Source organism: Pistacia vera, unplaced genomic scaffold, assembly GCF_008641045.1.
Source record: "Pistacia vera cultivar Batoury unplaced genomic scaffold, PisVer_v2 Contig773, whole genome shotgun sequence".
NCBI classification, from domain to species: Eukaryota; Viridiplantae; Streptophyta; class Magnoliopsida; order Sapindales; family Anacardiaceae; genus Pistacia; species Pistacia vera.
Window position 1 is genome coordinate 35,202 of NW_022196638.1, and position 66,029 is coordinate 101,230.

Here is a 66,029-nt window from a genome sequence, read left to right on the forward strand (position 1 = left end):
CGATAATTTAGATAGACTTGGGATTATTTTCTGAAGTTTGGAAAGACTAGGATGGCCCAAACAATTATGAGGGAGATCCGGAGACTCGGAGACAGTGCATGCTATAGATGGGATATGGAGATGATAGAGACCCTGTGACTCACATCCTATGCCAATCATCCGTCCTGTGTCGCGGTCCTATATAACAACAGAGTCGGTATCAAAACGAATAGAGCAATTTAAAGAGCGTGTAAGTTTACTGACAGACACGAGATTAAAGGGACAGTGGGGAATATAAAGCACAGAGTTTAATTCTAAGGAAGGGAAGGGTTTTGCACAACCAATAACTTGAACATCGGCTTTAGACCCATTAGCTAAAGTAACAGGGGGTAAAGATGCAGTATTTGTAATCTGAGTAAGTAAACGAGGGCTACCGGTAATATGATCCGAGGCACCTGAATCCAAGACCCAAGGTCCTAGAGTGGAAGACTGAGTAAGACAGACAACTGAATTACCTGTTTGAGACGAAGGCAATGGACGAAGAAGACTGCTTACTGGCCTGATACTGTAAGTATTCATCATAATCAGTACCTGTGAGAGTTAAGGAGGGTTGAACCTGCACTTTAGAGGACTCAGAATGAAGATCAGAGTGATCAGCTTGAGCAATATTAGCAGCCCGGGTAGGTCGACCATGTAACTTAAAACATTTCTTTCTGGTATGCCCCCACTGATGACAGTAACTACACTTGTCGATTTCCTCTACCACCTTGATCGCCCGGTTCTCTTTTAGTAAAAGTGTGGGACTGAGAAACAAGAACTGAAGAGTCACCAGGGGAATGCACTGTAGTAGGGGAAGAAACACGAAGTAATCTGGCAAACACTTCATAAAGGGAAGGCACAATAGATCCAGAAAGGATTTGATCTCGAACAGGTGTAAGATCTGGACCTAGAGCTGCAAGTGTCAGGACCATAAAGAACTTGTCCCATTGGGCCAATCTTCTGCCGCAAATTTACCAGCTGGTAACAGCAGATTGAATTTTGTCTTAAGGGAGGCCATATCCTGTTGTTTGAGATGAACTAAGTTGGACACAACAAAATATAAACGTTGAATCTCATTTGTATAAAGAAGTTTAGCCTGACTCCAAATATCAACACAAGAGTGGTAAGATTTGTAAATAGGGTAAAGGGGGGGATCAATAGTTTGCCATAAAATACTACACAGTAGAGCATCAATTTTAGTCCAGGAAGACTTATCTGATGTAATATCGGCAGCCTTGGTGGTCAAGTGATCCTCCAGACCTTGACCCATACACCATAATTCGACAGAGGCAGCCCAGGATGAATAATTAGCAGTCCCAATTAATTTCTCAGTGGTGATGGAAGGGAGAGATAAAAAAGAAAAACCACTTGGATGTGACTAAGAGGCTGATTTAGGGGGATCCATGAAGAAGATCAGAGTGTCTTGAATCTGACAGAAACGACGATGAGGAGACGATCAGTCTGGTATGATTAGACCAGATCCTGATCGTTGCTGGAGAGCAGTCGCCGGGAAAAAAAAAAAAAAACCGAGAAAGAGAGGAAAAAAAAATTGGAACTTTAGAGACCTGGCTCTGATACCATGTGAAGAAATATTTTGTTTTTATTACATATTTCACAATGAAATGTACAATGAATTTATAGCAAAAAACAAAAATAATCTAGGAAGTAAATTGTTACATTCCTATTATAACTGATCTAATTCTTAATAGCTTTGATCCTAACCTAATATAGAAGATAGTCTTTAATGAGAATAATCCTATTTCCTATTTTACACTTCAACATATATAAACAAAATATTACATATTTCATGTTTATCTCGTAACAACATTTCAAAACAACTTATTTGAATCTGATTAATCTATTTTATTACCTTTATTTTTTATTTTTTTATGTTTGAGAATGTTCGGGCCAACTTATGCACACCTCAACTAATCATCTGAGACTTTAGAACTACCAACCAAGTTAGAGTTGCAATGGCTACCCCTATTAGCAATCGAGAAGGGATTCGAATTCAAGACCTCTTGAGTAATACACTTAAGAGTCTTTATTAAACCACTCGACCACCCAAAGATATTTTGCTTTAAAACTAAGAATGAGTGTAATGGCCAACTAATGGAATAATTCTACTTATAGCTAAAGGCACCTCATCTATCTTCTAAATTAGTCTATAATTGATCTAAAGTTTAGGGCCTAACAAATATGTATTGATTATGTTAACTAAAGTAGAAAGGGCTAAATTATAACAACTCAAAATGAGTAAAAAAGAGAAAGTGGTAAATGCACTTGATGATTTTTTAATGCAGAAGATATAATTATAAAGTACAATTGATTTTATTTCAATTTACTTAACTATTAGCCATCAAATGTTTGAATGACTACCCAAAATTTTCATAAATTTTCTAGGCTTCCATTGAGGAATAATCGGTTTATCTTGAAGTGGAAATTACCCAAAACTTATTGGGTTCCTTTTTGTGATTATGGGACGATTGGACCATTGTAGACTTGAGTTCAACAAAAGATTTCTCAAAAAGCCGAATCCCCAGATCCACGTTTTTCACAGTCATGGACTCCTTTTGCTTTTTGTCCTATTTTATTTGCCCTTTCCTCTTCTACTAAGTTTTGTCTCATAAACTACAATGGTCTGTTATCAACTCATAATTTAATTTTACAAAAAACTACAATGGTCTGTTATCAACTCATAATTTAATTTTACAAACAATTCCTTTTGAGATGTTAATATAACAATTTTTAAAGAATAGTAATGTTATCAACTTATTAGAAAGTGATACCTTATTGCATTATTAGATTCATCAAATTAGTCTTTGCATCAACAAACTTTATTGAAAACTTTATACTTCAAAAGTAATGAAGATAATAACATCACCGACACTCTTGAGCTATAAACTTGTGATCAATATATTTCCATATTGACCAAAAATTTTGTAGCCATATAAAATTATGAAATGTCTATTTCATAATTGACGATAGGGATTGACTGAACAACAAAAATTTATGAATTATCCCAATAAAATGATAACTGAGACAAGATTACATAATTTCAAATCAAATTTTTTTTTTTTGGTTTTTTATCGAGGTGTTTAAGCTAACTTACGCACACCTCAATTAATTCTCCAAAACCTTAAAGTTAACGATCGCATAAGCCTCCAGTAGTCATCCTGTTAACAGTCCTCTTGAGTAATACATTCAAGAATCCTAATGAATCACTCAATCATCTAATGGTAGTTTTTTTTTTTTAAATTGGGAGTGTCCGGACTAACTTGCGTGTACCTCAACTAATCATGAAGTTACAAATCAATCTTTATCACTACTTTATATAGTTTTAACAAATTGAAATTGATTTATATAATTAAACCAAAAACTAATCATGAATTATAAGAATTCTATTGAAATTTGTATAAACATGATTGATAATTGTCACCTAAAATTTGAAAAATTGAATAAATAAAAGACAAATCGTCGGTGGATTAAGGACAAGCAGCAAGTTACACTGAATACCTTCAATAATACAACAATCCCATCCATTAGAAAATTGAAAATATCAAATGCCACGTTTCTGTTGTTAACTTTAATGCCAAATTGACATCAATATAAAGCGACCCTTTACCTTCTTTAAGACTATTTCATATTCCCCTCAGATTATATTTTTAAATCCTCTTTTGTATATATTATATGATCAAAATGGTTGTTGAAATTAGTATAATTAAATAATTAGATATATAATCTCATATATGTTTTTTGAGATTTTATTAGCATGCGCATTAAATCTAATTGGTTTTATTTTTTTATTCACGGCTTTTCTAATAAAGGAATGTAATTTCTAACATTCCTTTTTAGTATTAGTATTACTTAAATGAAATTATTATAATTAAATAATTATATTATTGAATGACATTCTTCGTCGTTCAAAATAAAAGTATCAAATAATTTTATCTCAACATTTAATCAAGACCCGAATATCTTACATATCTATAAAAAAATTATCACTATAACCTAATTATGAAATAGTGATGATGAGGAAATCGAAGATGGTTAACTCTAGTAAATGAGATGTGTTTTTATGATATTTAATTATTTAATGGATAGTTCATAAATTTCGTAAATGTCTCGGATCCGAATCACGTAAATCAATCGCTCTAATATCATTATTGAAGATCCGAAAATTTTAATATTATACTTTTTATATTTTAAACAGATTAAATCGTTGATGTACCAGCAGCACAGCCTGCCATTATCAGAATTGAATTAATGAGAGTCAGGATTTATTGAAAATTATTATTATTATGATGAATAAATAAATAAAAATAATTAATATTAATTGTGAAAGAAAGAGGCAAGAAGGGTCCCAATCTAAGATACGTTTGGTCCAAAAATTAAAATAAAAAAGACAGGCCACCCGAAAAAGAGGCATCTTTTGACCCACTTGTTCAATTTTAATTTTTGCAATTAAATTAGACTATGCTCATCTGACACATTTCAATTCACAAATATCTCTGACATTCCTCTTGATTTTTTCTTCACATATCTTTGCATCTATTCTATTTCCCACTGAATTGGGTTAAGGTTTTTGGTTTCTTGCTGGGATTGTAACGTTTGCCCATTATAGTTAGTTAACGTTGATTATATGGATTAATCAAAACAATCACGGACCGATTTAATGGTAAAAGAGTAAAAGATAATTTAACATGATCGAGTTCTCACAATTACTAATAAGAGTGATTACTATAACTCTTATATAATTAGTAATTTTAGGATTCTGAAAAATCAATTAAAATATGCTGAAACTGATGTAAATACTTCTTATCATTAAAAAAAAAAAAAAAGAAAAAAGAGTTTGTCACCTGGCTATAATAAGTATAGGAAAAGCCTTTTGTGGAAGTATAAAATATTACTGATCAACCACTGTTATTTAATTAAGATTCTTCTAAACCTGATTACGCAGTTGGATTACATAAATAATATCTTTTATTTTCGATTATAAAATTGAAACACTCTGTGTAAGCTTTAGTTGCAGGATTCATTTCATAGAGATGACACCAACAAAACCAATTAATTAAAATCGATTCTGGTTTGATTAACTTGATTAATTAATTATAACACGTTCTACTGCGTTAGTTAAAATGAAATTGTCTTGGCAGACTATATATATATAGATATATATATCGTGCTGCAAACTGATAAAAAATTTATAATTAAAATATTAATTTTCTGTTGGGATATCAACGTTTGACCTAATTGAGATTAGTTATTTGAACCAATAATTAATTAATGTAATTCTAAATCTACAAGGTAGAGTAAATTAAGAAGGATTAGTTACCCATTAGATTGGATTTGGGGTAGAAACGTAGAAATTAATACAGAAGTTTGTTCGTTAAATAAATAAAAAAAATATTAGTTATTTAATTATAAGAAGGATTATTTTTTTTTTATGGGGTTTAATAAATATAATTGAAACGAGGTAAATTTAATTAACAAGGCCAAACTTTCGGTAGTACAAAATTAATAAATTGCATGCTGCCGCTGCCGACACCTGGAGGAGCAATAAAAACAAAAGAATATACCTTATAAATTATTTATTATTTATTTAGCTGTAATTCTAAATTCTTGCTTTTGGAATATTAAATGTCAAGAGATTAGGTATGTATTAGTTTTAACCTACTGTATTATTAGGTACACCTATATTATTTATACCTTATACTAGAGGGCAGACATTTAAAATTATCCAGAAATTCCCATGCCTTTAATTTTAATTAAATTATATAAAAAATAATAATAAAGTGTATTTTTGTAAATTCAAACATCAAGTTGGTTTAGAAAATAAGTGAGAAAATTTTAATCCTATAATAAGGTTTTATATTCTTATAATATTTCTATTATTTTAAGAGATTATTATGTCAACTTAAAAAAACCCAATCAGGGTTTGTAGAAAATTTAAAACCATATATTTAGCTATTTTTCATTTAAAAATATAACAAATTATTTTTTTTTTTAATTGAGCCTTAAATATCACGTTTTATTTGAGCTCTAAATGGTGACCGTTTATTTTTAGTTCTTTATGACAATATTTACAAACTCACAAGTTACCTTGGAAATATTTAAACAAACATAAACATAACATATATTTTTCTAATTATAAAAATTAATGCTATAAATTAAATATATTATTAGTCTCCACAACTAAAAAAGTATACCCTATTCTTCTCTTCGAAGATACATTCCCATAAAATTAAGAGCACAAACCCAGTAAAAGTAGGACACCTATTGTAACCTTTATTATCATTATTTTCCAATTTATTACCTACCTTTTAGGTTGTCTTGGTCAATAAGGTAAGTTAGGTTCCCCACATTCACATTCAATCCCATCACTTATCACAAAATCATCCTAAAAATAAAAATAAAAATATTTGTACAATTTTAAACAAAACATAGATATTTTATATATATATATATGTAAATTATATTTTTTTATAAAGTTAATGTTATAAATATTTGAGAAATAAGAATAGCTTAAAATATTATATTTTAATGTTTAAAAAAAAATTGGTTTATGTAAGAACACATATATGTAATAATAATAGTGTAATATATATATATATATATATGTTGACCCCCAACAAATTAGCTGGTAGAAGGGTAATTTGGTCAAAACACGAAAGTGCAAAGAATGAGTTCCTTCACATTTCTCACGAGATTTTACAGAATTCTCGGACACGATCTGTCTTGAGTCTTCTCCTCTCCCGCACTCCTTACTCGCACGAGCCGCACGTGACGTTTGATTTATTCTTTTACACTCTCTTTAGTTTTGGCAACAACACACCCACAGCAAAACCGTGAAACATAAAACATCATTATCGTCAAAACACAAAACTAAGCAGCACAAAACACACACAAAATTACCAAACTACCCTTCATCACCACCAATCACCACCGTCCGCTGGATGGTGGGCCCCGCCACCACCAGTAGCTCTGTTTCCATCCCATGTGAGTGTAGTACACCGTAAAAAAAAAAAAATACTGTTTGTTTGTGTTGCGTTGAATTGAATTTATGTTTAGATTCTCTGTAGAAAAAGAAAAAAAAAAAAGGAAATTTTGATCAAAATCTCGTGTCACGGATCAAGAAAGCAAAAGGGTCTCTCAAGAAACGAATCAATCAAAACACTACACAGAGAAACAAAACAAAGACTTTTATTTTTTTATTTTTTATATTTAATTTATTTTATAGCAATGACACATCATAGTTTGTTGCTTATTAGTATCGAGTTTGTGTGAGTCTGTGTTAATAGTTTTAGCCCACTCTGGGAGGCACCCATTACAAGGAAGACCAACACCAACCCCACATTATAGAATGAGCAAAAATCACAGCTTTGCATTTGCATTTATATAGACCGAGGGAGTGAGGAAGAGAGAGAGAAGGTAAAGCAAAGGTGGGCTCTTGGCGAGCTGTGAGTGATGAAAGAGTGATTTTTTTTTCGTGAAGTGCGTTTGTTTTTGTTTTGAGGGGCATTGAGTGCGTGTTGTGAATTAATGGCCACCAACGGGAGGCTTATTGCAGGTTCTCATAACAGGAATGAGTTTGTTCTTATCAATGCCGATGAGGTTGCAAGAGTAAGTGCTCTCTTCCTCTTCTTCTTCTTCTTCTTCTGCTGCTGTTTAACTGCGTTGTTGAAAGATTGAGGGAGTGAGGGCCTTAAAGGTGTGCTCCTTTTATGTTTCTTGTTTTAGATTGTGGAAGTTAGATTTTTTTTCTTCTTTTGGGATATTGAAGGTGCCCGTTTGCTCATGGACAGTTTTTTTACGAAGATTTGGTCCGAAATCAACTCACATTAGCAATTAAATCGATTGATATGTTGATTTTTTCTGTCTAACTGTTTTGCAAAATATTTTGCTGATAGCAGTGTTCATATTTTGGCTTAAAAAACTGAATTTGTTAAGGGTATTTGGATTATGTTTCAGCTGAAAAATGTCTAATTTCTTTTTTCTCATATGTTGGCTGGATTTTAAGTAAAAGTGCTTTCGTTCATTATTTTTTTTCTAGATTTCAGTGCCAGTTAATGAAATCTCTGCATAAAATTTTGTATCTTTGGTTTTGCATGAGAATCTCAATAAATATGTATGTTCTTATTGAAATTAGTTGTAATTCATGTTTATCTTCAATCTTCCGTTTGGTGTTCCAATGTTGATGAACTTTGCCATGGTTATTGTGAATTGCAGGTAACGTCTGTTAAAGAATTGAGCGGTCAGATTTGCCAGATCTGTGGGGATGAAATAGAAATAGCGGACAATGGGGAGCCATTTGTTGCCTGTAATGAATGTGCATTCCCTGTGTGTAGGCCCTGCTATGAATATGAAAGAAGAGAGGGCAATCAAGCCTGCCCTCAATGCAAAACAAGATACAAGCGCTTGAAAGGTTAGCCTCTCACTATCATTTTGGTCAACTGTTTCATTGTCTATAAGAAAACCCCTGTAGCAATTCTTTTCTCTAGCAATTTTTTATTGAAATGTGTAGGGAGTCCCAGAGTAGAAGGGGATGAAGAAGAAGATGATACTGATGATTTGGAGAATGAGTTTGATATTGGTAGCAATGATAGAAGAGATCCTCACAACATTGCTGAGGCCATGCTCTCTGCACGCCTTAATACCGGTCGTGGTTCCCAAGGCAGAGTCACTACACCATCAGAGGTGGATTCTGCTTCTGTTGCTGGAGAGATCCCTCTTCTGACCTACGGCCAAGAGGTAGATTAAATTTAGTGTCTTGCAATTGGTCAGATGTCTTTAATTATAATTCATTGTAATTCATGCGTCTAATAGTGATTGTTATTGATGAAGGATGTTGGGATTTCCTCTGATAAGCATGCTCTTATTATTCCACCATTTATGGGTCATGGAAAGCGGGTTCATCCGATGGCATTTCCTGATTCATCTATGACTTGTAAGTTTGTTGAATATCATCACTTGTAATGTTGGCGATCACTGTTGTGAATGTTATGGGTCTCCAGGCAAGTTTCTTTGTCACTTAGTGTTCATATGTTGACATTGCTGTTACAGTGCCTCCCAGACCTATGGATCCTAAAAAAGATTTGGCAGTATATGGCTATGGAACTGTTGCATGGAAGGAGCGAATGGAGGAGTGGAAGAAAAAGCAAAATGAAAAATTTCAAGTTGTCAAGCATGAAGGAGGAAAAGGTGATGGAAACAATGATGGGGATGGACTGGATGACCCTGATTTGCCCATGTAGGTGTATTTGTCTTGCACCCTTTATAAAATTAGTACATTGCTAGGAGTTAGTTGAGTTTTATTTTTATGAGCTTAAGTATGTAACTTTCTTTTAATCAATTTTTTATTTTCTTTTATTAGGTAATATAATAACTGACACGTGATTTACACTGGAAATTAGCTGCTTTAATCAAAGTGTGACTGGTCATACATGCATATTGGTATTCCCTAGTCATTCTAGCTTCCTACTCTGCTGGATTAACTAATGCCCCTTTAAGCGAATGGTTTTCCAATTTCATACAGATCTTATATTGTGCCTTTAAGTGTTAAGGATTCTAGACAAGACTATAATTTATTTACTGACATTAGTGGACAACCCTTTCAGAGATGTGTGCTTATGACAATTCTCATAAAACATAGAAGTTATAATGAAAACAATTATTTTTTCTTGCAAATGCTATGTACTTCTGGCCTTTAGTTTTCTTCACTTCCTGCATCTTCACAATCAATCAAGTGAAAGTATATTGTTAGCATCATCTTCAGAAGAAAATCTGTCGTCTGCACAAAACATAATATTTGGTCTGTAGTAAAGCATGAACTGTCTTATTGCTTTACAGTTGATAAAAAATTGAAGTAGGCCCATCTTGTTTTGTAACTAATGATTTGGACTATTTTAAGCCTTGTGAATAGTAAGATATCTGATTTCTGCACATCAGAGGTACTAGGATTTGATGATTTAGGGCATGCTTCTCATGGTTTAAGTACTAAAGTAATACACAACTAAGTCTACACTCTGATGTTTCTGTTTTTGTCTTCTTCTCTTAATTTATTGAGGAAGTTTTAACATTTGTACAATGCTTTTATAGGATGGATGAAGGCAGGCAGCCACTCTCAAGAAAACTACCTATACCTTCAAGCAAGATAAATCCATACAGAATCGTTATTATAATCCGGCTTGCGATTCTTGGCCTGTTTTTCCACTATAGACTTCTCCATCCAGTCCATGATGCTTATTGGCTGTGGCTACTATCAGTAATTTGTGAAATATGGTTTGCTGTTTCTTGGATATTTGATCAGTTTCCAAAATGGTACCCAATTGTACGAGAAACATACCTTGACCGCTTGTCATTGAGGTATTGCCTCTATCTCTGTCCTTTATGCGTGTTTTTGTGTTATGAAAAATTAGAAATCTGATTTCTAACAATTTTTTCAGGTATGAGAAAGAAGGAAAGCCATCTGAGTTAGCTGATATAGACATATTTGTAAGTACAGTTGATCCTATGAAAGAGCCTCCACTTATCACTGCAAACACGGTTCTTTCCATCCTTGCTGTAGATTATCCCGTGGACAAAGTTGCATGCTATGTCTCAGATGATGGTGCTGCCATGCTCACTTTTGAAGCCCTCTCTGAGACATCTGAGTTTGCTAGAAAATGGGTCCCATTCTGCAAGAAGTTCAGTATTGAGCCCCGGGCTCCAGAGTGGTATTTTGCCCAGAAGGTTGACTATTTAAAAAATAAAGTAGATCCGACATTTGTGAGGGAACGTCGTGCCATGAAGGTTTGGAGCTTTTCTCCTTGTAAAATTTTTCCTTGTCTTAACATCTGTAGAAATTGAGATGCTCTTAAATGTATTAACTAGAATGCGAAAGATAGTTATTAGCATCATCTGGTAGGAATGGAAGTCACATATTTGGATTTAGTATAGGAAATGCTAAGCTTATGACTGTTCCCATATTGAAGTTCGGGTTGGTTCTAAACAAGGATTTTCTATATCTGGTTTTGTCTTTGTGTTGATACAGAGGGAATATGAAGAGTTTAGAGTTCGCATAAATGGGTTGGTTGCCATGGCACAGAAAGTTCCTGAGGATGGTTGGACAATGCAGGATGGAACTCCATGGCCAGGGAACAATGTGAGGGATCATCCTGGCATGATTCAGGTGAGGCCAGATACCATATGCTCATTTGGTTATTGTACATATTAAGATATAAAAGTTTCTTCTTTTAATAGTGTCTCTTATTTTCCTCTCAATAGGTCTTCCTTGGCCATAATGGGGTTCGTGATATTGAAGGAAACGAATTACCTCGTTTGGTTTATGTGTCTCGTGAAAAGAGACCAGGATTTAATCACCACAAAAAGGCTGGAGCCATGAATGCTTTGGTAGAGCTCTCTCTCTCTGTTTTTCTTGTCTGAAGTATACTGCTATTAGTTTTTGTTTGTTCCTTTCTCTAATTGTTCGTTTTGTTGTGGCTTCAGATCCGAGTCTCAGCAATCATATCAAATGCTCCTTACCTGCTGAATGTTGATTGTGATCATTATATAAATAACAGTAAGGCACTTCGTGAAGCCATGTGCTTCATGATGGATCCCACATCAGGAAAGAAAATCTGTTATGTGCAATTTCCTCAAAGATTTGACGGAATTGATCGTAATGATAGATACTCTAACCGCAATGTTGTATTCTTTGATGTAAGTAATGATCTTGGTAGTATAGTAAGTCTTGATTTGCTTTTGAATTGGCTTTTGAGAGAATCTAATACCTTTTCACAACTTAATATAGATCAACATGAAAGGATTGGACGGGATCCAGGGGCCTATTTATGTTGGAACTGGGTGTGTCTTCAGGAGGCAGGCACTCTATGGATACGATGCCCCTGTCAAGAAGAAACCTCCAAGGAAGACCTGTAATTGCTTTCCGAAATGGTGCTGCGGTTGTTGCAAATCAAGAAGGAGAAATAAAAAGGTGAAGGCAAATGAGAAAAAGAAGAAGAACAAGGAGACTTTAAAGCAGATACATGCACTTGAAAATATTGAGGAGGGAATTGAAGGTGAGAAGTGGCTTCAATTAGCAACCAAAGTATCATCTACAAAATCTTATAAAAGCAGTTTAAAATAGCTAATAATCCAAAATGAACAAAAGATATGCAATTTGTCATGGTTACTTTTCTTCACAAAATAGCTCAAATCTCTCCATATTTAGAGCATTAGTCTGGATTGTGGAGTCTGTGAGCATAAGAAATCAAGAATTATTTTCTCTGCTAGATTGTAATAAACCTAAGTCATTAATGTTGCTATTGTACTGTGTGACAGGAGTAGATAATGAAAAGTCAGCTCTGATGTCCCAAATAAAGTTTGAGAAGAAATTTGGACAATCACCTGTTTTCATAGCTTCAACACTTATGGAAGATGGTGGAGTTCCGAGAGGAGCTTCATCAGCAGCACTCTTGAAAGAAGCGATACATGTGATTAGCTGTGGCTACGAGGACAAAACGGAATGGGGTAAAGAGGTATGCAGTCACTGTTGAAAGTTTTGTAGCTTTATGAGTTTTTTCTACCATGATTGACATCTATGTCAGTATGTTGTCATGATATCTAAATTTGAATTTGTTTCAGGTTGGGTGGATATATGGATCTGTTACAGAAGATATATTAACTGGTTTCAAAATGCATTGCCATGGTTGGCGATCAGTTTATTGCATACCCAAAAGGCCTGCTTTCAAGGGTTCAGCTCCTATTAACCTTTCAGATCGTCTACATCAGGTTCTCCGATGGGCTTTGGGATCTGTGGAGATCTTTTTTAGCAGGCATTGTCCGATATGGTATGGGTTTGGGTGCGGTTTGAAACCATTGGAGCGTTTCTCGTATATAAACTCAGTTGTTTACCCCTTGACATCCATTCCCTTGATCGTATATTGTACATTGCCAGCTATCTGCCTCCTTACTGGGAAGTTCATTGTCCCCGCGGTAAATTTCTTATTGCACATCATTCTGTAGTTTAGGGAACATGCTCAGTCTATTTTACTTTTTCCCATATCAGAAAAATTAAGTACTTTTTTAATTAACATATGTGGGTTGGGAGATATTTTGGCTCCAACCATTTACATATCTTCAGGTCCTCTTTGCACTAGCTAGACAGATATCTTTCAAGAAAGACGTCCACTCAAGGCTTTGTTTTATGTGGTTTGCAGATTAGCAACTATGCCAGTATCGTTTTCATGGCTATGTTCATATCCATTGCCGCAACTAGCATCCTCGAAATGCAATGGGGAGGGGTTGGCATACATGACTGGTGGAGAAACGAGCAGTTCTGGGTGATTGGTGGCGTCTCATCACACTTATTTGCTCTCTTCCAGGGTCTGCTCAAGGTGTTGGCTGGAGTCAACACAAACTTCACTGTTACCTCCAAGGCAGCCGATGATGGAGAATATTCTGAGCTCTACTTCTTCAAGTGGACATCTTTATTGATCCCTCCCTTGACTTTGTTAATCATAAACATAATTGGAGTCATAGTCGGAGTTGCAGATGCCATCAGTAATGGTTATGATTCATGGGGTCCTCTCTTCGGTAGACTCTTTTTCGCCTTATGGGTCATCGTCCATCTTTACCCATTCCTCAAAGGGTTCATGGGAAAACAAAACAGGATTCCAACCATCATTATTGTCTGGTCAATACTTTTGGCTTCAATTTTCTCCCTTCTATGGGCAAGAGTCAACCCATTCGTGTCGAGAGGCGGGGTTGTATTAGAAGTTTGTGGGTTGGATTGCAACTGAGATACGCGTATAGAAAGTTTAGAATGTTAAAGTTTCATTCATGTAGAAGTATCTTGATATTTACATAAGCAGGCTACATTTTTCGGTTGAAGGCGAAGACACAACATAACACGGTGTACTGTTGCTCGCCAGAAAACTTAAAAGAAGATATGCCGCAAAGGAAAATGGTGGCGGGTTGTTTGTAGATACAGAAAGGATTGGGGTGGTTTGAGATGGATATTTGTTTTGCCAAAGCTTTTCATTCATTCTTTTTTTTTTTTTTTTTTTCTTTTTTACTTTCTACATGTGATTTTGTTGGTTTAAGGTTTGAACTCATAAGATGATGCCTGTAATCTCAAAGTGAACATAAAAAAGTTAGTTTCATTCATAATTATATGCCCTTCTTTAAAGAACTTTGGTACAAAGTGTCACCTCAAGACTTGTTTTCAGAGTGATTTTCACTTGGAATTGGATTGTAATTAAAATTTCTCATGAATTTCAATACCAGAATGTTTAGTTAATTACAAACCCAAATTAATAAAATAAAAAACAATAAAGATTGGTTTGCAATCTCTACATGATAATTTCGTAATTGAATAGATAGAACCCATTAATAACTGATCAATTGTAGATGATTATATCGAACTGATCAATTATAAACTATTATGTCGAAGTTGTGAAAAAAGTTCGATAAATTGAACCGGAAGTATAAAAATAAACATGATCAAATTGCTGTAAAGTTCTTAATCAGACAGTTTTCCTACCAATCAATACACAAAATGATAATATTTCTTCGCTGACAAGATATCAACTTCTGATCTCTATTCAAGAAAAAGCTATGCATTGCCAGAAACGAGGTGAATTCTTCAAAAAGGAATCCAATTAACTGGCAAGATCTATTTCTTTTGGAGATCCCCCAGAGCTCTCCTCTTTGACAAGGCTTTTTGTGTAGTGATATTACCTGTTTTCCCTCTCATGGCGCTTAATGCATTTTCTTTCATGTCATGTAGGTGGAGCTTCGGCGTCTTCTGAATCAAAGCACTTTTACTGTTCTGTTTCCTCATTGAAGAATTTAGTTTCTTCGCAAAAAAGGTCTTGCTGCCCCTTTTTGTATCTGGACATTTGTTTCCCGGAGATAGTAAGTTTAGTTCCCTTCTCCATACATTTCCAGGAGCAGTTTCTGTGAAGCAACTCAAGAAAGCTAGTAAATCATTATTCAAACTGAGTCTTTAGTCTTTTTTGCTTAAAGTTACTCGAAAACATTGCAGTACCTCTTGCAGGAGATGAATTTGGAGTGCCATGGATGATTTGCTCATCTTCTTGTTCTGTCAAAACTTTGCCGATTTCACAGGTTGGCTCTTTTAAATCTTCCTCTGCCATTTCATGCTCATGAAGGTGCTCTTCAGTAACTTGTGGAGGTGCTACTTGTTCAATAATCACTTTATTTTCTTTTATTTCCCTGGCATCCTCACTTATTGAGGCCCGTGCATCTGAATTTTCAGTTTCATCGTGCTCTCCAGGTCCCGAAAACAAGTTCATTTCACGTCTGGTGAATACATGTGATTCTTCTGTAATAGCCAGAGATGTAAAACAATTTGGTTAGTAACTTTTACCGGTTAAAACTTATACACACTTAGGCTTTTAGAGCGTACCATATTTAGAAGAAACAGCAAGTGGGGAGACACCTGAACAGTCAACATCAATTTCAGGTATTATCGTATAGGCAACGTTCATATTTTGCAAATTCACTAATTCCTTCGAGTCAGCAGCTGTGACAACCTCATCATGTTGACGACATAACCCATCTTCACCGGTCTCTACTGCATGAACCTTATTCTTGTCATCATCACATAAAGGTTGGTTTAACGCCAAACAAAAAACACCATCTTTGGAATTGGCTTCATTTGCAGCAGCACGTTCATTCTCGTCAAATTGGTCCTTAACACCTTCCTGAGAATCTCTGGCATTATTCTCTACACTAAAACCGTCTGTTGTATCACATGTCCCTGTTGCAGCTTCATTATCTTCCCTGACGTCTCTGCAACTCTTGTCTGTAAAATAAAGAAAATGAATCAAAGTGTTTATTGTGCATATGGCTGCTAAATCTGACCTAAATTCTAAACCTTAAAAGACCATACCTCTGTCTTCATTAAATATTTCTGGTCTTTCTGCACCATTGCAGTATTCTTCACCGTGTACCTCACGTTCGGAAGTTGCTTCTGCATTTCAACAAAAATGATGATTAACTACTGTTTTTCTAGTTGATATATTAATAAGGATGATATTGGTAACTGCCTATATTATTGATGAATCAAAATGTATATTAGCTTCTATTATAAACAACAATTAAGTCAATGCTTGTTATGATTTCAGTAGATAAGATTCAACAACATGAAATAAAGAAACATTTTTGGTTTAGTAAGTTGAGATAATCACTGCAATATGCAGGATTATATCAGATTTTTCAGAAAATAATTTTTCTTTTTTGTAACCAAAGTGTTTGAACCAGTTTACACGCATCTGAACTAATCCTTAGGGGAGAATAACGCAACAACCCACCGCCACGGCCCTCCACTTAAATCAGAGATGCTCAGATAGAGAATCGAATCAAAGATTGTGTGCATATCCAAATTATCCCCAATTCGCCCTAAACATCAGGGCTACCTACGAATGGTTCAGAAAAATAATTTAATTGATGAGAACTTTTTGCTTTTCCAACTTACTGCCACTGGAGAGCATATGCTGAGGGATTGTCTCAGCGACTTCATCTGATGTTTCGTTAGTATTTTCACAATCTTCAACCGGTTGCAAGATTCCTAGATGTTCAACCTCCTCTAGCATATCTATTGTTTTTGAGGCTTTTCTGTGAACAATGTCCATTGCAACTTCTCTTGATCTGCTGCAATTAAAAACACCAGGATCAACAACAATGTTATCTGCTTCTTTAGATTCAACAGAAGCGTATTCTGCCATGCTTTTATCCAAATCAGCAATGACGCTGTCACCGGTTGCAGCAGCTTCTACCAACACAACCTTTTCTGCAGAAACATAAAATTTATCCTTCTCAAACTCACAATCAACATATTCTTGGTTGCTTGCAGGGAGTCCATTTTGCTCTTTAGATTCTTCATTATCAGAGATGGGTTCATCTAAAACAGCTGGGTGAGCATGGAGCTCCTTTTCACCTTGTTCGTCAGTCACTAAATTTTCTATCATCTCCATGGCTCCCGAGATCCTTAAAGCTTCTTCTTCAACATCAACTTGATCCCTACTCCCTAAAATCCTGTTCATTTCCCAACTGGTGAGCCGGGGAGAGTCAATGTGGAATCCGGAGGATTTGTTTTCGGTTATTCCTGGTAAACAATCAGATGAATATGATCAATGAGAATTCATCTTCTAAGATTATTTAATACTTCTATTTTATGTTAAGGCAGCTAGTAATTACCATAGTTGGAATGAACAATTATTGGCGAAAAAGCAGAGCAATCAGCAGCCATTCTAGGTGTTGATGAAGAAATAGGATACAACTTTTTAGTGTCAGCAGTGGCAACCATGCCAAAGAGCTTCTCAGAGGAAACTCCTTCCTCACCCACTTTGGCAATGCTTTTTTCTCTGTTACTGCATGAAGGCTCCTTTGAAGTCGAGCTATCATTTTCATCAATGGAAGCAGTCTCTAGTAATTCACACTTGTGGTCATCGAGTTGCTCATTACCTTCTACAGAGTCATTTGAGCCTTCTTTGTCTTCCTCGTTCCTCGTTTTCTGTTTTACTTGATCATCTATCTCAAAGTGCGAATCCATGTCCGTGGCATCAATTCCTATAACAAATAGAAGGGTCAGCAACTTTATGATTAAAGATTTAGTATCGACGGTGTTTAATCATGGAATTTTGAAAAAAAAAAAATCCAACTAATTATAAGTTCACACTTCATGAGCAAAAATACTAACCAGGAAATGGTAAAACACTCAAATGTGGACCAGTAGCACTACATGAACCCATTTCAAGTTTGCCTTGTGCTGAGTTTTTCTCAACCAATTTTGTTCCGCTTTTGATGGTCTGTGAAAAATTTGGCGTCCCAACCCACTCATTGCCATCCTCAGTATTCTGAGAACATGCCTTTTCGTTCATGGACGCTTCACCAGCATCATCTGCTGCAACTCCAATGTTTGCACTGGCATTATAAAGTCCCACTCGTAGCAAGCAATCATCCATATTGCTTTTAGTAACTTGTAGAATGGTATCAACGTTGTCCTCCTGCTGAGCATCAATATCATTATCCCTGAAATTTAAATTCCCATCTCTGTCTCCTACGTTTGCTTCCTTATCTGCAGCTCTGTCATCCAGGGAAATAAGTTCATCTGAAGATAAGGATTCACTTCTTTCCAGCTCCAAGACATTTTCTTCTTTGTAATTATCAAGATCATCAAACTTTGTTTTATCAATGTGAGGCACTGCGCTCACATTTTCATTCGACCTTGTCTCTACATCTTTATAATTGGCAGATGTGACCTTATTCATTAAACCTGGAGCAAGATCATTAACGTCTTCAAACTCGGATCTAAATGTCTTATCAGTCACTGGACAAATTCGTATTGAAGTCTCACCATTGTCTGCGTCTGAGAAGTCCATTGTTTTCGTGGCCAATGCCTGTGTTGTTGCCTCGGCTGCAGTTTCAATCATTTCAATAGAACCTTCATGACTTTCAGTAGCTTCCTCTTCAACCAGGTGATTACTGACAACTTGTGCTAAAGCACCAACATCATTGACCTCAGCATTAGAATTTGTATCTTCAGCTTTGAATTCTTCCACCTTCATATCGTCAACTGCTCCACTGCACTCAGTAGGCTTTACAGTTATTTCAGCTGCTTTCTCAACAGGAACTTCACGTTCTTTAGATATGATCTCCGTCAAACTTGTACTAGCAGTTTCATTCACCTGTGAAGCTACATTCTCTTGATCACTTCTGTCAACAAGCTCCACTTTTAACTCAGACTCTGCCTTTTCCTCCTTGACAACGTCAGCAGTCTGCTCAACAACAATACCAACAGTGCAGTTTCTCTCCCCAGCCAATTCTACATGACCATCAAGTTCTGAACCACTTGCAGCATCAGATTTGTCCAACGGAAATGATTTACCAGAACTACCGTCAGCACTAACTTGTAGTTCTGCGCTCTTAACAAAGTCATGAACTTTGCCATATGTGCTGTGGGCATCTTTCATATCACCCTCCTCGGGCAACTCCTCTATAGCAAATTGAGGCAAATACTCTGATTGTACTTTTGTCTCAAAAACATTCCTAGCATCCTCATTAATCTTTTCCTCCAATTGTTTCGGCATGTCATCGAGCATCGGCTGCTTACCCTTGCAAGATGAACTTTTAGAACCACTACTAGAAACTGCAAAGAAGAAAAAAAGGCCATTTGCTTAGTCAAAGGAAAACAGATTTAACCACTTCTAATCCATTCTTTCGGATCTAGGACTATACTTTTCACCTGTGTTAGTATGTCACGAATCAAAGCATTACAAAACAAGATTTTGACTATGCCACTAACCTTTCCCATGTTCGTCATGACTTTTTAGTAGGGAGAGCTCAGGGAAGCTGACTTTGCCAGCAGTAGCAGGAGCTGCAACAAAGACAAGAAGCAGTTGTTTTAAACATAAACAAGCCAATAAAAAAAATCAATGAAAGTTATTCAGGATGTGTCCACACATTGCAAATTAAGATTAGCAGCTGAAGTCTTTTTCAGTACGTCAGTAACCCTCTCTTCTGTGATGGTCAGATTGACATCTTTTGCATCAGAAAGTTTGTGCATGCATCTCTGTCTAGTCTCCACAGAAACATTATCAGAGTTATTCCCTGAGTCTTCCTTTTCTTTCTCCACAGAATCTAGAGAGTATGCCGCTGCGACCTCATGTTCTAAATTTGTTTCATCTTTATTAGGTGTCTTGAAAATGGAACTGCCACCCACCAACAAGTTTTCTTCACAGCCATCATCAATACTCTTTTCACCAACTTGTGATGCTCTTTCATAAGGAACTGCTTCGTCTGGCTCATTCTTGTTAATTGTCACACCATCTTCAGTCTTTGCTAGACCACAAATTGCATTACCTATAGATGTTTCACCTCTGCATATGATCTCATCAGAAAATTCTATTCCCTTGCCAGATAGTTCTTCTTTTCGAATACCATTTTCATTGCTTATTTCTAGCACTGTCAATAGAGAAACAGATTGAGTCTCGGCCTTATTCACTTCTGCACATACAAAAAAAGAGAATTAATTCAAAAGGATCCTCAGGGATGTCATAGCACACAATTAGTTAGGGATAGTAAGGGACTAACCTTCCATGGCATCATTGCTCGCAATAAGAGCATCAGCAGGGCGATTATTCACTTTGACAAAAACTGTAAGATCCAAAACCAACAAATAGTCAAATCAAAGGCTTGATGAAATGATAATAACTACTTAAAAGAAATTATAGCTTTCAAATGTCTGAAACATCACACTTATAAGGAATGTTGATGACCTTCATTCTCTAATGCAGGTTTACAAGAAGTCGCCTCAGAAGCATTAGCAACAGGTGAGGTCAATTGGATTTCTGTAGTACATTCGGTTGCAGTTTCAATGATAACAAGATGGGATTCTGCTGGAAGTTCTTGGATTTCGATAGCCTGGAGAAAATTTTCTGACTGAGAGTTTCCTCCTGCATTGAAAGGATCAATTACATTTATTTCTTCGGCTTCCTGGGGAAGTTCAGACTTTTTCTCTGAGCTGCTTCTACTGACTTCATCCAGATGGTCCTCAAAAACTGCCTCCTGAATGACTGGTGCAGCACTAGTCTCTTCCCCGTCTTCTAATTGTAAGCTCTGACATTCTTGAACTGAAGCTCTGTCATCTTCGTTTTTATGGTCATCCACATTATTACTTCCATGGTTTATGGTTTTTCCAAATGACGGTTCTTCCGCTTCAAGTACTTTATCCAAGTCTGTGGTGTTCAAAGGTTTTGCTGCACATTGTTACAAACACAGTGAGCAACTAACGAAGAAATGTAACATTGTCATTAAAAACAACAAAAGCAAATAAAAGATCACTCACCCAAATCATTTGATTGCTTCACAGGTAAGAGACCAGCAGCTGGAGATGTAATTTCAGAAGAAATCACATTGCCAAAGTCAATTTTTATTTCATGCTTATCAACAGTTTCATCAAGGAGACGTTCAATTTTGTCATCTCCCACCAAACTGCGCTGCTTCTCAAGAACAACTGTAGATGAGCTCGCGGAATTCAGTGTAACATGGTCTGTAGAAACAGCTGGCTGCTTTACTAGTGCTGAGTCCAGAGTTTCCTCTGAATTAACAGCAGTATCTACAGCCTTCTCTGGGTCAGAATTTACTGTGGAAACCTGAACAGAACCAAGTTTCTTATTTGCTTTAACTTTTATCTGGGATGCGTTCCTCTTCTTGCTAGAACTTTTAAGTACTTGTTTGCTACTGCTTGCGTCGAGATTGTCTTTGTTCCTTGCGGATTCTGCCCCAACCAGTCTGACATCTTCAATTATTGGATCTTCTGGAGACAAAACCTTATCAGAAGATGGAACCTCTTGCACCACCATTGTCTTTCTAGACCTGTTCTGATGCTTCTTTCCAGCAACTTTACCTGTTGGTCTCTCAGGTTCCACGAAGTCATTTTTGGAGGCATTTCGTGCAGATCGTCTTTGGGGTTTTTCTTCAAAACTTTTGGACTTGGTCACAGAAATATCTTCATCCAGAGCTGGCTCTCGCCTTCGTTTCAGCTGCCTAACCTTTCCGACGTCATGAGAAATTCCGCCCACTTCAGAAGAGATTACAGTTGATTGGTTCCTAGAAGCATTTCGAGTAGACCTCCTTGTATGATCTTTTATCAAAGCATCTTCCTGTCCAACAATTTGATGAGTTTCCAACTCTCTATCAATTGAAGCACTAGATTTGAACATTACAGTGTTTCGCCTGGTTCTCCTTGAAGGCCCATTGAAATCGGAAACATTTCTAACCATCTCAATTTCTTTAGTAAGTTCTACAACTGCTTCCGAAGCTCTTTCCAAATCAGTATTGCTTGATCGTTTCCTAGTCTCCTTTTTCTCCTGAAATTCGTTATTTTCCGCCATTCTCTTCTGGTGCAAAATAGATTTCCGTCTAGAAGCATATCTACCAAGACCCTTGGAGGGTTCTTCATGCTGCACATTCTCTTCCTCAATTTCACTTTCCAATGCAGAAGCTTTCCCTGCAGTTTCTGTCTGAGACCTTTTGATCCTACTGATATTTTTAAATTTTCTTGTCTTCCCACTCAATATTTCAGGGTCTTCATCCTTTGTAATATCTTGTTCTTTTTGCTGCAAAACTTCATCTGGTTCAGCAACCTCTGCAACATTCCTACTAGACCTCCTTGGAAGCTTTATCGTCAAACGAGTATCTTTCTGTCCGACAGTTTGACGGGTTTCCAACTCTCCACTACTTGGAACAGTTGACTTGTTCCGCCTGGTTCTCCTCGAAGGGCCACTGGGAATAACAACATTCTCAACCTTCTCAAGTTCTTGACTAGGTTCTATAATTACTTCAAGCTCAGAAGAGTCTTCCAAATCAATACTTCTTAATCTTTTACTAGTCTCTTTTTTCACCCCAGGTCCTTCACTCCCTACCTTAGCCGTCTGGACCACAACAGATTTCCTTCTAGAAGCATATCGGCCAAGACTCCTCACAGGTTCTTCAAGCTGAACGGTCACTTCCTCAGTTTCACTTTCAGCATTAGAAACAGCCACTTCATGTTTTGTTTGAGACCTTGTTCTCCTACTAAAACGTTGGATTCCTGAATTCTCAGGCAACATTTCAGAGCCTTCATCCTTCGTTACAATTTGCTTCTTATGCTGCAAAACCCTGTCAGATTCTGCACCATCCACGGAAAGGCTTTCTTTTCCTACTCTCCCTTTCCGGGTTACAGCAGATTTTCCAGTAAGAGCATCTCTACCCACAACATTACAAGGTTCTTCGAGTTGATGAACCTCTCCACTCTCAGACACTTCACCAACAAACTGAGCCCGAGACCTGGTGATCCTCCCACCCGTATTCAATTTTTTAAGCTTGGCATCTTCCCCGACAATTACACCTCTAACGCCATTACCATCAGTGTCAGCCGCACTCTTCACGCTCAGCTCCGCAGTTGGTTTCTTCAGATCTCTTCTCGCTCTCTTTCTCCCAACAGGAGGAGGTGACGAAACTTCACTTTCAATAGCTTGATTCTGATTTTTTGTCAAGGACTTCATTGAAACCCTTCTTCTACCAGCCCGTTTATACCCTGAAACCTCAAAAAACATCGTTTGATTTTTAGGACTAAATCTCACTTTCTTCACAACCTTAGAATCTTTTCCATTAACTTTCTTCGCAGAATTTTTCAGCGAAGACTTGCCTCGTGAAACAACTTTCTGCTTTTCCTGTTAAAATTAAATAATTAGAGCCAAATATCATGAATCTAACTTCATCAAATCAACAAAAAATTAAAAAGAAATACAAATTCTTAACTCCACCAGTTCATCCCACAAAAATAACAAAAAATTCCAGCCTCTGATTAGTTTTCCCCCATTTTCCTAGCAACTAAACAGAACATAAGTCTGATAAAAATTTAACACAATTAAAAATCAATCATGAAATCTCGATCTATATATCAATTTAACTCATTTATTTCCTTTAAACTAACGTTCAGTGAAAACGTAACTCAAAATTCCAGCCTTATTTGAATTCCTCCATTTTCTCAGCAACCAAACAAACAAACAAAAACATAACTCAAGAAATAAAAAAAAAAAATTACCACAAAAAGTCATATATGAAACTAAAAACAAAAAAGAAATAACCTTGAAAATCAAACACAACAGATCTGCCATCTCAGAATTCGACAAATTGGCCGGTACACCATGGCGCTTGCACAGCGCTTGAAGTTGCTTTCTTTTCATAGAATGATAATCCATAATCTCGTCGTCTTCTTCTTCCATTCAACGATAATTTGAACGAGAGAGAGTCAGATTAGTATAATTTATTTCAAAAAACTTAAAAAAGACGCTTCGTTGCCGTTGAGCTCCAAAATAATTTGAACTGGCATTTAAACTTCAAAGAAAGCAGTTTTTCCCGCTCCTTAAAACGACGGCGTTCCTTTGTGAAGTCATACTTTCTCGTCGTCGTGTATAAAAAAGTTATAACTCGCTGGGTTGGCTTGACATGTTAGTATGTAAAGGGTACTATGGTAATTGAGCTCAGTTGTGACTGTGAGAGAAGGAGGGAGCGCGTGGAAATGGTTTTGGCTGATAGTAAGAGCGGGTCTTGCTTTTCTACAATGGATAAGGTCTTTTGAGTTGTGCCACGTGGGAGAATCTCCCTGGAGCGTGAGTGGATTCATGTGTTTCGTTAGTTGAAATCTTCGCAGTGACTATTAATCTTCCAATTGACACCATCCGATCGTTGTAAAGAAGGAAGGAAGAAGTGGGCTTGAACAGTATGATTATGATACGTGTACACAAGTCTTTGACCAATTTGAATTACAAAGTAAAAAGCCTCATGGAATTCAATTGGCTGCCAAATATCATTAAAAAATAATTAGATTTTTATGTCATATCTTTATTGAAAAAATTAGATTAATTTTTAATTGAATATTATAAAAAATATTTTCGGAAATTTAAAAAATAAATAAATTTGATACATAATAAAATAGGTGTGAAAAGTATTTTTTATGTATGAAAATAGTATAAGCCCGTATCCATAATTACATAAAATTTTGATAAATTTAAAAATACATAACATTGTTGCGTTAAATTACATTAAACCCCTGTAATAGGATTTTAAGCAGCATGATTCATGAATATACATTTTTGCATACAATTACAGTAAGAAGATGTTGATAATTTTGTATTACTGAAAACATGTGTTATAATTATAAATTTAGGTCAAACTCAAAGCTTTTCAAATTTGGCAACCACCGAATTTATTTTTTTTTTTTTTTTTTTTTCTGCCTCGATTTTTATTTTATTATTATTTTAAAGGAGAAATACACTTTATTGTCAACAATTTTGTTTAGACATTAGCTTTTGCAAACACAAAGATTCGAGGAAGCAATAAATATGAACCCGTTTAATTGGCTTCTTTTATAGCCAAAAGAACTTTTTTAATCTTATACACTTTTTTTTTGGTTGTTTGGTTGTAATTTAAAAGTGTTTTATACAATTAAAAAAAAAAAAAACTATTGTCATTCTTACAGATAGGGGTGTTCAAAAGCGGTTAACCGTTTTTCTAAACCGAATCGGATTTTCGATTCGAGAAAATTTTCGAACCGAAACCGAACCGATTTTAGGGAAAACCGATTTTTCAGTTAATCGAAAAACCGGTTAACCATTTTAAAAAAAGTGGTTAACCGGTTTTCCCTTTTTTTTTTATAAAACTTTTTATTTTTTTTATTTTGTCCTAAATTAAATTGTAAATATAGACAATACATTATGAATTAAGAAAAAAAATTTGGGTTGGGATTTTAGATTGAGTGAGTTAGAGATTTATTTTAGTTTAGGTTATTATTTATTTATTTACTATAATAATATATATATTTTTTTTTTTTTGAAAAACCGATTTTTAATTAACTGTTTATAATTTTTTTTGAACCGAAAATTTGGTTTTTAAAATTTTTCGAACCGTAATTAAACCGTTTTTTCAGTTCGGTTCAGTTTTTACATTTTTTATAACACTTACAGGAGAAGCTAAAAATTTGTTTTTCACATAAGCTCTTTTACGCTTTTCTAAAACATTTTTATGTCAAATATATCCTCACATTATTTTTATAACTTCACCATATATCCTTCGAAATAAAACCCAACTTTTTTTCTTTTTTAATCTATAGTCACCATCTCAAAAAAATAAAAAAAAACTCTCACCATTCTTCCACAAGATCAAAATTCAATAAATCAAATCTTATAAATTACGCTATTATTGTTATTTTTTAATTTATAATGTAAGCTCCAACAATTATTAATTTTTTATCTATTTATTACTGAAATTATAATTAGAAAATATTTTTTTATTTCACATTATATATACTGTATTATTAAAATGAAATAACATTTTGTTTCTCAATTTTAATATAATATTATTTTAGATATAAAAATAATTTTACAAAATATTTTTACTTATTAAAAATATTGATTGTCTTAGTCTTCAAATTTCTTTTTGAACCAAACGAATAAAAATTTATCATATTTTTACACCCGACAATATAATATAATATAATAAATGTGGATCAAACTTTAGCAGATGAAATACTGTTTAGAGTTAAAACAAAAGTTGGAGATGCAAATTATGAAATGGATCCTAATTTGACAAAAATTTACAAGCAATCAGAAAAAAAAAAAAAAAAAAAAGCGCTTGTGGAGAAAGCCTTTTTTTGTCAAAAACACAAGAGAAAAACATTTGAATCGAAAAAATTAAAAAAACAAAAATTGTTTACAATTCGAAAACATACGAGGAAGGAATGAGCAAATCCATTCAGCCAATCTTAATAACATCTAAAGAAATTCGCTTCCAAACACCTTACCTTTTCTTTGCGAGATCCGAAGAAACTCTTTACTCTTTAGAAATTATAAATAAATCTTGGAGGTGAGTTTATTGTTTATATAAGGTTTATGAACCAAAGAAGAGTCAGAAATCTCGTGTGGAAAAGTGCCGCTCATAGCACCATTAATGGAGCTGCGTTCGCACAGTAATTTCATCACTCTCTTAATAGCTATACTTGTTCGATGCTTAGAATTTAAGAAAAAACATATAGACAAATGTTACGAACCCTACTTTATTCTCATCTCACAGCTCAATGAGAAAATCTCTGCGGCGTCAAGTTTGGCTCCCGATGTTGTGACTTCTTATAATGGCGGAGACTGTTCTTCCAAACCCTAATCCGCCTCTGCCCTCTTTATTTCGTAAATAAGTGTCAAGGTATGAACATTAAACGGCAGTGTTTAGGGTCTTAGGTGTTTTTTGCTGATTTATTTTGGGTTAATTTAAACAACTGCCCTCAAGATTTTAAAAAATTGCTACTTTTTTATTAGATTTGAATATATTCTTCAAACACTACCCTTTAGGTTTTAAAATACGACATAAACCACCTAGGGTTTGATGACATTCACAACGAATTAACAATGGGAGGTTGTAAAGGAAATCTCACATTGCTTTATGAGGGTAAAATTGGAATTTCATTTTACATTTAAATTTGTCTCCCCCACAAGTAACATCTGAATCCCAACTTTTCTAATAATCAATCTTTCAACTCCTTACTTCAAAAAATAAATCTCAACACGTTGAATTTGTAAAATTTTGTGGTGGTGGTGATTCTTCCGGGTTTCTTTGTGTTATTACGGTGGTTGTGAAGTGGGTGGTTAAACCAAAACCATTGTTAGCATTAAAGCCACGATATATTATGTTGGTTCATCAATGCAAGATCATGATGCCGTCAACCCTAAGGCCACCAACATAAGGTCCTTATGGAGAGACACACTAGAAAAGCAAGGCAAGAAATTCAAAATATAAATATAAGTGTTTTTAAAATGCACTAACCCAAGCTTTATATATATATACTACCTGAATGTGCCCACTTTTTTTCATTTGAAAAATTTATATATTGGGGTTGTCATAATAAAAGAGAATAAATCCCGAAAGGTGGGCTTTGGCAGAAAGGAGCTCATTCAGCCTCAAGTAAGTCTCACATTTGAGTCTTTATCACTAGCCTTTGGGGAGGTGGTATATCTATGTCCTCATTCCCACTCATAGCTAAAGGTGGAAAATAACCCACCCAGCTCGGCCTGTGGCGGGTTAAGCAAAATGGCAGGTCGGGCCTAACTCGGCCTGCCAACCCTAACCCGACGGGTTTTAGAACGGGCCGGGCCGGTCTGGCAGGGATTTTATTTTTCTTTTGTGTCATTTTTTTTAGCTAACTTTTAAATATCAATAATTCAATTAAATTAATTTTTTTTTGTTAACATTGCAAATATTAATTCAATTTTAATACAATTAAATTGTAATATAAGAAAAATTAGATTTATTCATTTATCAAAAAATAAAATAAGAAATTACAACAATTATTGCGTTGTTAAAAACCTTACCAAGAAAAACTCAATTGGGACAAAAACTTGGTAAGGAAAAAATAGTGCAATAATTGACAATTAATTTACAAATTACAAAGTTACAATTTACAAAACAACTAATTTGGGGGTTGACTAGGACCTCCCTCATCTGTATCATCTATATTACAAAATTGAAATGATTCTATTAAAGTATCTCGACAATCTCGTATTGATCCTAATGGCGTGACCGTTCCCAATCTTGAAGACATGTGAGGACTTCAATCATTTTTTGTGAAATTTAGTCCTCTTTTCATTTAAAATTCTTCCACTTGCACTAAATGTTTGTTTGGATAAGATAGTTGAGACAGGAATAGAGAAAACATCCAGGCCAAGTCTTGATAATACCAAAAAAATACATTTTATGGTTTTCCAATATTCTAAGCCATCAAAGTTGGCTCTTTATTGTGGATCTGCTAGTAGCACGTCGCGGGTTCTCAAATATTGGTGAAGCTCATTACTCTGTAGTTGCATGAAGGATAGTACATTCGTTGTTGATACTACTTAAGAGGAGGTTGTCCTTTGGGTTCGGGTCCTCTTTGGCCTATTAAGTGCACTCCAAGAGTCGAAGTCTTCATTTGTTTCTTCTTATGCTACTTCCTCAGGTATTTCACCTCTTCGCTGGTTCCCATACCTGTTTTTATATAGCAAATATACCTCTGCAAGACACTCTCTTATCTCTCATAGTTGATTGGCATATGCTTCATCTCGTAAATTTTTACTTAACATGTCTAAACCATTTTCTAAATGCGCTTATTTTAATTTTATGATCAAATATGACAGCTAAACAATAAAGAAAATGAATAAGTTTCCAATATTTTTTTAAATTTTAATTCCATTGTCTCTATTGGTCTAGATAAAATTTTATTGTTTCTGTTTTTTTAAATAAATCTAAAATTTTTATAATTATATGTATTATCAATGGACTAATAGAATAATACACACCTGAAAGTTGTAAAGTAAATTGATAAATTTTTTTAAGAAAATAATTAAATTTTGAAGCTATATGTCAATCACTGTCTACCAAATAATGAGGACCCTTATTATTTGCTACAAAATAACTAATTAAATTTGCATAAAATAAACATGAATCAAGCATTAAGTAAGTACTATTTAATCTAACAGGCATGTCTAATGCAAAAGTTCTATAAGACATATTTGATTCTATACAAGCATCTTAAAATTCAACATTTATTCTATTACTACTAGTAATCCAAGTTAAAGAATCCCTAATTCTATCAATATTATTTCTAATTTTTTTCATACCACTTTTCTCAATAATAATGTGACATGCACAGCGTTGGTTAAAAAACTTTAAATTGTCATAAAAAGAAAAAATTATTTTAAAAAAATCTATAGCTCTACTATTAACACTTGCATTATCTAAAGTTAAACTTATCACTTTGTGAACAATATCATAATCTTCTATAACTTCAACAATTTTATTATAAATTTGTTGACCACTATAATCCATATCCATTAATCTAAATCCTAATAAAGATTTATTTAATTTACATTCGTTACTAAAATAATGATCAGTCACACAAATATAATCCTGTTTAACTTTACTACTCCAAATATCGGCGGTTAGAGTTACACTAACATGACAATTATGTATTTTTTTTTTTTAATTCTAATTTCATTTTCCCAAACAATTTTATTAAATCATTTCTAGTTGCAATTTTATAATAACTTTTAAATCCTGGAAAAAATGAATTTTTAATAAATCTTTCAAAATATTTATCTTCAATCATATTAATAAGTTGATCAGTTGCAGCAATATATAAAGCAAATTGTTCCCTATATACATCAGAATTATAACGCCAAGTAGTACCTATATTAGTTATTTGAGTTTGATTGGTTTCTCTATTTCCATGTCGAGTGATATGTTTATTAGCATGCCTTTTTAAAATACTAGTATCATTAACTGCATCTTATAAATATTTCCACAATACTTGCATCTTGCTTTCTTCACTTGAACTCCATTTTCTGTCCCGTAAAACTTATCAAAATGCACCAAAACGTCTGATGTGTGCCTATCATCAGTTTCGATTGCAGTTGATGAACTCACTTCTGCTTGAGATGGAGTTGGACGAGGACGACGATTACGAGGACGACTTCTGGGAGCTCTAGCAGCATGGGGAGGAAGGGGGGGAATATTATGAGGTGTATCAGATTATGAGAATGGGAAAGTGGGGCTATTTGAATATATTGCATTTATGTTAGTAAATTCAGGGGGACTAGGATAATTTCCTTCATCATCGAAATTGATGGGATGGAAATATATATCCATTCTAGTTACAAAATACAAATAAAAATTGGATATAGAATAAATAAAGAATTAAAGAAGGAGAATTGAAATTTGGAAATATGAATTCAAAATTGCAAAAACTAATAAAAATTAAAATGAGAGCAAATTGACAACAAAGAGAATAATTGAGAGATTTCAATAGAGAAAGTGAGAGAATGAGAGAATTTGGGATGTGAGGAAATATTAGAGTTTAGACCCTATTTATAGAAAAAATGGGAAAAGAAAATGACCAAAAAAACTTATCCAACTGCTATAAAACGGCTATATTTCAAGGGTAAAATAGGTATTTGTAAAAAAAAAATTAATATGATTTTTTTTGTCCAACCCACCGGCCCGTGGCTCAACCTGACAGTTTGGATGGTTTTTTTTTTTTTTTTTTAAAATTATATATAACTTGTTGGGTCATTGGGTTGGCCTATGAAGGCCCAGCTCGCCCGACGAGGTATACATGAGTCAGGTTAGGGTTGACCCGTCTAACCCGGCCCATTTGTTCCACCTCTACTCACAGCGAAACCTTCAAATTTGGTCCTGATATAGGTGCGATAAGAGTATTTTCGGATATCTATGAGAAAAAAGATGCAATGTGCTTTGTTGGGTACAAGATTAACCTCTCTTTATACCCATTTTTTTTACCCAAAAATAAAAGAGAATAACATCTTTGACATTTTGATCAAAATATGTAACAATACTTTAGTTATTCTTTTGTTAATCAAAGTTTCTAATATTGTTGGAAAGTGGAAATAATAACAATTGTCTTAGGAGAGAATTCAAACTTAAAGTTTATGGGAACAAAGCACGTGTCTGATCGTGCGACTAACCTCTTGTGGATACTATTAGGGGCTTTCTTCGGTTAACCGCTTTTCTAAACCAAACCGGATTTTTGGTTCGGGAAAATTTTTGAACCGAAACCGAACCGGTTAACCGTTTTAAAAAAAGCGGTTAACCGGTTTTCCCTTTTTTTTTTTATAAAACTTTTTTTTTTTAATTTTGTCCCAAATTAAATTGTAATATATACAATACATTGGGAACTAAGAAAAAAAATTTGGGTTGGGATTTTAGATTGAGTGAATTAGGTATTTATTTTAGTTTAGGTTATTATTTATTTATTTAATATATATATTTGAAAAACCGGTTTTCGGTTAACCGTTTCTAATTTCTCCCGAACCGAAAATTCAGTTTTTTGAATTTTTCGAACCGTAACCGAACTGTTTTTTTGGTTAACCGGTTTTTCGGTTCGGTTCGGTTTTTGCATTTTGTTGAACACCCCTAGATACTATTATTATATTTCATTGAGACTTTTGACAGAAAAAAATGATTGATTGATATAACATTTATGAAAAAAAATACGATTAATTTTATGGAAACAAATTTAATTAAAAAATATTTAAAAATAATTTTCAAATATAATCTTACATGGAGTATGAATAGTAGAAACAATTGTTTTTTAATTATAAATTTGAAAATAATTATGAATAATATATAAACATACTTTTGTGAACTAAAAAAATTTAGATACTATTTACATATTTTCAATTGCATCTTATTTTTTGGAATAAGTTTTAGATTTGGATTCAAGTGACCTCTTAAACATCCCAACATCATTTATGATCAGAATATTACGAAAATAAAAACTGTAGACGTAAAAATCTACCTGTACAGAAGGGGGGTCTGATCCCGTGAGGTTGAGGCCACTAGCGATCTGCTGCACCTGGACACATAGAGAAACAAACGCGTGAAGCAAACGGGAAACATCGGGGTGGTGTTTCCCGTAGGCACTCCAACGCTCAAGTCAGCAAGGCTGAAAGAGGCTAGTATAGTGAGGGCTAGGGTGTAGAGAGGTTACCGGAAGTCTAGTCAGAAATTGTGACTACGGCAGTGATATGAAGCTCTCAAGTAAGAACTTCGGGTGTGAAGGTGTAATGTAGTGTGTCCTTTGTGAGAGGGCTGGCCTCTATTTATATAGTGACTGTCTGGTCTCCCAATCCTGGTAGGAGTAGGAGTCCGAGTGTAACTCTGATGCAAACCCTAGAAAAGTTAGGGCAGTGGTGAGCTGTCTTACCTACGTCCAAATAGGAAGGTGATCTGAACAGGAAAGTCACTTTGAGTAGGAAAGTGACCAGGAACAGGAAAGTGACTTCAAATAGGAGATTGAACAGGAACAGGAAAATCATCAGTGGGGGCCGTGGGTTCTGAACTAGCCTATAGGCCCATGAAGTGAGCTGGAACTGGGAGGCCCGTGCCCAGATGGTTTGGGCCGACCGTATCTCTCATCAAATGTGACTAATTTGGCTTGGGCCTCTTTAGGACTGGGTCTGGTCTTTTCCTCACTGGTGGTCCTGTTTTCCTATTTGGGCCAAGGACGATTTTTGGCCCTAACAGTTTGTCCCCCACTCTGAGTTAAGAGTTTCTTAAGTCAGAGAGTAGGTAGCGATCGAGGCGAGCTCGGTCTTCTTTCATGGACGAAGGATTGTCGGTGTGGACGATCTGACTGTTGCAGGTAATTCTTGGTTGGACGTCGTTCGGTATCCATTATTGATCCAGAGTATGCCATCATTGCATAGTGTGCCTGATCGGTGCGACGGGCCGACGGGAAAGAGACAACTAGGCCCCGGGACTCATGCGCTCGTTCGGTACGTCCGTCCGACTAGAAAGGTGAGCTACAGTGTTATAGTCGGGGTATTCGCTCGTCATGCCGGGTCGAATGAGTTGGGAAGTTTATTAAACTAAAAGCTTCGCTCGGTCGGGATGCGGGGATGATCAAGTGGATGAGATACATGGACCTCGACTAAAGATTGTCCATTCGTTCGCTACGGAAGGATGAACGGGCGAGGCCTCCTGCCTTGTTCTGAAGAGGGTTCGAACCAGGCCGTTCCAAGCTGATTGACCGGTCGGCCAGGCCTTCCGGGTCGACGAAGCATGGGACATTTGGAGTGCCTTTGAAAGTCAAGGGCTGAGTCGGTCGGGAGGATCGGGCGATGAAGTGGAAGGGATATGTGAGCTTCGACATTGGTTGTCCACTCGTCTGCTACGAAAGGACGACTAGGCGAGGACCCTGTTTCATTCGTCTAGAGAGAGCTCGAGCCGGACCGTTCCAAGCTGATCGACTAGTCGGGAGGGCCTCTTGAGCTTGTGAATCGTGGGGGCATGTTGGGTCTATTGACGGGCGCGTGCTGACTCAGTCGAGAGGTCAGGGCAGTCGATTCAAGCTTCCGTAAGTCGTTGCAGTTTCTCGGGTGCCACGGATGCTTGCCACGTGTTTGACGGGGATCAAATCTTTATTTTCGAGGCGGGAAAATGAAAAGGCGTTCTGACTTGTGGCCAATCGCGGGCCGCCACATGTCTTCGCCTGTCAGTTTTCCCTTTTAAAAACGAATGGGTAGACTATTCACCTTCCAGTTCAATTTTTTCTCCCATTTTCTCTTCAAAAAATTTTCTTTTCTTTCTGTTTCTTCAACTTTGTTCTGGTTTCTCTTTAACGACGTTGGATTGTTTTGGCAAACAGCAGCTTTCTGTCTGCAGTCTAGCGTTCTATGGTAAATCCTCTTTCCTTTGGACTGATTTTTTGGTTTTTTTTCGTTGTTCGCTGGGTTTTTGGATGATAGGGTGAAGTTTTTTGAAAATTTGAGTAGTTTTGACTGGTTTTGAAGAGTTTAGGAGTGTTGGCATTTTGGTTTTCTAGAATAGGCTCGGGTTTTTGGATTTTTGGTGTGTTTCTGATAAGCTGGCTGGTTTTTTGGTGTTTTTCTGGGCGTTTTGGACGGAATCAGGAAGACGAAGCCGAATTAAGTTTCATTTGGCTCGGTCGGTCTGTCTGACCGAGTGGGGAGGGGGCGTGCGGAATAGATTGAATAGGTGATCAGTTATCCAGACCGAGTGGGTGATTTTGAGTTGGTGACTCGGTAGGCAAGGGCGAGTAGGCCGTGTTGGGTCTAAAGGCGAGTCGACCATTTGGGGCGAGCAAAGAAAGACTCGAATCAAGGTTTGGGTCAGTCGGTAGGAAGGGTCGACTAGGGCTTAGGAGTGAACTTGTTGCTTGGTAGGTCGATCGGTGCTAAGGGACGAGCGACAGCTGGGTGTTTGTGGCCTTATTTGGTCGGGTGGAACGAGCGATCGGTCACTTGGCATAGCTTTTTTGGAGTTTCAAAGTTTGGGTCAGGCCGGTCGATTGGTACCTAGGGTCGACCGAGGTTTAACAGTTTGACGTGTTGCCAGGTAGGTCGACCGGTGCTGAAGGGGATCGACGGCTGGGTGTAGTATCTTCATTCGGTCGGTGTGTTAGGGCGAGTGGTTTTTTGATAGTTGTGAATTCCGAACCCAAGACCAAGTCAGTCGGTCGGGTTGGGCGATTGGACCATTATGTCAGATACTGAATTAGCAAGCTCGAGTGAAATTGTGGTGGATGCTGGGGATGAGTATGAGCGTGCCCCCACCATAGTGATGATACCCGAAGAGGGCGTCCTGATTGGGGTACTGATTAGAGTTAGTGTAGCTGCCCAAGGTACAAGTACTCCTGGCCCCAGTGGTTTGGGCAGGCATGGGGGAAGTGGGGAAGACTCCGAAGGAGTTGGTAGTCCATCCTCGTCCAGTAGTACCTCTAAGGAAAAGCCGAGCCAACAGGGCAGCGGGATTTTGACTAGAGATTATCCGCCCGTGCTGAAGGATAGTGATATGTGGCACATCCGGACCTTGTATCACATTCTGAGTTCGGTTGATATCCGGATGCCGTGGTCTTATGAGCGGGTCAATTGGGAGGCATAGGGCTGGACTAGTGTTTACGAGAAGTGATTTCATGATGAGTTGAGGCTACCCGTCCCTCGCCTCGTCTGGGAGGTATTGAACCACTTCATGATTGCCCCATCTCAGCTTATGCCTAATGCTTGGAGATTGCTGATGGGTTTGGAGGACCTCTGTGTTCGAAATCGAGTAAGGTTCAGGCAGTACGAGCTGTTGTACTCGTACTTCTTGAAAGAGAATGATAAGGAGAATGGTCGGTATCTGATGAACTTGAGGCATGATCGGTCTCACCTGGTGATCGACCTGCGGTCCAGTGATAAGAACTAGAAGGACCGATACTTCTTCCTGAGGGGTCAGGCTGTTTTTGGAGAGAGAGGTCAGGGCGAGATCCCGATCGGCTGGCGAGCTACTGGTGAGAACTTAGTTGTTTCTTTTGTACTTTTGATTACTAAATCTTGATTGTGTTTTTTGTTTGCAGAGTTTGAGTTCAATTGGGCTAGGCAGAGTGGAGATGGTTTAGACGTTGCGACCTAGAAAGTGTTATCCATCCCATTGGAGCCGAGAGACTAGCAAGTAGTGCTAGCAGAGTCCAACCTGAGGACCAACATTCTTTGGGCTGGAGTAGAGGCGATACAAAAAGGTACTCATTTCCCCTCGCTGAAGCAAACTTGGGATGTGCTTCTGAGTCGATACTGCAACCATATCATTTTTTGTAAGTCCGGGCTGAACCCACTAACAGTTGGAGAGTTTGCACTTGCAGAGTCACTGATGAAGAAGTTGACCGTCTCGAGTGCGAACGAATCTATCGCCCAGCGCCGAGAGAAGAGGAGGAGGGAGTCCTTAGCCAGGGAGGACAGGAGAGTAGATGATGTGTTAGCGACACCGCCGAGTCAGCAGCCGTCAAGTCAGCAGCTTGCAGCTGGAGCTAGGTCGTCCCAGACCGTAGTCATGGATGAAAAGGTCGGGACGATTACCATCACGATTCCGGCTAATGCGTCAACTTACTCTGATGCGACTACCATGAGTAAGCTGGTCGACTTATTTTTGTTCCTGACGGATGAGGAGCGTCTGAACCAGATGGGTGCATTTGCTGTGGTGATTGGGGGGTGGCCCGTGTCGTTTAGGTATGACAGTAGTATTCGATGATTTTGTTCTTGAATCTCGTTCTGATTGCAATGTTTTGTTGTGCAGGTACTCACTAGTAGTCTTCATCTGAGGAAGTCTGTCGTGGCGCAAGAGAAACAGATACATGATGTATCCAAGGCCAACACCAGCTTGCGCCAAAGAGAGGCAGTAGCCCGGAAGGCTGAGCAAGAGTTTCAGCAGCGTCTGAGGGATAGCGAGCGTGAGTTGGAGCAGTTGAGGCGTGAGTTGGCCGAAAAGACCGCAGAGATCGAGTCTCTTAGGGAGCAGTGTATTTGTATTTCCATCGCTGATGACGCTATCATCAAGGCCTGTGGCGAACTCATGCTTGAGTTCAAGGAAGGGAAAACTTCTCACTGATCCGGACGAAGACATCCAACTCATGCGGGAGTTGCTGGAAGAGGGAGTTGGTCATCCGGGGGGGCAAGACGAGGAACAGATGCCTGACCTTACTAGTTAGCTGGGGCCGTCGGATGTTGGGGATGCAAGTGACCGGGCTGCTAGGACGGGTGCTGGCGGTACAGACATGATGACTGAGTCAGAGATGGAGGAGGCGACTCATACTGAGGACAGTTAGCTTAGTTTTTCCTTGAATTTTTGGGCCTGCGATGCCCTTTTTCTTGGCATGTGCCTTTTTTTTGTATTTTGAACTGAGCCGTTTGAGGCTATCTATATTATACTCGGTTGTTCTACCTTCTGATGCTTTCTTCATGGATGAATGAGTTGTTCATTGTTTCTTTACTTGTAGATGCACCAAGTTGTGTTTGTTACTTTAGTGTGGCCTAGTGGCTAAGGCATGCAAGCCTTATGTTGGGCTAGTTTGGTGCTTTGCTTATTGCCGGTGTAAGAACCATTCATTCAGTCTGACCGACCGAGTACGAAGTCTCTTGGATTGGGTGAAGTCAATCCGGAGGTCTGAATTCTTGGGTCGGCGAGTCCGACTCGAAGGTGTGAATCGTAGGTCGGGCTGAGCCGATTTGACGGCGTCCCTTCATGGATTGGGCGGGGCCGATCGAAGATGATTCCATGAACCGAGCTAGGTCGATTTGAAGGTGTTATCATGAATCGAGCGAGGTCGATTCAAAGGTGTTATTGGCAGATCGGGCAAGGCCCGAAAGTCCGAAATCGTGGATCGGACAGGGCCGATTTGAAGGTGTAATCATGAATCGAGCAAGGTCGATTCGAAGATGCAATTTCGTGGATCGGGCAGGGCTGATTTGAAGATGTAATCGTGAATCGAGCAGGGTCGATTCGAAGGTACAATTTCATGGATCGGGCATGACCGATTTGAAGATGTAATCGTGAATCGAGCAAGGTCGATTCGAAGGTGCAATTTCGTGGATCGGGCGTGACTGATTTGAAGGTGCAATCGTGAATCGAGCAGGGTCGATTCAAAGATGCGATTTCGTGGATCGGGCATGGCCGATTTGAAGGTGTTAACAATAATTGATCGATCGAAGTCGATTTGGAGATGAAAAATTTCTGAATAATACTTCATTAATATTTGGCCATGAGGCCAACTAGCCAACTGTCTAAGAGGAGGTGGATAAGCCCACTCATCCCTTTTAAAATAAACAAGGAAAACAGAAAAAGGATAAGTTCACCTAGAAGTAATAGTGCTTGAGGTGAACGGCATTCCAACTGTTACTGATGTCTTTGCCCTCGGGGGTTTGGAGTTTGTAAGCACCCTTTCATGCTTCTTTAGTTATCTTGTAGGGGCCTTCCCAAGTGGGGCCGAGTTTGTCAGAGTTGATCTCCTTGGTGTTTTGAAAGACCTTGTGGAGGACCCAGTCGCCTATCTTGAAAGTCCGGATCCTCACGTTGCGGTTGTAATGTCGGACGGCCTGTTGCTGATAGACTGCATTACGGATGCTCGCCTGTTTGCGTAGCTCGTCGATGGTGTCCAGACTTTGGCAAAGGTTCTAGTCGTTTGATTCCTCATTTGCCTATTGGAGCCTAATGGACGGGACTGATACTTCGGCTGGGATGACTGCTTCAGAACCGTATATGAGGGAGAATGGCGTCTCGCCCATTGATGACCAGAGGACTCCGAGTAGCTCATCTGCCCATGCACCCTTGGCTTTCTGTAACCGCTTCTTTAGTGTCTGAATGATGGTCTTGTTTGACGACTCGGCCTGGCCGTTAGACTAGGGGTTGCGGGGGGTTGAGAAGCTCAATTTTATTCCCCACATGTCACAGAAATCCCTGAAGCCTGAACTAATGAACTAGGATCCGTTGTCGGTGACGATCTCATTCGGTATCTCGAACCTGCAGATGAAATTCTTCCAGATGAAGGCTTTTACCTCTCGGTTTCTAACTTGTGCGAAGGCTTCGGCTTCACTCCACTTCGTAAAGTAGTCTGTCACAGCTAACATGAAGACTCGCTGTCCAGGTGCAGTAGGTAGTTTTCCCATGATGTCCATTCCCCACTTTATAAAGGGCCAGGGTGTGAGGATGGAATGTAGTCGCTCTCGTGGGAGGTGTGAGACATGAGCAAACCTCTGACAATTGTCGCACTTCTTCACATAAGCGGCCTAATCGGCGCGCATGGTCGGCCAGTAATATCCAGCAGTGATCACTCAGTATGCAAGGCTGCGTCCCTATGCATGGTTTTCATATTCGCCTTCATGTAGCTCAGCAAGGACACGTTGGGCCTCCCTCTGGGCTTGTGCACTTGAGATAGGGGCCCGAGAATGATTTTCTAAGGAGTTGGCCCTCATGTATGGTGAATCTGACGGCTCTTGTTTTTAGTCGTCGTGCCTCGTTCTTGTTAGCTGGGAGTTCGTCATGCTCCAAGTATCTCACTATTGAAGTCATCCAACAGTCGGCTAGTTCAACTCCCATGGCTTCCTCGGGTGGCTTGTTTGGTTGTTGCCCCTCCCAGTTGGTGGGCCACTGCATGAATAATAGAGGGATGGACAAGGGGGAAGAGCATTTGAGGGCTGAGCCAAGATTGGCAAGAGCATCAGCTTGGGAGTTCTCCGCTCTGGGGATCTGGACGATAGAGAACTTATCGAATTGTGCCTGCAGCTCCTTGACCATGCTCAAGTAGGATGTCATCTTTGAGTTGCGTGCTTGATAAGTGCCTTGTAGTTGATTGACCACATGCCGGGAATCAGACTTCACCTCTAGTTTCTTTGCTCCAATTTCTTTGGGTAAGGAAAGTCCAGCTATGAGGGCCTCATATTCGGTTTCGTTGTTCGTGCACTTGAACCCACACCGTATTGCCCGCTGGATGATGTCTCCTTCTGGTGTAACCAGTATCACTCCAAGTCCACTTCCATTTACGTTACTCGAGTCGTCCACTAAGAGGGTCCACTTGGATGGTGATCCGTCGTTCATGCATAATAGCTCACTTTCTGCTTGGGTGGTGGTATTCGGGGTGAAATCAGCAATGAAGTCGGCTAAGGCCTGGGATTTGATGGCGGTGCGAGGTTGGTATGATATGTCAAACTCACTGAGCTCCACTGTCCACTGTATGAGTCGGCCTGATAGCTCTGGTTTGTGTAGTATCTTCTTGAGTGGGAAGGAGGTGAGTACAACTATTGAGTGGCACTAAAAGTAGGGCCTAAGCTTCCTGGATGCATGGCTGAGGGCGAGGGCTAATTTTTCCAGCTGACTATCTCGTGTTTCCACGTCAAGGAGTGACTTGCTTACATAATAGACCGGCAACTGCTTCGTTTCTTCTTCCTGAACTAGTACTGCTGAGATGGCTGTGTTTGAGATCACTAGGTAAGAGTAGAGCTTCTCACTGTCCACAAGTTTGGAGAGAAGCGGAGGGGAGGTTAGGTACCTCTTCAGCTGTTGCAAGGCTTCTTCGCAGGAGGCGGTCCACTCGAACTTCTTGGACTTCTTGAGAGCATGGAAAAAGAGACGGCACTTGTCGGCTGACCTGGAAATAAAGCGGCTCAAGGCGACTACCCGTTCGGCGAGGCGCTGGATGTCTTTGACGCAAGTTGGAGACGATATACTAGGGATTACTCTGATTTGGTCGGGATTGGCTTTTATCCCTCGCTGAGTCACCATATAGTCCAAGAACTTTCCTGATGAGATCCCGAATGAGCACTTGGCTGGATTTAGCTTCATGTTGTACTTCCTGAGGACGACGAATGCCTGGCTGAGGTGGTCGAGGTGCTATTCGGCCATCAGCGACTTGACGAGCATGTCGTCGATGTATACCTTCATGGTGTCTCCTAGGTACTCGGCGAACATCTTGTTGACTAGGCACTGGTAGGTGGCCCCGGCGTTCTTCAGGTCGAATGGCATCACCTTATAGCAATAGGTTCTCCTTTCCGTGATGAAAACTGTCTTCTCTTGGTCGTCCAGATGCATCAATATCTGGTTGTACCTTGAGAAGGCATCCATAAAACTAAGGAGCTCGTGACTTGTGGTCGCATCGACTATCACGTCGATATGTGGGAGCGGGTAGGAATCCTTGGGACAGGCTTTGTTTAAGTCCGTGAAGTCGATGCACACTCTCCATTTCCTGTTCTTTTTCTTTACGACCACGACATTCGCCAGTCATTCGGGGTAGTGGACCTCTTTGATCATACCATTGCTCAGGAGCTTCTCGACCTCTTCGTTGACAATTCGGTTACGCTCTGCTGCGAATTTCTTTCTCTTCTGTTTCACTGGTGGGTGATCTACGTCTACCTTGAGCTGGTGGACCATTACTTCCGGACTGACTCTGGTCATGTCGGCGTGGGACCAGGCGAAACAGTCTTGGTTATGTTTGAGGGATTTTATCAGCTTCTCTTTTGTCTCGGGCTTGAGGCAGGACCCTATGTGTGCTTTCTCTCAGGATCGTCCGGATGTATCTGTACTTCATTCAACTCTTCCATAGATGGTTGATCCGGATCAGTCGGTGGGGTTGGATGAGACTGTAATTGCTATGAAGAGTTACCCTTGCCTTTAAAGGCATTCTTGTAGCAATCTTTGGAAGTTTTGGGGTCATCCTTGATCTCTCGTACCCTCTACTTGGTTGGAAATCTGATCGTTTGATGGAAGGTAGATGGGACTGCCCGTATGTCGTGGATCCAAGGTCGGTCCAAGATGATGTTGTATGGCGAGGGGCAGTCGATTGCCAGAAAAATGGTCTGTTTGTTAACTTCGCCGGCGTAGATAGGAAGGATGATCTCCCCGATAGTATACTTCTGCTCAGAGCTGAACCAACTAGCAGCGTCGGCCGCCTGTTGATGTTTGCCTCTTCCAATCCCATAGCCTTCACTGCTTCGAGGAATAGGATGTTTGCTAAAGAGCCTCCATCTACGAATACTCTTTTCACTAGGATGTTGGCAACCTGCAGGGAGATGACTAGGGCATCGTGATGAGGAGCGACCAAGGTAACCGGCTTGTCATCTTCAAACTGAATTACCTGATGAGTGTGTGACTGTGAGACCGGATGGATGGAATGGATTTCATGGTGGTGGTTGGCTCTGGCATATCGCTTGGCCGATGAGTAACTTACCCTACTGATCTCTGATCCTCCGAAGATGAGCGAACAGAAACCTTTTGGTGTAGGTTCTCGCGGAGGCGGTGATGGTTCTTTTGAACTTTTATGGCTAATGGTGTTCTTCCCCTTATCGGTTAGCAGATCCCAAAGATGTCCCCTCTTTAGAAGTACAGCGACCTCTAGCCGTAAGGCGATGCAGTTTGCGGTGTTGTGCCCATGATCGCCATGGAACTCGTACCATTTGGTCTTGTCTCTCCTTGCCTCGGGATTGAGCTTGTCTGACCACTTAACAGTGGATCCCATTCCCTTCATAATAGCGACGACCTGGGTTGGCTCGACATTGAGGTTGTATTCCGGTATTTTGTACAGGTTCTATCCAAACTGTCTGCTCTCGGTTCTTATCGGCTGATGATCATATGGTTTCTTGACTCTGCTCGAATTACGTGCTGGGGGTTGGTAGTGGTGCTCCGCTAGCCTATGCTCTGGCTTCCTGTCATTCCGCCTTGAATCGTATCTAGAGTGAATCGTTTGGTTTATATCATCCTCCTCCCATCTTATTTGGATCACTGCCCGGGCCAGGGCTTCTTCCATTGTGGTGCAACCCAGCTTTATAAGTTCTTTGTACAGCTCTCCTTCTGGGAGGAGACCCTTCCTGAAGGCATCTACGGTTGTCTCAAGGTTACATGCAGGGATGAAGATCTTCTCTTTGTTAAACCTGTTGACATACTCTCTCAGTGGCTCGCCTCTTCTCTAGTATACTCTGTATAGGTCGGCCGACAACTTCTCGAGTTTCTTGCTGCTGGCGAACTGTTCCATAAATGTGTCTGTGAGTTGAGCGAATGAGTCGATGGATCCGTTCGGGAGGTTCGTGTACCATTGGAGTGTTGGGCCGGATAAGCTCAAACCGAAACTTTTGCACATATAGGCTTCCCTAAGCGGTCGGGGTATTGAGACGGTGAAGATCCGCTGCTTGTACGAGGCTATGTGATCGTCCGGGTTGGTTGTGTTGTCGTACAGTTTCATGTTAGGGATGGTAAACTTCTGAGGCATGTCGGCTAGGGCGATCTCATCCACGAAGGGTGAATCCGCGTAACAATGGGGCTTGCTCTTCTTGGTTGGGACCGGCATTCCTGGAATGCGTCGCATCACCGCTTCCACATCCGCCAATCTCTTGGCTAGTACCTGTTCCATAGGAGAAGGGGACGCCATTAGGTCATCCCGCATGACCGGGTCAACCTTTGCAATTGTCTTTGGTACATTCCGTTGGGTCATCCCTCGTGGGGTAGTCTGACAAGTTGTTCCTTCGTGCGTTCCTTGGTAGCATAGATCTTCGTTCATTCCCTCCGGTTGGATGACTCCCATAGTAACTGTTCTGGTGTTTCACCCTACATGAAGTGTCAGGGGAGTCCTCTGATAGTCATTCGGTTGGTCAGAATGGATGGGCTCGGGTGCTGTGGTTTGTTTAGTTTGGCCATTCATCTCGTGAGGATGAGCCTAGCCGAGCCGAGTGGAGTATGTGTTGGGATGGTTGACTGGATGTAAGGTGGGATGGTTAGATTGGGCTGGTCTTGTAGATGAGGGCTTTCTGCCACTGGATCATATTGATCTTAATGCTGGGATGAATCGGCTGAATGATGTTCTATAGGCATATCTTTATCTCCATGAATCAGGACAGAATCGTCGACCGCAGATGAGTTTAACGGACATGGCCTTTTGTCGGAGACCGAGGGTCGGTGCTCTGGCGTAAGGAGAGGTTGCATGGACGGAACAGGGGCGCGGAACCGATTGGGGGGTGCCTGGCCAGGCAGGAACTCTAGATCGTAGAATTGACTCACCTTCTCCTTGAGAGACTGGTTTGCTAACTTGATGGACGCGTTTTCTGTCAGGATTGCATTATTCTCGGCTTCCAGTGCAGCTATCTTGTCCGAGTTCTGTTGCATGAGAGCGGTTAGAGCTTCCAGTTTGGCCTCGAGGCCGGGATTAGTGTTGTCGGAGTTGTCAACCATGGAAAGTTCCTCTACGTAGCAAGGTTCATCGAGCCGAATGATTGCTAAAGGCCCCACGGTGGGTGCCAAACTGTAGACGTAAAAATCTACCTATACGGAAGGGGGGTCTGATCCCGTGAGGTTAAGGCCACTGGTGATCCGCTGCACCTGCACACGTAGAGAAACAAACGCGTGAAGCAAACGGGAAACACTGGGGTGGTGTTTGCCGTAGGCACTCCGACGCTCAAGTCAGCAAGACTGAAAGAGGCTAGTATAGTGAGGGCTAGGGAGTAGAGAGGTTATCGGAAGTCTAGTCGGAGACTGTGACTACGGCAGTGATATGAAGCTCTCAAGTAAGAACTTCGGGTGTGAAGGTGTAATGTAGTGTGTCCTTTGTGAGAGGGTTGACCTCTGTTTATATGGTGACTGTCTGGTCTCCCAATCTTGGTAGGAGTAGGAGTCCGAGTGTAACTATGATGCAAACCCTAGAAAAGTTAGGGCGGTTGTGAGCTGTCTTACCTGCGTCCGAATAGGAAGGTAATCTGAACAGGAAAGTCACTTTAATTAGGAAAGCGATCAGGAACAGAAAAGTGACTTCAAATAGGAGATTGAACAGGAACAGGAAAATGATCAGTGGGGGCCGTGGGCTTTGAACTCGCCTATAGGCCCATGAAGTGAGCTGGAACTGGGAGGCCCGTGCCTAGATGGTTTAGGCCGGCCGTATCTCGTATTAAATGGCACTAATTTGACTTGGGCCTCTTTAGGACTGGGCTTGGTCTTTTCTTCACTGGTGGTCCTGTTTTCCTATTTGGGCCAAGGACCATTTTTGGCCCTAACAAAAACCAAAAGATGAGTTCAACAATTTATATTAAAATATTACATCATGAAAAAATAAACAACAAAAAAATATTTCATGATTTTGAGAAATGAATATCTGAAAATTAAAAATGATGTAAAAATGTTTTCCTTATTTTTTCTCTTTGGTTTATTAAAAAAAGTGAAAATAATTTTTCAATTTTAAAATCGCCACAGGCCAAAACCCAAAAGGCCCAAGCTCCAAATGAGCCCCAAGTGGTAAAATAATTTAAATATAGGGAACGTAATAATTCAAAGAAATTTTGGGGCAAGATTGTAAATTATTTTATTATATAAACAACATCAACTAGGGTTTAAGCCTCTCAGCACTACGAGCAAGAGGAGTCAGTAGCCGCAGCTCAGGTTCCTTCTCTCTCTCATTCCTCTGTTTACTTGTTTGAGCAATGGCGTGGCTGTGTTTGGTTGCGGGGAAAAAGAAAGAATGCAAGGGAGAATATGTTTTCAATCTCATTTTGTTGCGTCGTTAGAATAGAGTCTCTGAATAATGATTCTCATTTTGTTATGTCGTTAGATTTTCTTCGAGTCTCTGAATAATGAATCTTATTTGATACTGTTTATATTTTCCGTTCACTTTCTCAGCTACCTAATGTGCTATCGTTTTTATCTCCTGTTAGTTATGTCCTTAATGCGTTTGTAATTCATTAGCGATTATGAATTAGTTAGATTTGAGGTTTTTTGTTTTTTGTTTTATTCCTTACGAGAGATAGGTTTATATTAGTTGAATGTTTGGCTTGTAATAGTGATTCTCTTATTACTGAAATGAGAGATAGTAGGAAAATATTGATTTAAGTTGAATGTATGTGAAAGATGTTGGTAATTTATTATTTTGATAAATAGATTTTTATTGATTGTCTGGTATTTTTATGCTGTAGAGGAGGAGAAAAATGTCTCACAGGAAGTTTGAGCACCCAAGGCATGGTTCCCTTGGATTTCTTCCAAGGAAGCGAGCTGCTCGCCACAGAGGAAAAGGTATAAAATGAGTATTCTTTTTATTATATTGAACTTCTGACAATGTTAAGTAAGCGTGTGGTCCTTTTATTTTTAAAATCTGTTTTCCTACCAAATTTCTCACTTAGGATTTAATGTTCTCCAAAACATTGATGGTGCTAATACATAGTGGTGCAGTATTGAACTCAATTTTGGGATTTTGGGTTACTGAAGAAAAAAAATGTTTTCCGGGACTGTGATTTTGCTTATGTCTTAGCAGCTGGCTTTTCTAAAAATGTGTTCCTATTAGTTTGTGCCCTGTGGCTAATATATTTTATCAGTCTAAGTATATCTATTTTGTATATTTGCAGTGAAGGCTTTTCCCAAGGATGATCCAAGCAAGCCTTGCAGGCTCACTGCCTTCCTTGGATACAAGGCTGGTATGACCCATATTGTCAGGGATGTCGAGAAGCCTGGATCTAGTAAGTCAATGGCTTCATTTAGTATTTTCTTCTAATTTCACATTTCAATGAAGTTATTTCAGATTTAATTTTTATGTTTATGTATCGAACCTTGATATATCATATTGCTATATTTATCTAAACATATGTTTTTTTTCTCTATAGAGCTTCATAAGAAGGAAGCTTGTGAGGCTGTGACCATCGTTGAAACTCCTCCAATGGTGGTTGTTGGAGTTGTGGGATATGTGAAGACACCACGTGGTCTCCGCTCTTTGAACACTGTATGGGCTCAGCATCTGAGTGAGGAATTGAGAAGAAGGTTCTACAAAAACTGGTGCAAGTCCAAGAAGAAGGCCTTCACAAAGTACTCAAAGCAATATGAGTCAGAAGAGGGAAAGAAGAGCATCCAAGCACAGCTGGAGAAGATCAAGAAATATGCAACTGTTGTCCGAGTTTTGGCTCACACTCAGGTAGTAATCCTTGATTGGCGAACTTTGTTGACACCATGAATTAACTAATTTATTTTTCCTTCATCCATGACTTTAGACTAATAAATAAATTTCCTTGACCGCTGTGCTACAGATTAGGAAGATGAAGGGTCTGAAACAGAAGAAAGCTCACCTGATGGAGATCCAGGTCAATGGTGGAACTATTGCTCAGAAGGTTGACTATGCATATGGTTTCTTTGAAAAGCAAATCCCCATTGATGCTGTTTTCCAGAAGGATGAAATGATTGACATCATTGGTGTCACCAAGGGTAAGGGTTACGAAGGTGTCGTAACTCGTTGGGGTGTCACCCGCCTTCCTCGCAAGACCCACAGGGGTCTGCGTAAGGTGGCTTGTATTGGTGCCTGGCATCCTGCTAGGGTCTCATTCACAGTTGCCCGAGCTGGTCAGAATGGATACCACCACCGTACTGAAATGAACAAGAAAATCTACAAGCTTGGCAAGACTGGGCAGGAGTCCCATGCTGCTATTACTGAATATGACAGGTCAGTTTCATGTCTAATGAAATTAAGCAACTTCTTAATTTTTTATCTGAGATTTCTTGTGTCTAATTTTGCTTATGGCCTTGGTATACTCATTACATAATAATATAGCTGAATTACCTGCATTTACTCTACAATAGATTTCATTAATTGTTTATTTTATGACTTGTTCTTAGACATTCATTTGATGCACCTAGTTGTATACTTCCAACCTTGGCGAAAATTACCAAGACTTGACATATTGTAGATTGGTTACCTTGTTTTCTGATTTCACCGTCTTCTGGCATGTGTAATGATTCAGGACTGAGAAGGACATCACTCCAATGGGTGGTTTCCCTCACTATGGTGTAGTAAAGGATGATTATATTATGATCAAGGGATGCTGTGTTGGACCTAAGAAGAGGGTGGTTACACTTCGCCAATCGTTGCTCGCACAGACATCTCGTTTGGCTCTTGAAGAAATCAAACTCAAGTTTGTTGACACCTCCTCCAAGTTTGGTCATGGTCGTTTCCAGACAACACAGGAGAAACAGAAGTTCTATGGACGCATGAAGGCATGATCATACAAAGAAGTCCAGAATTTTGGGTCGTCATAGTAAGTTAGGTGTTTTTAAGTTGTTTTGCAATTGACATTGTCTCTTAAAGACGAGTTTCTGAGTCTTGCTTTATTTAGTCTGTTTTTTTCAAGAGATGAGAAGGATTTGGAACAATCGTGGTCATGTTTTGTTTCAATGGAGATTTTTAAATTTTAAATTTACTAAATTATTCTATTATATTCTCTTTATTTGAGTGGTAAATTAACAAATTATGTGCTTTGTGGCCAGGGTTTGAGAATTCTTTTTTTTTTCTTTTTTTTTTTAAATATTGTATTTTCTCAGATATATGAATTTTAGTTTTATGTTTTTCAAGATTTTGCGGATTTTCCGTAGCCAGAAACTTTGAAAAGTTATGAGTTTTTAATGCTTGTTACATGAATTTCAGTATGCAAGTTTTGGCCAAATTTTGAGTAGATTTGTTTTATGACCGATTCGAACAAAAATCCTTCGCAACACCCTAAAATTAAATTATGATTGGCTATTTATTTTTAAAATTATAAATATAAGTAAAATAAAAATCTAATTTCTACAATAGAATATAGACATACCTTAAAATTAGAGAAATTATATTTAATAGCATTATTTTGAGGCCTGAGTCTTTCAAAATATAGCAAAATGGGATTTTAGACAAAATTGAAGAATGACAATGCCCCTATTCAAAAACCCATTCTTTAATCCTAAAATCCCAAGTCAATTGTTGTTTCTGTGATAACTATTTTTTAACAGATTTGTTGATATATTAGGTTATTTTTAAACCTTCAACTAAAACTCATTCTTCAGCACTTAAAACCCATTTAATCAATTCTCTATAATATTTATGTAGATAAATGGTTAATATCCGGTTGTCTGAATTAATTCTAAAAAAAATTGGGATAGGATTATAATTTTAATAAACACATGGGCCACACATAAATGCAACTCAAATTTCCCATTCCTTTCAATTCGGTCTATGACTATTTTGGCCCACATAAAGCTTACTTATTCTCCAAATTGGCTTGAATTAAGACTTTTCCTTTTCTTCCGAATTGATCACTAAAACAAAAAATAAATTAAAAAAAAATTAAATAACTAACGAAATATATTTTATGGTAATAAATATAATATAAAATATTCCAACAACAAAAAAAAAAAAAAAAAACTCCTTCAGATCAAATATAAGTTGGGATTTAGAGTTGAAAAATGGGTTTAGGGTAAAGGTTTAGCAATCTGTCAAAGGGGCATTTCCATCTGTAAAATGGAATTGTGCTATATTTTGAGAGACGTTCCAAAAAGTGTTAGTTTTCAACCTCTACTAAAAATTGGTGGTGTGAAAACTATTATTTTTTTTTGGTAACATTCGGGGTATATTGAAAACCTACAAGCGGTTGTGAACAACTTCACTTTCTTCCCCCATTTGTTATAAAGAAAAATTAGGCAAGCCTATGCCAAAAGGAGCAATGGTTACTTGGCTTCTTTCCTTTATTCAGTCTTGTTTTCACATTTAGTCAACTTCACAAACTCACATTTTTCTTCCTTCATCAACAAACCCAGAAAGTGACCCAGCAAAGCCTATCCCTCGTGCTTTGACCAAGTCTCTTAACCTGGAGAAGCTTTTCACTATAATAAATTAATAATATACACTCATGAAATTAACCAATAACAAAGCTTGTGCATCCTATGTATGCTAACATGGCCCTCCTTCCTTGGTCGGATGTAGGTAAATCCGATTGCACATAATTTCCCCCTAACTTATTCCTCAAGGATGAGGATGTTTCAAGGAAAATTCCTGCCACCTAAACTTGATTTCAAGTCAGTCGCTGATAAGAATCTAATGCTTTAAAATTCCATCTTTAATTTATAAGCTAACAAGAAGACCAACAATTGTCAATGAACAAGCAAATCTTTCCCAGCAAAAATCATGGAGAAAAACTCTAACCCTGGTTCTACTTCTACCAATTCCAGGGCTTCAAGAATTGATCTTGTTTGCCACTATCAGTTCAACAAGAAATCATCTCAAATTTCTTTTCTAAGTGTTGACAACAAATCTGGAGTTACCAGCATCAACCCTGAACTTGGTTTCTCTTCCAAAGATCATATCAAAATTCTTTCTTCATGCTATGGATTCATTCTTTTGACAAGTAAAACCAAGAAGAATCAGCTCAACTTCCATGTCTTCAATCCTCCAGCAAACCAATTATTCACTCTTCCTCAACCCTCCTTCGCTCGGAAAATCGTCAGGTCCGGCCTGGCTTCTCATATGCATCATCATCATTTCCAGGTTGTACTTGTGCATATTTCTTCAGGTTCAGCACTGGAATTTGGAATTTTCTCTTCTGAAACTGGTGAGTGGAAAACTCACACACCCGGCGATCTTTTTTCGCCTGTTCCTGTAAAACAACTCTTTCCAGAGCCTCCAGTGCCATCTCTTTACTCAAATGGTTCCATTCATTGGGAAGTACTTCAACACTTGCTGGTTTACAACGTTAAAACTGGTCACTGTCAATTCATCAAACTGCCTGATGTATCCGAAGACGGCCATCGTCACAAGCCATCCACGAGAGTGTTCAAGAGATGTTTGTGGGAATCCGAAGGCCGAGTTCGCTATTGTTACACTGATAATGAAGGGATTCATACTTGGTATCTACTCAATGAAGAAGATGTTGATTTTCACATAAAGTATCACAACATTGACGCCGAAAAGTTCAAGTGGGCATTATCGGATAGTCTTAGTCATCAAACTTTCCGGGGCCTGAGTAGAAATTGGAAACCTCAGGATATAGCCCCTTTTGCATACAATGAAGCTTCACAGAAAATGTTCCTGCAGCTTCCAGGAAGTGTCATTTCTTATAATACAAAGAGTGGAGTGTTGGAGGAAGTTTTCACTTTCAAAATTCAAGGGAAAAAATACAATTGCTCATTCTTTCCTTTTGTTTATTGTGGCCAGGGGAAGTTGCGATATGTAGATGAAAAGTCAGAAGCCAAAGTAGAGATTGAATTGCCTGTAAAAGAAGTTGGAGGTTTCTTGTCATTTTAGAGAAGATTTTCTTGGGAAAATTTTGTTAAAATTTAGCATTTCATGTGTATTGAGTGTGACAATGAGAAGAATCAGGTAATCCAAGCATTTTAATCTTGTTATTTCCCTGAACTTTTGAAGTATAAGTTCTTGATCACTTTATGAATTTGATCGAATGTTTATATGTATTTCATATTGTTATACATTTTGATGTTTATTTAGAGATCATAACATACGTATTGATCTACATGATCAATTGATGCTGTAAATTATTGATTAAATACATTTTCCAAGCAGGTTTAGTGAATGTACTGATTCTAAAAAGTTACACTCATAAGTTGTATAAAAATTAACAGTGGAAAGACGAAATTGGTAATTTGTTGAAAGAGTTTATTTTATGTACCAATAATTTTCAAACATTATTAAATATTAAATAACTCGCCATCAAGAGGGATTTTGATAATCTTATTTTTTTATAATCTCAAAGAATTTAATAGGGTTTTAATGTCACTAATTAATTGCCTTGAACAATGGCAGCGGCGACAAACCTAATCAGGCTTGCCTGCATAGTTTTTTTCATTCGAGTAAACGGCATTTTCCCATCCAAGGTTTGGTGAAACTACAGTTTCCCACCCTTGGTTTCATAAATTGCAGATTCTTATCCTTAAATTAACGCTGTAACTTTTTTCACAAAATAACTCCTATATCTCAAATTTCTTTCAAATAACCCCCAAAGGATATCGACCAAGCCAAGAATCCAGCCTGATTTTGACACCATTGGACCTCCCCGATACTACCATCAGCATCCCCTTATCCTCTTCACCAAAATTCCTAACTTTTCCACCCGATTGCATCTCGACGAGATGCTAGAATTTGGTTAGAAAGGTGCAACAAAATGTGAAAATCTACAGGAGAGGCGACGATAATTGGCGGACCATTACAGTTGGCAGTGTTGGGGGTTTTGATGGGGGGAAGCTAGTGATGTTATTGGTGGTGTTGGGAGTGGTTTCCAGTGCCAAGACCTGCTAGAATTTGGATAAAACGCCGACTAAAACTAAGAGTGGCAGTTGACGATTGGAGGGTTCAATCAGACTACGCCAAAAACAGGCCAGAATAGCTTGAAATCATCAGTGGGGTGAATTTGAGAAGTCAATAGTTATTTTGAAATTTTTCGTGGGGTGCATTTGAGAAATGAAGGGTTATTTTGAAATTTTTATTTTTGAAATGACAGTTTTACCCTTTTAACTATTAGATTAAATAGTTATTTGTTAATTTAAGAGTCAGAATTTAAGGGTAAGAATCTGCAATTTATGAAACCAGGCGTGAAAATGTAGATTGCCAAACCTTGGGTGGGAACATGTGTTTACCCTTTTCATTTTTATCGTACTAGTAAACGACCCACTTGTTTTTTATCGGGCACTTTTCTTTCAACATACTTTGTGCTTGAGAGACTTCCTCTATATATTATTTCAAAAGTTTGGATTGAATAAAAGAAAACAAACAAATAACCCCTGATATTTTTATCTTTAAATTTAGTGCTCACAACTTACAAGATCCCCATTCAAGAACTTTTGCACTGTTTACACTCTTAAGATATATTTTGATTATTCTATTCATACTACCAAAGGTTGACAAGAAAGAAAGTCACAAAGTAAAATCTTCCCCACTTATTCCTGGTTTTATTTTAGGTGGTTTAGGTAGTTTGGTTCACTATTCTATGCTTTTTATAATATTATTTTAGAAAAAATAAAATTAGATTACCTTTATGAGAATGATAATTATTAATGTTTTAAGTGTTGAATAAAATAGAATTGAAATTTGAGAATATTGAAATAAATGCATTTTTGGATTTTAAAAATAAAATAGTGAAATAGGATAGGGTAATAATAGTGAGGGCCCCTTTGGATCCCTATTTTTACCCTATTTTATTTCACTATCTTATCCTAAAAACCCAAAAATGAATTTGTTTCAATATTTTTAAAATTCAATTCTACTTTATTCAACTCAAAACATTAATAATTATTTTTCTCGTAAAGATAACTCAACTTTATTTTTTTTTAAATACTATTATAAAAAGCATGAGAATAGTAAACCATCGGAGCCTTTAGAATCCATAAAAAAACTTCTCGAATTCACAAAAAAAAACATTGAATCTATATTTAGAATACTTTCAAAGAAACCTAGGATAGCATATTGATAAAGCCAAAAAGATCGAATTTGACAAACTGTAATTAAAACAGAATATAACTAAAGGACTATTAAAAGAAAAGAGAAGGTGTTTAGCAGCGAAGTTAGGTGGTTTCAATTTATTAGTTAACAATAAGTTATCATAGAAGGCAATATTCCAAACTATTTTATAAGTAATCTATTAATGCTTGACACAGAAATGAACAAAGGTCTTGGAATAAAAATAAAAGAATGTACTGCTCTATTATTTCCTAAATGGAAAAGTGTACAACTTTCAAGTTTCTTTGTCAGCAACACAAGTAAAACTTATCCCTATCTTCAAACTACAAAAACACCGCTACCACATACAATGAGATAGCTTACTGGTTACTAATTATCCTAAAAACTCACTAGCAGAAGCCATTTTTTTTTCTTTACCTTTTGTCCCTCCTAGAAAAATAAGACAATCAGCAGAGCAGGCATCCACAACTTTCTGCAACCTAGACCGAAATCTATACCTCAAAGTCCGGAACTCAAGCAGCTGCTGGGATTGGCCCATCAGATCTGAAACCCTGACCACGTCCACGGCCTCTGGCCCTGCCTCGTCCACGCCCTCGCCCTGAAGGTTGCAAATATTTTAATATCAGACCAAAGAAACAGAGTATACAAGAGTTTAATTATTGAAATTTAGATACAATCAAATTTTCAATCATACCAACATAAAACTCAGTCACAGCTACAACATCACAGACTCAATGATACAACAATCATAAGCACCAAAAGGCCCAAAAGAATTATTCAATATTTACTAATTTCTGGTTCATGATTTGACATCCTCAATCAATTTTTATAAATCAACTGAAACTTTCTTTATAGATTAACGCATATCCTGGAAATAAATTTGCCAATGACATATTATAAAACTTACCACGGCCTTGAGCAGGAGCGAAACCTCCCCCATAGTCATTATAATAACCACCTGATCCTTGTCGCATATTCCCACCACCATAACCTCTTCCACGGCCACGGAAATTGCGGCTTCTTCCACGACCTCTACCCCTTCCAGCATACCGGCCACCATCCCAGCCACCATCTCCATTGGATTCCAATACTCCATTACTATTATTAACTATATACAAACAAGATAAATTATTGTAAATTATTCCCCCTCCATCCTACCAAATTAACAAGCTAGTAAATTGCAAAATGAACTGATGCCACACAGGAATATTGTAGCCATAAAGAAATGATGTGCCAACAAATTCAGAATAACTATTTCCATTTCCAAGGTAGGAATCCAGAGTTTTCCCTATTTATCAGCTCTATTCATTATCAATAGACCCAATATGTGATTCACATGCTAAGATTTCAGAAGTACTTTCCACTTTCCATCCATCTCAAGAAACAAAATAGATACGCACATTTACAAGAGGTATTATAATATAGTATAAAATAATATTCAATGGCACCAAGGCTTACATTAACATTTCATCAAAAAGTCATGGTTTACATGATATGAAATGTAAGCAGAAGATATGGCCAGTGTAAAATCCTGACTATAGTATAGTCAAAGAAAATCGGGCCAGGGGATATATAACCCATCAGAACAGGGAGACCCGACGCAATCTGTCATCAGCCAGAAACCTAATCACCAAATTAGGCACAAGGGTCTACAAAGTATAATTTTCTTCAGAAAATAAAAGCACTGGTAGCCAAAGTTTACCAACATAGTCATCAAATTCAAGCTCAGAAATTAAAAGAAAAAAAAGCCCATCCACCCTCCCAGCACAATAAAATAAGTAACTAAAATGCTGTAGCAATGAATTTTGTCTCTACCTCTACCCCTTCCTTGACCGCCACGTCCTTTACCCGCCATGTTTGGAGAGCCCTCTATGTTACATCATAGATAGATAGAAACAAGTAAGAACATTTTATGCATCAATAAGTTTACAAGGCTTAAAATTTCATATTAACCAAAAAGTTTTAAAAGGGTTAAATCAAATACCAAAAATTGATGCTTTTACCTCCATCATCATCATGTTCAACCCATGGTTTGACCTGCTCTGCTGGAATAGGCAGTTGATACCTGCAGAAGGATAATAACTTTAGAAAAAACCAGCAAATTATAAGCATAAATATTATCCAAACGGCTGAATAACTTGAACAAAGATGGTCATTTAGTAATTGATGATGTCCAACAGAGGGGAGGGGACCAAAGGGTGGCTGCAGCTGGTTACAACATACCCGGTAGAGGATGTATCCAGCTCCTTCTTGGACAAAGTAATTGTTACCACTGATACATGGCGAGTAGTTTCCAGGCTGCACTAGCAAGAAATATGTAAGCAAAATAACCATCAAGACAACTCCATACACTATAAACTGATCATGCATAAAATAGAGAGCTAAAACTCTTACGGAAGAAGACCCTCTTCTAGTGGCTCCCACATATCCGTTATATCCGTAGAACCAATGGCGGTGTTCTGATGCAGACCCACAATCCTTCTCTGAAATGGAAAACTAATTATGATGCTGAAATGACAGGAATATGGAATCAACAGGAAAATACAAAATCTCAAAGTAATGATGAGAAACTAAGATATATTCCTTTTAATATGGTTATAATATTTTCTTACAGAATAAATATAAAATAAGATAATTACAAACTAAACCAGAAAAGGGTGTAGAGAGAGCCAGAACAATTACAATACTTGTACAACCTTAATCAATTCAGCAATCATCACAGTCTTGTTTATGGCTCTCCCCATGGCTTTAAGAGCAATTTCATCAGATCCTTTCTCCTGTTAAAAACAAAGAAACGGAAGTGAAATGGCATGATAGACAAGACAGTCAAGTATGAAACTGTGGTCATGACTAAGAAACTCTAAAGAGTATGCCTTAATGCAGCAAAACAAAGCAAAAAATAAATTCAATGTCTTTATTGTAATACAAATGCTAAATGAAATGAATGTTAAAATACAACTATCCACACCAAGAGAGCAAGCCCTTTGGAAGAAAAATACATTCATCAGGCAAATTCTTCTACGAAACAAATGTATCATCATGTTAGCAGTCAAAATGGAAAAGAAAAACTGAACGTCAATAGTATAGTAAGACATAAGAGACGCCAAGCAAAACAAATTATCGAAAGGCAATGACTAATACATAGAAGAGAAAATAATGACAAACAATAAAATGGTCCTTCAAACTAACTTGAAAGTCGATAGTTCAGCATAATTTAAAAGCATTCCCAAAAAAAAAAAAAAAAATGCATTTTATCTCACTGCTCGAAATTACACCTCTCAAAGAAATTCTCCACTCTCTTTTCCCCTTACCCCTTTCCTCTTAAGACAAAACAGCAACACTCACAAACACGCAACAATCAGTAGAAAACAAACATGGTAATTACTAAACATACAATACATAAAAAAAAAATTAAAAACGCCTTTTTAAGCAAAACAAACAGTGCCGTTTACATTATCAGCTTCCATTCTTATCGACAGCTTACAAAACAAAGATAAAACAGAGAGAGGACCTGAAGGAGAGTGGTGGCGTAAGTAATGTAGTTCCTCATCCGTCCTTGCGTTGTAATGCGAATCTCATTCTCGTTAATCGGTGTTTCGGCTTTCGGCTTCTCCACTCTCTGGTACCGATCCATTCTTTTCGTTTGCAAAACCAGAAGACGGAAACAGAGTTATGCAAGAGATCTGAAAGCAACTTAAACAAATAAACAAACACAGAGAAATTAGGGTTAGGGTTTTGTGGAGGCTGCACCGTTTTAGCTCTCACCTTTGTTTCGGATTTCGATGCTCGTTTCGTTGAGTTTGTTTGCCAGTAGAGGGCCCTAGTTAATTTCTCACTGGTTTGGATAACAAAATTCGAAAATAATGGAATATTTCACAACCTCCCTAGAGTTTAAATAAATCCAAAAAAAACCCAAAGGTTTCCGATTTCAACACCTAAATACTTTAATATTTTATACAAGTAGACAAAGGCATTTTCTATTATATTTCTGTATTATTATTTCTATATACACACAATGAAAGTGATGGTGCACATTTAGTCATTATATCCTAGTTGATTTAAGAAGTTATCTGAATCTACATTACAAATTCAACAATAAAAGTTATTTAACAATAAAAATTCAAGTGTATTAATTGATAAAGCATAGTATTATTGGTTTTTTAACTGTATCAATAATCACACTAACAATGGTGTTTATGGTAGGTATAGATAAAAAAAAAATTCATATCAAATAACATATTATTTTCCCTTCTCTATTTTTGCCTTGATTAACATTCTTTCGGTAGTATTTTTATTTCTAAAAACCTTGTGGGTTGTAGATATTTTCCAAAAATAGGGGTGTTCTTGTAAATAACCTAAAATAAAAGTTTTGGAAGTTAAATTAAAAAGTAGTTGTTTGAGTATCGGCTGGGAGACCGCGTGAAGAAGTGAGATTTGCATTTGTGATGATGACGTGGCGGAAGCAGATCCGTTGTACTTTTCAATTTTGTCGGGCCCACCATATACAAACTAATAAAAAAGAAATGCCTAAGCGGCTTGCTAACCGCGCCTAAAGGATTTCTATTTTTGAATTTTGACACGCGTGATTTTGATTAGTCTACAATAATTGACACGTGTTATGCAGCGGTAGAAGGCTGCATGAATTGGACCCAGATAGTACCCGGATCGGCCTGGCCCAACTGAATGTGCCCACACCACACCATAATTCATCTTTCTTATGGGCCCTAAATTATTAGCTCGGGTCGGGCATTGACTTTGATTAGCCCAACCCTAGATATTTTCTTTGCCCTGCCTTTTTTTTTTTTTTTTTTTTTGGGGTAACTGAGATATCTAGGCCTTTATTAGAGTTTATCTAATCCTTAGGGTCATAGACCCTACAAGCCTAATAGACCAAGGTAATTACACAAATATAATAGGTATTTTTCTTGCGACTCAAACACCAGACTCCTAGGTATAACTAACCTTAATGGCTAAAGGGTTTGTCATCCAACCACAAAGGGAGAAGTTTAAATCATATTGTTTAGTCATCAATAAAACTATGGGTGCATTTCTAGAATAATTTGAGTCGCCGACAACACTAGATCAACAAGAAAAAGAAGTCATCACCATTTATGAATCTCTAAATCAAAAAATTATTACTGTTATTGCGGGGTTTTCCCAACCTAAACCCTCATGATAGGTGCTCCTAGCTAGGGACCTTTACACTAAATTTCAAAAGGCCTTGAATAGAGACAACAATATTTGAGCCCGAAAATGACAAAGTAATGGTCTTATCCTACTTGAAAAAATAGTACTGAAGGTCACAACTCAATAACGATACATGTATCTTTTGTATGACACGCGGATATAAATAGAAACGATGCACATATCTTAAGAGAAAGTCTAATTTTAGTAGGTCTATCAAGTGAATATTCACAATTATCATCATCAAGAAACTATGTGTGCATTTCTAAAATAATTATTGCCATCGTCATCACCAGATCAACAAGAAAGAAGTCATCACCGTTTAATGAATCTCCAAATCAAACAATTACTATTATTCTTATGAGGATCATCAACTTAAAACCTTATGACAGGTGCTCCTAGCCGGAGAGTCTTACAATAAATTCCAAAAGACTTTTCATTTAAAATAATAGTTTATGGGCTCGAAAATGACAATTTAATGGTCCTACTCTAATTTTAAAAAAAAAAAAAAAATACATAAATGTCACAATTTAATAACAATACATGTATCTTTTATTGATGTTGTACAAATATACATATAAACAATGCACATATCCTTAGGGTATCTTTAATTTCAATAGGTCTGTCAAACAAATGAATATTCAAAGTTATCATCATCAAGAAACCATGGGTCCTTTTCTAGAATAAGTCGTGTCTTTATTAGATCAACAACAAAGGAAATCATTGTCATTTAATGAATCTCCAAATCAAATAATTATTACTATTGTCATGGGATTACCAACCTAAACCCTCATGACAGGTGCTCCTAGTTGGAGAACCTTACACTAAATTTTAAAAGGCAGTTAATATAAATGATAATTTGTGGGCTTGAAAATGACAAAGTAGTGCTCCTAAGTCCTATCCCTAAAAAAAAAAAAAAAAATGAATGTCACAATTCAATAACCATACGTAGGCCTAGCAAAACGAGTGGGTCGAGTGGGTATGAGCTAGGTAAAACGGGTACAAGTAAAAATGGATTGGTTCTATACGGGTCTAAAATATTGGACACGTACCCTACCCTATATGGGTATGGGTCAACCCTTGGGTACCTATATTTTCTGTTGGTTTTTGGATCGAATACGTAACGGAAAATAAAATATCTCGATCACATAAACCATAAAAACCAATGATCCAATTACGGATCTACATCAATTTAATACAAGTAAATACTTAAATTAAAGTTTAATGTTATACTAGTGTTTGGAGGGTCCTCCGATTGATGTGAAACGCTCCCACTCTAAGTTAGGAATGAATTCCCAGTATCCACACGAAGACGGCACAAACGCCGTTAAGGAATTTTTAGGCTAGGAAATTCACTCAACTATAAGAATAAATTCAGTATAATTTTTCTTTGACAGAAAAAATTTTCTTCTCACAAATGGACGCTCACGGTTTTGAGAGAGAGAGAGAGAGGAGGCTAGGGTTTCAATTTTGCAACTTATGAATTTCTCTTCATCCATTTATTTAATTTTAGTTGCACTTAAATAGTGCATACTAAAACCCTATTCCAATTTGGAATAGCTAACAACTTATTCCTAATTGGAATAGATTCCCCTTGTGACCAAACATGACATTTCAATTCAAATTTAAAATAAAATTTGAATTTCACATTATCATAATAATAAATAATATTCATTATACTAAATTTCACTCTTTATAATTCCTTACTACTCCTCAATGCCCACCCAGTGTTATAGCCAAAGCCACTACTCAATCTTCCTTTTCTGATTGATTGAAAAAGAAAACACAAGCAAAAACTTTTGAGGCATAAGAAGCAACTAAGGAGACACAAAGAGTACTAAAGGAAGTAAAAGTAGCAGTCTTAGGTCAAAGGGATCAAGGAAGAATTTCTTCTGACATTGCGGGGCCACTATTCCAGAATCTCATCCTGAAACCTAAGTAGGCCATTCTCTTTGTCAAGAAAGATCGAGCAGCATAGAAGCCTTGACTTCGAGCTTAGGGCATAAATAATTTAATTTCCATATGAAATTAAATGTAGGCAACAATCTCAGCAAATTTAATTGCACTGTGAGATTACCAAAATGCATTTTCATCATAAATGACAAAAATGCCCCTTTCATGAATCTTATTCTTAATCTGTCTTCTATGTGTGTGATTTGAAGGCTCCTCATCATATCGACAATGAATAACATTGCGATTGACAATCAATCAACCGTCTCACTACACACAGACCAAGATTGACCTCTAGCCGAGCATCATGGCCACCTGATAAATTTGGATTCAGTGAAACCGCTACCTATCAATGATATAGTTACCGTGCAATTCAACCATTTCATCATTTATTATTTCATCAAGGCTGAGGCACAAAAGTAGTGTCAACCTCGGATATCTTTGATATCTCGGTATTCGGTTATCAGACCAACGACCATAATAGATTGGATTAAGCTACAACTTAATCTCATTGTGGTTATAGATTTAATGTTGTTGTCATCTACAGAATCACTCAATGAGATAATTTCTTCGGTACCTAGGAGTGATGAATCCTTTGTTGATCCACCATAGTCTCGATACACTTTTCGATGTAGTCAATCACTATCTTTTTGATAGTTTTGAGTAGAACTACGTTAGGCTGGTGTCACAACACACCAATTGGTCACAAGGTGCTCCAGTGATCTCAAGTCTAAGGATCACATACCCCACCATCCGTTAGATGATTTATTCCATAGACACTGGGGTTACCATCTATGTGGAATCCCTGGTGGGTATGTCCGGTGAACTCGCCTATGGCAAGCACCTATATATTGCATCAGGTTGTTGGCAAACAACCTTGATAAGTGAGATCAGTCACTGCCTGAAGATAGTGTCGTGCAACACTATGATAGTCTTACCGTATTATCTGTGTCCTTTGTCAGAATAATACTAGGGCTACGGACAATTGTAGAATGGCCATCATATATGATCATATGGTTCTCACTATCAAGATTTGAAATACTTGATACCCTCGTCACGGTTCTACCATCCTATACAAATATAATCAGATCACATTATATAGATAAATGTCTTCATTGATAATAAAACATGATTACAAAGAGTTAATTTACAATACTGGATTGGCTCTAGGGCACCTACTCTAACATTTTCCCAATCCAGTTTTCAATTTTTGTAGTTACACCCCCACAATTTTTTGCAGTTACACCCCCATGATCATATACTTCATATTCAATTCAATTCAATTCACCAAACCTATAAACAATACTGGTGAAACCAAAACCACAAATGTTCTAAAGGGCAACATCAATGAATGGGCCTGAAAAGTCTGGAGAATGGAATTATATAACTATCTCTATATGTGGCATTTAATCGAACAATTAGAGAGCAATAATTATACAACTACATCTTCACAAAACTAAGGAAATTCATATAAGAACTTCATCCCATATACACTTAGAAATGTATTCAAATCCAGCAAACAAGCATGGTGAGATCAGATAAAGTGAAGAATCTGAAGTTGAAATGAAAGTATGAAAACTGATAACAAATATTCATTCATTTTAAAGCAAAAACAAACCTGTTGCTATTGGTTGTTGCTACGTTGTAGATAGTGGAATCTGCCAGTGGAGTCACGTGGTGGTTGTACGTTGGGTGTTAGTGGCTCTTTGAGTTGTGACTAATGTTAGTGACTATTTGAGTGACAGAGATGATTGATGAGAGAGCGGCAACTGTGTCTGCGGCGTGGCCTGGTGCGTGGTGGTGGTGTGACGGGCGATATCGACGTGTGGTGTCTGGTGTGAGTCTTGTGATCGGTGAGTGGTTTCAACGGCGGCTCTTTCACTTTGAGTGTTTTTTTTTTTTTTTTTTTTTTGACTTCTGTATTTTACTATTTTGAAATTTGAAAGAAAAAAAAACCCTACATGCTACAAGACTTAGTCAATTACATTACAAATGAAAAAAAAAATGTTCTAATTTTTTTTCTTCAAAATACAGGTACTTGTGGGTATACCCGGCCCAACTGTTTTTAAAATGGATAGTGTCGAGTACGGGTTGAATGTAAATGGGTCATAAAACACCTATTGGTACCCATTTTAAAAACGGGTACTTGTGGGTATTGACCCATTTTGTCAGGTCTAACCATACGTGTATCTTTTATTAACATTATGTGGATATAAATAGAAAAAATGCACATGCCCCGAAGGTAGATTTTATTTCAGTTGGTTTGTCAAGTGAATGAATATTCAAAGCTATCATCATCGAGAAACTATGGGTATATTTCTAGAATAAGTCGTGCCACCGTCTTCACTAGATCAACAAGACAGGAAGTCACTGTCATTTAATGAATCTCCAAATCTAATAATTATTACTATTGTTATGGGGATTACCAACTTAAACCCTTGTGACAGGTGCTCCTAGTTGGAGAAACTTACACTAAATTTCAAAAAGCTTTTAATATAAATGACAATTTGTGGGTTCCAAAAGGGCAAAGTAGTGGTCTTACCTTAGTTAAAAAAAAAAAATAGCACTTAATGTTACAATTCAATAACAATACGTATATATTTCATTGAAGTTATGCAGATATAAATAGAAATAGTGCACATATCCCAAGGGTAACTTTAATTTAGTAGGTATGACAAGCGAATATTCACAATCATCATCATTAAGAAGCTATGAGTACATTTCTATAATAATTCGTGTCATCGTCGTTACTAGATAAACAAGAAAGGAAGTCATCACTAGTTAACGAATTTCCAAATTAAACAATTATTACTGTTGTTATGGGGATTATCAACTTAAACCCTTATGATAGACGCTCTTAGCTGAAGAGTCTTACACTGTTATGCCTGGAAAAGTAGGGTTGACACAAAGCCCTGTCAGTGTAAGTGGTCAGACCTTCGGTAAGTCCAGCAGCCATTCAGACACAGCCACATCGCACACTCACGCAAGTGGCATGCTTTTGCCAGTGCAGTAGGTGTGTGCCAGGCTGGTGAAAGGCTGGAGGCGATCCACGTGTCAAATCCCTGCAAGAGTCGAGTAAATCACTCGAGCAGGTGAACAACGAGACGCAAGGAAGGATTTGCACGACAATCTAACCCACTCCCTGATTTAGTAATCATTACCTCAATTCATCCCACTATAAATAGAGGGTTCCTCTCCCGTTTGTGGGATTAGCTAATTTCTCTCTGATATATCATATATACTTTCTCTTTCTCTCTCTCTCTTGTAATCTTGTAAATCAGCTCGCTGAACGCGACCTGATCTCATATATTAATACGATACCAGTGGACATAGGATTCGCTTTCTTAAGCATCTGAATCACTTTAAACACCGTTCTTCATTTTTTATTCAGCTCATTACCCCCGTACACGTGTGTCATATGAGTAAGCTCATCATTTCTCACGTGCGTTTAGTTGGTGTCAAAATTACGCATCAACAGTTTGGCATTAGAAGGAGGGCCTGGTTTAGTATTCGTCTTTCATCAGGAGAATCTCTGACTAATCAGTCCTACAACAGCAAATGGCTCGCCGATTCGAACCTGAACAAACCAATCATGGTGAGGAAGAGATCCCCCAGGTACAAGAGAATACTTCTTCTAAAGTACCCCCAATCTCGCAAAATCTCGCAGGGGATATCCCTTCGAGCTCACGGCTTGATCCAGTCGTCATGAGCTACTTAGAGAGGTTCAACAATACTCTCCAAACGGTCAACCAAAGGCTGGACCGTTTGGATCGGGTCGCATCACTCGAATCAAATAAGGCAATGCCACTGCCAAAAACGCCTGCAGGTTGCATAAAAGCACAGAAAAGGGTGATAGCCCGTGCTGTAAGCACTGCAGCGCGTCAAAGGAAGGGAAAGCATGTGGCGAACAGTGGGCCTAGAGGCTCCGAAGGACTAGCGAACACCGACCAAACCCCAGGTAGAAAACCCGTGGTGCAAAGACTCGGTGACAAGTCGCGGCCTGAGCTGTCCCGTGCCACATCACATGAGCACTCCCACAAAAGTGCAAGACGGGGAGATTCCCACTATCGCCAAAATGACGACTCTAATCATCGTCACGCGGGAAGTTCCTACCGTTCGCAGGTTGGTTCACACTACCGCGGAGGTCGGGCAGGTTCCCTGGACCATTCGTCGCCATCGCAGGACTCTAGCCAGCGTGTGTCAAGAGCGACCAGAACTACCGACCGAGGCGAGGAGGAATCCGACCTTTGGACTCTCCTCAACCGCAATCGCGAGGGTCAAACCCGCATAGGGGAAAGCAATCCCCAGATAGCTTCGCTGCCTCGGATTGAGGAGCTACATTGAGCTCTGGATCAGCTAAAGGCTCAGCAAAATGAGCGAGGGCAGGTCGCAGAGGCATCTCCCATTCAGAGGTCGCCCCTTTCCTATCCAGATTCAGAATGCCCGATATGCGCGCGTTCAATGGGAATTCTGATCCGCAAGATCATTTGTACGAATTCAACGACTTGATGGAACTTCACCAAATTTCTGATTTGGCAAAATGCCGATGCTTGGCAGCGACTCTTACATCTCATGCCAAGCGATGGTTCAGGTCGCTCTCGACGGGATCGATCAGCTCGTGGAATCAGATGAGCTCGACATTCTAAAGACACTTCAAGTAAACAGGAAGTTCTCAATGCCTTTGAGCTACCTTAGTAACATAAGGCAAAAGAGGGATTCATCCCTCCAATCTTACATCGACAGATTCCACAAAGAGCTCCATAATGTAGCTCACACTCCTAAAGAGTCCGTTAGGACTCCCATCATCGCGGGAGTTCGTCCACAGACATATTTGTGGAAGGAGCTGCAATTAGAGGACGATGTTTCTCTCACCAGCTTTTATAGCCTTACGGAGAAATACCTCCATATTGAGAACTCCGTGGCAACGCTCAGTCGCCATGACCCCGGTCCTTCGGGCAGTACGCCAGGTCGGGGGGAAAATAGGAGGGCTGATTGTTGATGGGCTAACGATGATCAGCAAAAAGGAAAGAAACAATGGTTCGTCTCGATCGCGACATGAATCAATATACCCATTTGAATGCATTTGTCTCGGCCATTCTTGACAAGTTAGAAGAGGTAGGCCTGCTTGGAGAACCTAAGCCCATGAAAAATCCCCCTTTAGTTAGAAACAGTAAAAAGTACTATCGTTATCATCGGGACAATGGGCATCACACCGATGAGTGTTGAGCTCTCAAGCAGGCAATCGAAGATCTTATCAAGCAGGGGCATTTCAAAAAGTATTTTGATGACTCTGCTCCCGTAAGGGAGAAAAATCGAGAGGAACAGGGCAAGAAGCGTCGTGATCGCAAGGGTATTTGTAGTGTAAGGATAATCTTTGGGGGACCACACCTCGGGGGAAACTCACGAGGTGCCCAAGAAAGATATGCTTGCGCAGCCTATCACGGCCCTATCCGTGTGATGAACACGACGCAACGACTATCCAAGGTTCGCAGAGAGGAGGAAATCACTTTCTCCAAAAAAGACGTAGTCCGATTGCATCATCCCCACGACGATGCTCTCGTCATCACACCCAAATAGGGCACTACGACGTCCACAGAATGTTGGTGGATAACGAAAGCGCTGTGAATATCCTGTTCCAGTGAGCTTTTGAAAGAATGAAATTAGATGAGGCCGACCTGAAGCTCGCCTCTATCCCCCTATATGGTTTTACAAGGGATCACCTAATCCTCAAGGGAACGATCTCGCTTCCAATCACGTTGGGTGACTTTGACGAGGTGACTAGGGTCACTGAATTCTTGGTAGTGGATTGCCCCTCCGCTTTCAATGGCATCCTAGGGCAACCTCTACTAAGAAGCTTCAAGGCAGTCACTTCGATCTACCATCTCAAGATGAAGTTTCCCACCCCAACGGGGATAGGGGAAGTAAGCAGATCTCAGCGCGTATCTCGCGACTGCTACGTAAGGGCAGTGTAGATGGCATACAAGGGAAAATGCATCCCGCGTGGCATTCCTGAACAAGCAATGGCGATCAATCGGATTGAACCACAACCTAGCCTAACCGAGGATAATGTGGATCCTTGTATCCAGGAATGCCCTTCCAGTGGGCCAGTCGATGACCTATCGGAGGTGTCAATTGACCAGAACAAGCCGAGCTGAGCTGAGTGTTGAGGATTGGAAGCAATCTCAACCCCTAGCTCGCTAATGACCTGACCAGCTTCCTTAGAGAAAATATTGACGTTTTCGCATGGACGTATGTCGATATGGTCGGGGTCAGCCCAGACATCATTTGCCATGCC

General features: G+C 38.2%; 4 protein-coding genes across 7 annotated transcripts; 2 read left to right on the plus strand and 2 right to left on the minus strand.

The window, feature by feature from the left end:
• The first annotated feature begins 7,367 nt into the window (after positions 1–7,367).
• Positions 7,368–14,040, plus strand: LOC116116427 (cellulose synthase A catalytic subunit 2 [UDP-forming]-like). The gene is made up of 14 exons (XM_031402489.1): positions 7,368–7,641; positions 8,248–8,443; positions 8,543–8,769; positions 8,863–8,965; positions 9,082–9,268; positions 10,117–10,383; positions 10,464–10,809; positions 11,051–11,188; positions 11,284–11,409; positions 11,506–11,718; positions 11,810–12,077; positions 12,340–12,536; positions 12,643–12,993; positions 13,218–14,040. Exons 1-14 carry the CDS (start codon positions 7,561–7,563, stop codon positions 13,797–13,799), a joined length of 3,282 nt encoding a protein of 1,093 aa, XP_031258349.1. The 5' UTR covers positions 7,368–7,560; the 3' UTR covers positions 13,800–14,040.
• Positions 14,041–14,486: 446 nt separating this feature from the next.
• On the minus strand, positions 14,487–23,795 carry LOC116116435. Its single transcript, XM_031402497.1, has 14 exons — positions 23,658–23,795; positions 20,873–23,240; positions 20,304–20,783; positions 20,119–20,181; positions 19,489–20,031; positions 19,331–19,402; positions 18,383–19,174; positions 17,726–18,301; positions 17,224–17,595; positions 16,502–17,131; positions 15,917–15,997; positions 15,431–15,829; positions 15,050–15,346; positions 14,487–14,958 (listed from the first exon to the last, which is right to left on the minus strand). The coding sequence occupies exons 1-14, from the start codon at positions 23,793–23,795 to the stop codon at positions 14,675–14,677; spliced, it is 7,095 nt and encodes a 2,364-aa protein (XP_031258357.1). The 3' UTR covers positions 14,487–14,674.
• A 20,933-nt stretch (positions 23,796–44,728) lies between these two features.
• Positions 44,729–47,598, plus strand: LOC116116440 (60S ribosomal protein L3). 2 transcript variants are annotated; one of them, XM_031402502.1, is made up of 6 exons: positions 44,729–44,790; positions 45,324–45,417; positions 45,747–45,857; positions 46,002–46,306; positions 46,419–46,828; positions 47,127–47,598. In XM_031402502.1, the coding sequence occupies exons 2-6, from the start codon at positions 45,333–45,335 to the stop codon at positions 47,383–47,385; spliced, it is 1,170 nt and encodes a 389-aa protein (XP_031258362.1). In that variant the 5' UTR covers positions 44,729–44,790; positions 45,324–45,332; the 3' UTR covers positions 47,386–47,598. The 2 variants fall into 2 exon arrangements, with proteins under 2 accessions (XP_031258362.1, XP_031258361.1); XM_031402501.1 differs by having other exon boundaries at positions 44,765–44,790; positions 45,321–45,417.
• A 5,214-nt stretch (positions 47,599–52,812) lies between these two features.
• On the minus strand, positions 52,813–56,435 carry LOC116116441 (ribonuclease P protein subunit p25-like protein). 3 transcript variants are annotated; one of them, XM_031402503.1, is made up of 9 exons: positions 56,366–56,435; positions 56,112–56,235; positions 55,297–55,377; positions 54,995–55,083; positions 54,824–54,898; positions 54,604–54,665; positions 54,416–54,469; positions 53,508–53,708; positions 52,813–53,198 (listed from the first exon to the last, which is right to left on the minus strand). In XM_031402503.1, exons 2-9 carry the CDS (start codon positions 56,232–56,234, stop codon positions 53,113–53,115), a joined length of 771 nt encoding a protein of 256 aa, XP_031258363.1. In that variant the 5' UTR covers position 56,235; positions 56,366–56,435; the 3' UTR covers positions 52,813–53,112. The 3 variants fall into 3 exon arrangements, with proteins under 3 accessions (XP_031258363.1, XP_031258364.1, XP_031258365.1); XM_031402504.1 differs by having other exon boundaries at positions 56,351–56,382; XM_031402505.1 differs by lacking the exon at positions 54,416–54,469.
• Positions 56,436–66,029: the final 9,594 nt, after the last annotated feature.

What these genes read in the sequence shown, in the direction of transcription:
- LOC116116441 (XM_031402503.1), bottom strand. Translation starts at nt 56,234, where the DNA reads ATGGATCGGTACCAGAGAGTGGAGAAGCCGAAAGCCGAAACACCGATT. An exon ending in TGAACATGATGATGATGGAG is followed by an intron (nt 54,470 to 54,603) that starts GTAAAAGCATCA and finishes GATGTAACATAG; the next exon opens with AGGGCTCTCCAAACATGGCG. An exon ending in CGGTCAAGGAAGGGGTAGAG is followed by an intron (nt 53,709 to 54,415) that starts GTAGAGACAAAA and finishes GTTTGTATATAG; the next exon opens with TTAATAATAGTAATGGAGTA.
- LOC116116435 (XM_031402497.1), bottom strand. Translation starts at nt 23,795, where the DNA reads ATGGAAGAAGAAGACGACGAGATTATGGATTATCATTCTATGAAAAGA. An exon ending in TGCTGTTTCTTCTAAATATG is followed by an intron (nt 15,347 to 15,430) that starts GTACGCTCTAAA and finishes TGGCTATTACAG; the next exon opens with AAGAATCACATGTATTCACC. An exon ending in AAATTCATCTCCTGCAAGAG is followed by an intron (nt 14,959 to 15,049) that starts GTACTGCAATGT and finishes GTTGCTTCACAG; the next exon opens with AAACTGCTCCTGGAAATGTA.
- LOC116116427 (XM_031402489.1), top strand. Translation starts at nt 7,561, where the DNA reads ATGGCCACCAACGGGAGGCTTATTGCAGGTTCTCATAACAGGAATGAG. An exon ending in AAGATACAAGCGCTTGAAAG is followed by an intron (nt 8,444 to 8,542) that starts GTTAGCCTCTCA and finishes TGAAATGTGTAG; the next exon opens with GGAGTCCCAGAGTAGAAGGG. An exon ending in TCCTGATTCATCTATGACTT is followed by an intron (nt 8,966 to 9,081) that starts GTAAGTTTGTTG and finishes TTGCTGTTACAG; the next exon opens with TGCCTCCCAGACCTATGGAT.
- LOC116116440 (XM_031402502.1), top strand. Translation starts at nt 45,333, where the DNA reads ATGTCTCACAGGAAGTTTGAGCACCCAAGGCATGGTTCCCTTGGATTT. An exon ending in TGTCGAGAAGCCTGGATCTA is followed by an intron (nt 45,858 to 46,001) that starts GTAAGTCAATGG and finishes TTTTCTCTATAG; the next exon opens with AGCTTCATAAGAAGGAAGCT. An exon ending in GAGTTTTGGCTCACACTCAG is followed by an intron (nt 46,307 to 46,418) that starts GTAGTAATCCTT and finishes GCTGTGCTACAG; the next exon opens with ATTAGGAAGATGAAGGGTCT.